Consider the following 72089-nt stretch of genomic DNA (forward strand, 5'->3'; position numbering starts at 1 on the left):
ATTAACCATCTGTTTGTTGTTTATTGGTCCCAAGGCCAATTTTATATCCAGGTGCTAACGGTTTCAGCTAATCTTCTTGTCATGAATCCATGTAGGACGTTAGATTATATAAAATTAACTAGTTTCTATTGCTACTTGGACGGCTGGTGAAATGTTTCTTTTTTTGCGGGAAGAATTAAATTTAATGAAGATGTTTACCAAAATACCACAGCAGGGCCAATTAGGCCACACCAGGAACGATGCTCCTTTTATACTTGTTAATCGTCTAAATTACTAATTGCATTTGTATGAACAGTGTTGCGGCACCCAGACCAGCCCCCAGCTTATATTTGGAAATAGGACAAGCCCCCAACAATTTTTCAATTTGTAAATTGTGAGGAAACGAGTGATTTCACTGACAATTAGCGATCTTTTATATTAAAACAAACGTTTTAATATAATTAAATTAGCACGGTGGCATTGTGGATCGCACAATTGCTTCACAGCTCCAGGGTCCCAGGTTCGATTCCGGCTTGGGTCACTGTCTGTGCGGAGTCTGCACATCCTCCCCGTGTGTGCGTGGGTTTCCTCCGGGTGCTCCGGTTTCCTCCCACAGTCCAAAGATGTGCAGGTTAGCTGGATTGGCCATGATAAATTGCCCTTAGTGTCCAAAATTGCCCTTAGTGTTGGGTGGGGTTACTGGGTTATGGGGATAGGGTGGAGGTGTTGACCTTGGGTAGGGTGCTCTTTCCAAGAGCCGGTGCAGACTCAATGGGCCGAATGGCCTCCTTCTGCACTGTAAATTCTATGATAAAGTACCTGGATACTGTAACCTAAGTTCTTTCAGAAACTGCAGCAGACACAATATAATATACAAAAAAATGTCCTCATTCATCACAATAGTAAACATTTCATTTAGTTAGTTCTGCAAAGCACACAATTAAGCACATAATTTTGTCTTAATTGGAGGCTTTCTAATCTCTTATTAGGACGGCACAGTGGTTAGCACTGCCGCTTCACAGCACCAGGGACCCGGGTTCAATTCCAACCTTGAGTGGCTGTCTGTGCGGAGTTTGCACATTCTCCCCATGTCTGCGTGGGTTTCCTCCAGGTACGTGGGTTTCCTCCCACAGTCCAAAGATGTGAAGATTAGGTGGATTGGCCATGCTAAATTTCCCCTTGTGTCCAAAGGTGTGTAGGTTGGGTTGAGGGGTTATTGGGATAGGGTGGAGGATTAGGCTTGGGTGGAGTGCTCTTTCAGGGGGTCAGTGCAGACTTGATGGGCCTTCTGTACTGTAGGGATTCCATGATTCTAAGATCCTTGGTCTCGCCGATACCTGGAGTTCTCCCTGTCTCCGATATCCAGAACTCTTCCTGTCACCGATATCCTGTCTCAAAAAGCTGGGGCCCTCCCTGTCTCTGGGACCTGGAGCCATGATAAATTGCCCCTTGTGTCCAAAGATGGGTAGGTTAGGTGGGGTTACGGTGATGGGGCGGGGGAGTGGACCTGGGAGCTTTTTCAGAGGGTCGGGGCAGACTCGATGGGCCGAATGGCCTCTTTCTGCACTGCATGGATCCTCTGATACTTCTGCGATACTTATGGCAGATTTACTGACCAGCACCTGGATGTGATACAGCGTACAAAGGAAAGAATGCTATCTCTCTGCTGCTGCAGGGTTGTCAAGCAAATAGCAAAGATACAAAGCATTTGCTAATGCTAGGCAGACTAGGTGAGCGTCAAGTCAAATAAAAGGAGCGTTTCTGAGGGTGGAACCCAACAACTTTCTTCACACAAATTATGGCAACACTGGTAAAGTTAATACTCCTGTGAATGTGAAATAATTGGTAAATATGAAAATGGTGGATAAATAGCTGTTAAGTTTTCTGAAATTGAAAAAAATATCAGGACTTGAACTGCCAATTCATCTGGCTTCGCTCCAACTGCGCTGTTTGTTTGAAGCAAGTGTTGAGGACGACAGCAGGTTGTGGAGAAACAGATGTGCTTTGTGAGGTGGAGTTTCATAGATAGTGCTGACAGGAGAGGAAAAAACAAACTTCTTTATCCACTCACCGTTTGCCCATAAACAAAGGTGTTTTGAATTGTATTAAAATTAGGCAGTGGGAGCTTTACAAAACCTTCAGGTTGCGTGGTCCAATGTTCCATGTGACTCGCAGCAAACTCTCTTTATGATCAACTCATAAGGCTGGTTTATCTCACAATCAAACCTGGGGGTTGGGGGAGCTGGGTGTGGCCAGGCGTGGGCGTCGGGGGAGGGGGTGTTTGCAAGGCTGCTCCTGTGTTCCAGGCACAGGAAGGTTAAAAGGTGAAGTCAGAGCTAGCCTCAAAGAATTTAGGGAATTTTACTCTTGGGTTTGTTCACACAACCTCAACTTGAATGCAACTTACGGTGCTGTAAGTACGCAAAAGCAATAAGCATTAGGCATTGCCATTGTTGAATGAAATATTAAGCAGCTGTGTGTAAGCATTTTGGATAGATATTTTGAAGTAAGGTATGGAGAAAATCATTAAATATATGGGCTGGATTCTCCATTTGGGAGGAAATGGGCACGACCTAACAGCCTCGCCACGCCCGATTTGGTGCCTGGACGAGGCCGTTTAATCTTGTGAGAGGCCTCTGGTAAGATCTGCGGCACTCGAAACGCCTCGCCAGATCTAATGGAGTCTCGCCAGACGTTGAGATCGGGATCTCGCCCTCACTGGGCGAGGACCAGATTAGCATATTTAAATGAGCCCCAGGCCATTAGAGACCCCTGGGTGATAAGGGACAGGGCAGGTTGGCCCCCTGGTATTCCCTCTGGCACCCGGGTACCTTGGCACTGCCAGCCTGGCACCCTGGCAGTGCCACCTGGGCATCCTGGAAGTGCCAGCCTGGCATTGCCAGGGTAGCACCACCGGGGTACTATGGTGGCTGGGCTAGTGTGCCCAGGTGCCAGGTTTGCACTGTCAGTGTGGCCTTACCAGGTGGAGGGGGATGAGACGCTGTACCTGGGGACCGTCCAAGGTAAGGGGAGGCGAGGGGGGGGGTCCGAAATGGGGGGGGGGGGGGGTGAGATTGGGGCAGTCAGATAAAATGGCTCCCGATCTTTGAGGAGCCTTTTCTGCCCACCAGCACAAAATTACTCTAAGTGCGGCCTTGGCGGAGAGAAACTCCTCGAGCTTAAAGAGCGGACGGTTCTCGGCGCTGCAGCCAATGAGAAACACCCCGCTATACTTCCCCAAAACGGAACATAGATTTTTTTTTCCAGTTAAATCTCCCGCCAAAGCTGAATCGCCTCTGGTTCACACCCACGTCAGGAGCGGCGTCCAGGAACAATTCACTGTCCCTTGCAATGCAAATTTATGCATGGCGGGAAACTCAAGGGATTTGTCACAAATTCCGCTATCCACCTTTTGAGCGGGTGGCCTGGTAGCCAGGTCCAGCGACTGGCCACTCCGCCCCCCCCCCCCCCCCCCCCCCCGCCCCTCAATACAATTCTGGCCTCCCCACCACAGAAATTGCTGGGTCTCCCCCCACAGAACGCACACATGAGAGTGACCAGACCCCCACCTGCCAGCTCCAATACCGGTGGCAGGCAGCGGAAAACACAGGCCATGACTAATATGTTCCATTGAACCTGGTCTGGGTAGCAATGTGTATGTTTCTTCCAACTAATTAAACCCAATACACATGCCAGGTGTCAATAAGACGTGAAAGAAATCAAAACTATGCGCATCAAACTTTACCGTTTGTTTGCTTCTTAAAATGAAATTTGCTGAAAAGAAACAATGGCCACATGAATCACAGGGTTGTCCATCTGTCCTGGAAAGTTCTGGAAGGTGCTGCGTAAGGATCCTTGGTGAGTTGTTGAAGTGCATCATGTAGATGGTACACCCTGCTGTCATTGTTCATCGGTCGTAAGGAAGCGAATGTTTGAGGAAGGGGGGGGAATCAAGTAGGCTGCTTTGTCTTGGATGGTGTTGGAGCTGTACTCATCCAACATAGAATTATAGAATTCCTAGTGCAGAAGGAAGCTATTCGGCTCATTGAGCCTGCACCGGCCCTTGGAAAGAGCACCGTACTCAAGCTCACCCCTCCACCCTATCCCCAAAACCCTGCCTAACATTTTGGACATTAAGGGGCCATTTATCATGGCCAAACCACATAACTTGCACATCTTTGTGGGAGGAAACCGGAGCACCCGGAGGAAACCCACGCAGTCACCCAAAGGCTGGAATTGAACAACGATTGGTGCTGTGAGGCCACAGTGCTAACCACTGTGCCCCTGTGCCACCCTAATTAAACCCAGCTGGCAAAAGAATACAGGAAGACTGGAATGGAGGTGTGACAACAGGCAGGCAGCTGCTGCAGCGAGCAGAAGGCTATGACTTTTTGCTGCATTTGGCCACCCTGACTGATGATTGATATTTGTGCCATTTATTGCTAAACCCTTTAAGAGTTCCATAAATAGTTTGTTCAGGTAGAGCTGGGATTGTATGAGTGATGTGCTCATATTGCATCGCTCCAAGATGGGTCAGCAAACCTTAACTCGCCTGCACCCTTGTTCCATTTGCAATTTAGTGAAGGATATGAAATATTTATTAATAAAAGCCTCAGGGCTCAGTTTTAGATACTGCAGTGCTACTCTCTACATGGATTACAGAGTTCTAAGGAAGTAAGTGTCTCCTCTAGGATTTGGAAGCTATCAAAGTTCAATTCAGCCCAATCCTCCATTATTGCCTTTTCACCGGGGACCTGAAATCTGAGGCCAGGATTTTCGACTTCTACGATTATCTGTCTAACAGCCTGAGAATTTAACTTTGCTGTAAAAGGGGGCATACAATCTCTGCTCCAGAGTTTCTGCTCAACAGAGCTCTGGAAACCCAATTCTGTACAGCAGATTGGGATAACGCCTCCTCCCTCGTCTGCTCATGGCCCTGGGGAAAGGTGGGGGTCTGAAATAATAATAATAATAATAGCTTATTGTCACAAGTAGGCTTCAATTAAGTTACTGTGAAAAGCCCCTTTCGGCACCTGTTCATGGACAGTACTTAATACCTTTACTTAAGTACTGGAGAATTTTGGAAGCAGTTTGTGGTCACAGTTTTCTCAGTAATTTAGCAGTATTGATTTAAACTTTAATTCTGAATAGAAAGGATGTGTAAGGTTAGGGGTAAGGCAGGGGAGTGAGACTATAATAACAATCTTTATTGTGACAAGTAGACTTACATTGCAATGAAGTTACTGTGAAAAGCCCCTCGTCGCCACATTCCGGCGCCTATTCGGGTACACAGAATTAGAATTCAGAATGTCCAAATTACCTAACAGCATGTCTTTCAGGACTTGTGGGAGGAAACCGGAGCACCCGGAGGAAACCCACGCAGACACGGGGAGAATGTGCAGACTCCGCACAGACAGTGACCCAGCCGGGAATCAAACCTGGGACCGTGGCGCTGTGAAGCCACAGTGCTAACCACTGTGCTACAGTGCTAACCACTGTGCTACTGTGCTGCCCAGCACTACTTGGTAGAATTCTCTTTCAGAGAGCACTGCAGACTTGATGGGCCAAATGGCCTCCTTCTGCACTGTAAAGATTCTATGATTCTGTTGTAAAAACTTTGCGTATGCACTTAAATGATTCATTAAGACAAAAATGCTTTCCACCCAGTTTTCAACTTGAGTGTTCTGAGCACAGTTTTTCATACGCTGGACAGGCACATTGAAGACAGGTACATGCTATGGATCCCATCAGTGTGGAAAGCACATACTTGAATTTCCAGTAGGTATTCTCTTATATAAAGTTTTGCTCCAGGGGCAACAATGACGGTAATTGATTGTAATTGACCAAATACCCTTTCAAAGTTGGTTGACTCATCAAAGGAACACCACTGCCCTACTAATTATGAGTGAATGTTGTACAACTCAGATTGAGTCAGATCAGCGTTTTGCTAGTTGTTACCATTGCTTTTGTACAGTTTAAAACTAAAAACCTGCCAAACAACACCCAGGTATCTGACATCTTATTGTGTACAATGGTATGGCAAAAAACACTTAGCGCCACCCTCTTTCTAAAGGGAAATGCAAATTTTCAAACAGTGGGGTGAAATTAGTCTTTAAGAACCGAAAGAGAAAGAGAAATCTTGAAGAAGATCGACAGGCGCAAACGTACATAATAATGGTACTCGTATGACTTCCAAGGAATTTCAACAACGAGCAATGGCCACACCGTGAGAAGAGATTTGTGTAGGACAGGAACAGGTAAACCAAAGAGGAGCAATTGAAGTGGAAACCGAATGTTCAATCAGAAGCCTGAATTAGTGGTGTTGGGGCAGGTGGACCTCTAAGGCTCAAGAGTGGGACGCTGGGAAGTGAAGCATTTATAAAATCTCAAAGACTGTCATCCTCTATTCTCTTCCATCCTACCTCAGCAAAGTGATGTGCACAGCACCGCTTATATTTCCTCAGGAAACTAAGGAAATTCGGCATGTCCACATTGACGCATCAATTTTTACAGATATACCATCTAAGCATCCTATTTAGCTGCATCACAGCTGGTATGGCAACTGCTTGGCCCAGACCGTGAGAAACTACAGAGAATCGTGAACACAGCCCAGGCCATCACACAAACCTGCCTCCCATCCATTGACTCTGTCTACACCGCCCGTTGTCTTGGGAGAACAGACAGCACAATCAAAGACCCCTCCAACCTGGGTTATTCTCTTTTCCAACCTTTTCCATTGGGCAGAAGATACAAAAGTCTGAAAACACGCACCAACAGATTCAAAAACAGCATCTTCCCCCAGACTCCTGAATGACCCTATTAAGGACTGAACTGGTCTCTCTATGCAGTTAGCACTATACTCTGTACGCTTCACCCAATGTCTTTGTCTATGTATTTACATTGTGTATTTATTGTATGTCCTATGTTTTTTTTATGCATGGAACGATCTGCCTGGACTGTACGCAGAACAGTACTTTTCACTGTACCTCGGTGCACGTGACAATAAATCTAAATTTAATCTAATCTAAATCCAATCTCTATTTAGACAATAGTGCCATACCTAGTAGGAGCACATCTAATCAGGTTTCAGCAACTCATCAGTGGAACAAAAATGAACTGGACAAAGTTGGGAAAGGACATATTCCATTTTAAAAGGGCAAGCTGCTGTACAGACCATGTCTGCAGGCAGACAACAGAATATACAACTCAAAACAAGCTGGGCCATGAGTCATCACAGAACCAACAGGAAAATTATGCGGGAAGATTAAACGGCCCAAACTCACTCCAAGAGGAACAATTGGATGCAAATCATTTGTTGCCCTGGCCAGACGAAATCACAATACCCTAATGGGAAAACGATTAAAGTTGTCGCCAGCAACCATTTTCAAGAGATTAGAAGGATCCGGAGACATTATGAACCTTTGTTGGGGCACTGATCATATCAATGTCATCCTGTCAGCAATCAGCAGGCCTCTGTCCTGGAACTTACCTGTGGGAGGGGTCAGTTAGCTCCATTCAGGTTTTTACCCTTAAAAATACAGGACTCAAGGACTAATTCAGATTTCCTGGTTGGCGCACTCTTCACTTGCTGCGAACAGTCCATGAAGGCCGGAGGGACACCAGACTCACGACCCAGCAGCCACATGGACCAGCCAGTTTGGAGGAAGAACCAGAGATATCTGTGCCGGTTATTCACTATCCTTCCTGGGAATGGTGAGCATACTCCCTCAGCCCACAGAAATTCCCAATTAGTGTTGATTGTTGAGGTTTGGGGTGGGTGAGTGGATATATCTATGTATCTATGTTTGTGGGCATTAAAATAAATTTGTGTAACAGTAAGAATTTTCGATCTGCCGTTTAGCCTCTTGTTTTATACATAGTATTTCACAACCCGTACCAGCCTCCCCGAACAGGCGCCGGAATGTGGCGACTAGGGGCTTTTCACAGTAACTTCATTTGAAGCCTACTTGTGACAATAAGCGATTTTCATTTCTGAGGTACCCTCAATAATGACGCTTAGAGATTAAACTGTAAAGAAGGCTTTATTAGACTAATAACTATGTTAAAGCTAGAGATGAGAGCTGACTGTTACACAGACCATGAGGCAGCCCTTTATGTATGGCTCCCAGATGGGCGGAGCCAGAGGCTGAGTCCCCAGGGATCCAAGCCCGGTCTTAAAGGGGACATCACCTTACATGATGATAAGGCAGTAACCGTTCATCACATTCACCCCCTGTTTAAAAAAGAGTCCGGCAGGGGTGAAGTGCCAATATAGGTCCATCCGTCTCGGTGGCCGGATCATCCTCCACGACCTCCTCAATTCGGGCAGTGGTGCGGCAGGCACGGACATCCCGGTTGAGGGCACATCCGGGAGCACAGCGGTCGGAGCTTCGGCCCGGGTCGGGGCAGGGGAAGTAGGCAGGGCCCGGGTAGCGGTGCCGGTGCTGGCAGGGTGTGTAAAGGAGGGGCGCAAGGGGGGGGGGGGCGCACAGTAGGGGCTCACCAACGGGTGGTAGGGGGGTGTTGTAGGGGGCGACGGGTCCTGCAGGGGAGTGGCGTGGGAAGGGGAGTCTGTGGTGGAGGATCCAGTGGGTGCCAGATCCCGGAGGGAAACTGTATCTTGCCTGCCGTCGCAGTACTCCACGTAGGTGTAACTGGGATTGGCGTGGAGCAGTCGGACCTTTTCAACTAGGGGGTCCGTTTTATGGCTCCTCGCGTGCCTCCGGAGAAGAACAGGTTCCGGAGCCATCAGCGAAGGTGGAAGCGAGACCCCGGAGGTAGACTTCCTGGGGAAGAGAAACAATCGGTTGTGAGGGGTCTCATTCGTGGCCATGCAGAGGAGTGACCTAATGGAGTGTAGGGCATCGGGTAGGACCACCTGCCAGCGGGTGGTTGGGAGATTTCTCGACCGCAGGGCCAGAAGGACAGCCTTCCACACTGTCGCGTTCTCCCTCTCCACCTGCCCGTTTCCCCGCGGGTTATAACTGGTCGTTCTGCTCGAGGCGATGCCTTTGCTGAGCAGATACTGACGCAGTTCATCGCTCATGAACGATGTATCCCGGTCGCTGTGGATATAAGCAGGGAAACCGAACAGGGTGAAGATGCTGTGCAGTACCTTAATCACCGTGGCTGAGGTCATGTCGGGGCAGGGAATGGCGAATGGGAAACGGGAGAACTCATCGATCACGGTGAGGAAATAGGCATAACGGTTGGTGGACGGAAGGGCCCCTTGAAGTCCACGATCAGTCGCTCAAAGGGGCCCGAGGCCTTCACGAGCCGAACCTTGTCTGGCCGATAGAAGTGCGGTTTGCACTCCGCACAGACTTGGCAGGTCCTGACCATGGCCTTGATCTCCTTCGTTGAGTAAGGTAGGTTGCAGGACTTGATGAAATGGACCAGCCGGGTAACCCCCGGGTGGCAGAGGTCATTGTGGATGGCTTGCAGGCGGTCATCCTGCGCGTTGGCGCATATGCCGCGGGACAGGGCATCTGGGGGCTCGTTGAGCTCCCCTGGACGATACTTGATATCGTACGAGTAGGTGGAGAGTTCGATCCTCCACCTCAAAATTTTATCGTTTTTTATTTTGCCCCGTTGCGTGTTATCGAACATATAGGCGACTGACCGTTGGTCGGTGACGAGGGTAAACCTCCTACCGGCTAGGTAGTGTCTCCAGCGCCGTACAGCCTCCACAATGGCTTGTTCCTCCTTTTCGACTGCAGAGTGTCGAACCTCGGAGGCGGTGAGGATTTGTGAGAAGAACGCTACTGGTCTGCCTCCTTGATTGAGGGTAGCAGCCAGGGCGATGTCTGATGCATCGCTCTCTACCTGGAAAGGGATGGTTTCGTCCACCGCATGCATGGCGGCCTTGATGATGTCGGCCTTGATGCGATTGAAGGCCAATTGAGCCTCAGCCGAGAGGGGAAAAGTGGTGGTCTTTCGGAGTGGGTGGGCTTTGGTCCGCATACTTGGGGACCCAGTGGGCTAATAGGAGAAAAGCCCCAAGCACCGTTTGAGGGCCTTGAGGCTGCGGGGGAGAGGGAGTTCCTTAAGGGGGCGCATGCGGTCGGGGTCGGTACCTAGGACCCCGTCTTCCACTAGCCGAGGATGGCCAGCCGGATGGTGTGGAAAACGCATTTGCCCTGGTTATAGGTCAGGTTAAGGGCTCGGGCGGTCTGGAGGAACTTTTTGAGGTTAGCGTCATGGTCCTGCTGATCATGGCCGCAGATGGTGACATTGTCCAAGTACGGGTATGTGGCCCGCAAACCATACTGGTCCACCATTTGGTCCATCGCCCTTTGAAAGGTGGAGACCTCATTTGTGACACCAAAGGGGACCCTGAGGAAGTGGAAGAGCCGGCCGGCTGCTTCGAAGGCAGTATAGGGGCGGCCTTTTGGTCGGATGGGGAGCTGGTGGTAGGCGGATTTGAGGTCGACCGTGGAAAATACTCGGTATTGGGCGATCCGATTTACCATTTCCGCGATGCGAGGAAGGGGGTACGCATCAAGCTGCGTGAATCGGTTTATGGTCTGGCTATAATCCACGACCATCCGTTTCTTCTCCCCGGACCGGACTACCACCACTTGTGCTCTCCAAGGGCTGTTGCCAGCCTCGATGACCCCCTCTCCCAGTAAGCGCTGGACCTCTGACTTGATAAAAGTCATATCTTGGGCACTGTAGCGCCGGCTCCTGGTGGCGACGGGCTTACAGTCGGGAGTGAGGTTAGCGAATAGCGAGGGGGGTGCGACTTTCAGTGTCGCAAGGCAGCATACCGTGAGGGGGGGGGCAAGGGTCTGCCGAACGTCAGTGTCAGGCTTCGGTGGCTGCACTGGAAATCCAGTCCGAGCAGCAGGGAGGCACAAAGGTGAGGGAGGATATAAAATTTGAAACGGGTGTATTTGGCGCCCTGGATCGAGAGATCCACAATACAGTACCCCGTGATTTGTACCAAGTGGGACCCAGATGTGAGGGCTATGGTTTGAGATGCGGGATGGGTGCGTAGGGAGCAGCGCCTTACCGTTTCAGGGTGGATAAAGCTCTCCGTGCTCCCGGAATCGAAGAGGCATGCAATGTCGTGCCCGTTGACCTGGATCTGCATCATGGAGTTCTGCAGGTGTTTTGGCCGAGTTTGATCGAGGGTGATCGCACCCAGTCGCGGGTAGTCGGAGTCCTCAGCCGAGTCGGTCTTGTAAAATGGCCGCCGCCGGCTGCGTGTGTCGAGTCGAGAAGATGATCGCCGACAAGATGGCCGCTCCCATGATTCGCACGAGGCTGATGACGCGTCAGAAGAGGGCGTGTCGGGTCGGTGCGCAGCAGCATTGCGAGGCCTGCGGGCCCGAGAACCTGATTTCCGGGCCGGCTGTTCTTTGTTTTTCTGGCCCCTGGGTCTGGCCAGGCAGACGCTCGCAAAGTGCCCTTTCTTCCCGCAGTCGCTGCTGATCGCGGAGCGGGCTGGGCAGCGTGGACGTGGGTGCTGGCCCTGCCCACAGAAGTAGCATGGTGTGCCCCCATGGTGAGCGGGTCGCCGCGTGGCGCAGGCCTGTATTACGGTTGAGTCTGAGGAAGTCCGGGGGGGGGCTGGCAGAGTCCGCGGGGTACGTACCCAAGTTATGTCGGGCCACTGCCAGCGAGGAGGCGAGCGTTAGCGTCTCCTGGAGGTCGTTTGCCCTGTTTTCGAGCAGCCGCTGCCGGATGTAGGTCGAGCGGATGCCGGACACGAAAGCGTCCCTGATGTGCAGGTTCATATGGGCTTCCCCTGTCACATCCTGATGGTCACAGTCCCTGGCAAGCGCGGTGGGTTTTTCAACAAACTCGTCGAGCGATTCCCCCGAGCGCTGCCGGCAGGTAGAGAGCAGATGCCGAGCGTGCACCTCATTGATGGGTTTGACAAACCGCTTGCGGAGCAACTCGATCGCCTCATCATAAGTCGTCACCTTTTCGAGCGTGGCGGAGATTCTGTGACTCACCCGGGCGTGGAGTAGACGCAGCTTGCGTGGCCCCAGGATGGGAGTCTCTGCGGAGTCCAGGTAGGCCTCGAAGCACCGCAGCCAGTATTAAAAATTTATTTCGCCTCCGGCATTCGTGCTTCCAGATTGAGCTTCTCTGGTTTTAGGCCTGCGTCCATCCTGAATCAAGTTTAATCTAATAAATTGAGGTACCCTCAATAATGACGCTTAGAGATTAAACTGTAAAGAAGGCTTTATTAGACTAATAACTATGCTAGAGCTAGAGACGAGAGCTGACTGTTACACAGACCATGGGGCAGCCCTTTATGTATGGCTCCCAGATGGGCGGAGCCAGAGGCGGAGTCCCCAGGGTTCCAAGCCCAGTCTTAAAGGGGACATCACCTTACATGATGATAAGGCAATAACCATTCATCACAATTTCATAACCAGTATTTATGTGTTATAGTCTGAGTTGTGGAGGACCTAATTCTCTTGAATAAATTATTTAATTTTAAATCTACCATTGTTGTAGTCTCACCTTTCTTTCACTATCCGCTCTGGTTGAGTCACAATAATTGCAAGAACATAATTCCGTAGTGGAAGACCCAAAGGGAATCCGAGCGTTTAGAACACGCTCACTCAAGAGAGGCTACTGGTGAGGAATAAACAGTGGTCCCTCTTTCTCTCTCTCTTGTGAAGTTGCACTAGTGGGCGCTTCCGGGTGACATTTTGCCATCAACAGGAGAGAGACTCACACAGGCGTAGGTGGCAGTCTAGTTAACTGGTGTGGCATAAGGATAATCCCACTGGTTAGGTCTAAACAGTGAGACTTATTCTCTCTCTCGCGAAGCTGTCCCAGTGCGAGAACTCTGGGCTGTGGTTTGAATACCTGCAGGAGAGACACTCCCACAGTTATCTGTGACACCCAATACCAGCCTGTTGTGGAGTAAAGAAAACCCTTTTTGTTACAGTTGGAAGGGACTGCCATACAGCTATGTTGAAACCCTGCCTCTGCTCACCTTCAAAGCCATGCTTGTTTTAAGTAGGAGATGCCTTTGTTCTTGGTAGAGCTGCATCATAAACAGGAAGCCATGTCGCTGTGGTGGGGCTTGTGCCCACACATCTGCATTGAATTGAATTTTACCCATGAATAGTCAGAAGCTGTAGTAACAAGCAGACAGTTTATTCATTGTGGCATGCTGTTTGGGTTTTCTCTGAATATCCTTCAACAGCACAGGTCAGCAATGACACAGTAATAAGGTCAATCAATCAAACTGACCTGGCAGTTCGAATAAAAAATGCTAAAAGACAGCACAGACAGGCCATAAAATGTCCAGTGCTATTTTGATTTATGAACGCAGTACGAGAATGAGGATGCAATGATAACGTTAGACAAAAGATTTGGTAAGGCCACAGCTCGAACACTGTGTGCCGTTCCAGACTCCATAGAAAGGTCATAAAACCACTTAGAATACAATATAGATTCAATAGAACGATTCCATGGATGAAAAAATCCTCTCGTTATGAGGAAAGAGAAGATTCTGAGATAATTTTCACAACAACAAAAGAAGGCAAAGAGGGTAATTTCCCAGCAGACTAGCAGTTGATTGTGGGTTCAGATGTCCTGAGGTCACATTTAAATACCAGTCCAGCACACTCCGATCACTCTCTCCTGCCCGCATGTCTTCACCAGATTGTGGAGGATATCAGCAATCCAGATGAAAAATGCAAGCAGCCTCAAGAGGCCTGTCTCTCGATTCAACCACCCTTCTCCCAGACCATCGTCTATGATGCATCTATGTCCCACTTGGACGTCCACCGAATACACCTGGAGTCTTCATCCAACCCCTTCCAGTAACTATATAGTATTCCTTTGACACCCTTGTTTGTGAGCTTTTTAATGCTGCCTTATTACTGGGGAAGGTGGGACCTGTACAAGCAGGACGGGTTGCATCTGAACCAGAGGGGCACCAATATCCTGGGAGGGAGGTTTTCTAGTACTCTTCGGGAGGGTTTAAACTAATTTGGCAAGGGAATGGGAACCGGATTTGTAGTCCAGCAACTAAGGTAGCCCATATTCAGGACACCAAAGCATGTAGTGAGGCAGTGGAGAAGGGAACACTGACAAAGGAGAGTACTTGCAGGCACGGAGATGGGTTGAAGTGTGTATACTTCAACGCAAGAAGCATCAGGAATAAGGTGGGTGAACTTAAGGCATGGATCGGTACTTGGGACTACGATGTGGTGGCCATCACGGAAACTTGGATAGAAGAGGGGCAGAAATGGTTGTTGGAGGTCCCTGGTTATAGATGTTTCAATAAGATTAGGGAGGGTGGTAAAAGAGGTGGGAGGGGGGTGGCATTATTTATTAGAGATAGTATAACAGCTGCAGAAAGGCAGTTCGAGGAGTATCACCCTATTGAGGTAGTATGGGTTGAAGTCAGAAATAGGAAAGGAGCAGTCACCTTGTTAGGAGTTTTCTATAGGCCCCCCAATAGTAGCAGAGATGTGGAGGAACAGATTGGGAAACAGATTTTGGAAAGGTGCAGAAGTCATAGGGTAGTAGTCATGGGCGACTTTAACTTCCCAAATATTGAGTGGAAACTCTTTAGATCAAATAGTTTGGATGGGGTGGTGTCTGTGCAGTGTGTCCAGGAAGCTTTTCTAACACAGTATGTAGATTGTCCGACCAGAGGAGGGGCAATATTGGATTTAGTACTGGGTAATGAACCAGGGCAAGTGGTAGATTTGTTAGTGGGGGAGCATTTTGGAGATAGTGACCACAATTCTGTGACTTTCACTTTAGTAATGGAGAGGGTTAGGTACGTGCAACAGGGCAAGGTTTACAATTGGGGGAAGGGTAAATACGATGTTGTCAGACAAGAATTGAAGTGCATAAGTTGGGAACATAGGCTGTCAGGGAAGGACACAAGTGAAATGTGGAACTTGTTCAAGGAACAGGTGCTACGTGTCCTTGATATGTATGTCCCTGTCAGGCAGGGAAGAGATGGTCGAGTGAGGGAACCATGGTTGACAAGAGAGGTTGAATGTCTTGTTAAGAGGAAGAAGGAGACTTATGTAAGGCTGAGGAAACAAGATTCAGACAGGGCATTGGAGGGATACAAGATAGCCAGGAGGGAACTGAAGAAAGGGATTAGGAGAGCTAAGAGAGGGCATGAACAATCTTTGGCGGGTAGGATCAAGGAAAACCCCAAGGCCTTTTACACATATGTGAGAAATATGAGAATGACTAGAGCGAGGGTAGGTCCGATCAAGGACAGTAGCGGGAGATTGTGTATTGTGTCTGAAGAGATAGGAGAGGTCTTGAACGAGTACTTTTCTTCTGTATTTACAAATGAGAGGGGCGATATTGTTGGAGAGGACAGTGTGAAACAGATTGGTAAGCTCGAGGAAATACTTGTTAGGAAGGAAGATGTGTTGGGCATTTTGAAAAACTTGAGGATAGACAAGTCCCCCGGGCCTGACGGGATATATCCAAGGATTCTATGGGAAGCAAGAGATGAAATTGCAGAGCCGTTGGCAATGATCTTTTCGTCCTCACTGTCAACAGGGGTGGTACCAGGGGATTGGAGAGTGGTGAATGTCATGCCCCTGTTCAAAAAAGGGACTAGGGATAACCCTGGGAATTACAGGCCAGTTAGTCTTACTTCGGTGGTAGGCAAAGTAATGGAAAGGGTACTGAAGGATAGGATTTCTGAGCATCTGGAAAGACACTGCTTGATTAGGGATAGTCAGCACGGATTTGTGAGGGGTAGGTCTTGCCTTACAAGTCTTATTGAATTCTTTGAGGAGGTGACCAAGCATGTGGATGAAGGTAAAGCAGTGGATGTAGTGTACATGGATTTTAGTAAGGCATTTGATAAGGTTCCCCATGGTAGGCTTATGCAGAAAGTAAGGAGGCATGGGATAGTGGGAAATTTGGCCAGTTGGATAACAAACTGGCTAACCGATAGAAGTCAGAGAGTGGTGGTGGATGGTAAATATTCAGCCTGGATCCCAGTTACCAGTGGCGTACCGCAGGGATCAGTTCTGGGTCCTCTGCTGTTTGTGATTTTCATTAATGACTTGGATGAGGGAGTTGAAGGGTGGGTCAGTAAATTTTCCGGCGATACGAAGATTGGTGGAGTTGTGGATAGTGAGGAGGGCTGTTGTCAGCTGCAAAGAGACATAGATAGGATGCAGAGCTGGGCTGAGAAGTGGCAGATGGAGTTTAACCCTGAAAAGTGTGAGGTTGTCCATTTTGGAAGGACAAATATGAATGCGGAATACAGGGTTAACGGTAGAGTTCTTGGCAATGTGGAGGAGCAGAGAGATCTTGGGGTCTATGTTCATACATCTTTGAAAGTTGCCAGTCAAGTGGATAGAGCTGTGAAGAAGGCCTATGGTGTGCTCGCGTTCATTAACAGAGGGATTGAATTTAAGAGCCGTGAGGTGATGATGCAGCTGTACAAAACTTTGGTAAGGCCACAATTGGAGTACTGTGTACAGTTCTGGTCGCCTCATTTTAGGAAGGATGTGGAAGCTTTGGAAAAGGTGCAAAGAAGATTTACCAGGATGTTGCCTGGAATGGAGAGTAGGTCTTACGAGGAAAGGTTGAGGGTGCTAGGCCTTTTCTCATTAGAACGGAGAAGGATGAGGGGCGACTTGATAGAGGTTTATAAGATGATCAGGGGAATAGATAGAGTAGACAGTCAGAGACTTTTTCCCCGGGTGGAACAAACCATTACAAGGGGACATAAATTTAAGGTGAAAGGTGGAAGATATAGGAGGGATATCAGAGGTAGGTTCTTTACCCAGAGAGTAGTGGGGGCATGGAATGCACTGCCTGTGGAAGTAGTTGAGTCGGAAACATTAGGGACCTTCAAGCAGCTATTGGATAGGTACATGGATTACGGTAAAATGATATAGTGTAGATTTATTTGTTCTTAAGGGCAGCACAGTAGCATTGTGGATAGCACAATGCTTCACAGCTCCAGGGTCCCAGGTTCGATTCCGGCTTGGGTCGCTGTCTGTGCGGAGTCTGCGCGTCCTCCCCGTGTGCGTGGGTTTCCTCCGGGTGCTCCGGTTTCCTCCCACGGTCCAAAGATGTGCAGGTTAGGTGAATTGGCCATGATAAATTTGGCCTTAATGTCCAAAATTGCCCTTGGTGTTGGGTGGAGGTGTTGAGTTTGGGTAGGGTGCTCTTACCAGGAGCCGGTGCAGGCTCAAAGGGCCGAATGGCCTCCTTCTGCACTGTAAATTCAATGCTAATCTATGATTAATCTAGGACAAAGGTTCGGCACAACATCGTGGGCCGAAGGGCCTGTTCTGTGCTGTATGTTCTATGTTCTATGTTATTGGGATCCAGCTTCCCTCCCCTTGATCTTTCTTCTGCCTTCCATTGTTTGTCTCCATTATCCACCTCCTTGCTCCTCTGCCTGCCGTCAGCCTCACCCTTCACCTCCCCGCCCCGCTCAATGTACACCTCTCCTTTCACATTGCCTTCCTTGTCTGTCAGGCCACTGCCCCCAAACCCACCCCTCCCTCCAGCCCCTCGACCTCACATCTCACTCCGCCCCTGGTCAAACTTCAAACCTTTGTTGCGAGGGCTGCGTGAATTCTGCAGCACAAACTTGTCCAGATAAACACGAGTATGTGGCACTAGGGGGAAGTAGACTCCTCTACTCCCCAACCCCAGACTCTGTACTGACCCAACTCAGTGACACAGGAGGGTCCATGGGTCCAGCTGCACGTTGCTGTCCATGAAGATCAGCTCAGCACAGGGATGGAGGCAGGGACTAGTCTGCCTCGCTAGAGTGGGGAACAGCGCATCAGGCTCAGTGCAGCACTATGGCAGGGAGGTTGACCGCAAAGTCTATTGTAAAGTGAGGGCTGCATCGTGCATGCCACTCTTTAGCAATTGGGTTTCCCGCCGGTGTGAAGCAAGATTGAAAGACCTGAAGGGACGCCGAACGGAGGCCATTTTAATGAGCATTCATGAGATGCAAATTGAATTCACGTCAACAGCCAGAGGGAAGACCTGCCCACCATTAACATACCATTGGGAGAATTTCAATGTAATTTTATGCCAGGGCAAGTTTCCAATTTCTTGACTCCCAATGGTGGCTCTCACCCGCCACCAAAGTTACTACAGGCGGGATGAGGGAATGCCGCTCAGAGGCACTAAATCGTGCAGGTCTCTTAATGGTCCACATGCATGTTGACATTGGCTGTCTGTCTGGTTGATGTGCCTTGTCTGGACAGTGCCATTCCCAGTACTGCAAATCCTAGATTAGTTAAAAATACAAAGCATATAAATGGAAGGTGTAACTTTCTTAAACATTTTCAATGACCTAAGGCCCGAGAGCTGACTTGTTTCTCACTTCCCTGGCCTGTCTTGTGTTGAACAGGAAATAGGTAGGAAGGTTTGGAATTACTTTACAAATTTTACTTTCCACATGCTTCAATTCCACCCCTTCTTGGTGTTAAAATTAGCATCCATGACAGGGCCATCAATTTCAAATTATCAGGAAGACTGTCACCAAGAGATTAGGAAATATTTCTTCTGGCAAAGGGCTGTTGGAGCATGAAATGCTTTGCTACAGGGGGTGCTTGAGGCACATGACCATTTTTAAGACTCAGGTTTATTCATGAAAAGTAGCGAAGACAGTCTACAATGTAATGCAATTGTAACTGGCAGTAGGCGAAGTCTGGGGCTGGGAGTGGGGGCTGCAAATGGTGCCAAACACCAGGGCTCGGGGTTTGGGAGTGGCGTGGGCCAGCTCACTGTTTCAAACAGTTTCGCCCCATCGTTCTGAGCAGTCAGAGCTGAAGACCTGAAAAGCCAGCTTAAAAACCCCTGGATCGGCCAGGCTGAGAATTCCGATAGTTTTTCTAAGCCGGACTGTCAGCGTCAGGTCAATTTCCCGAGTCGCTGTTGCTGCCTCGGACCTTGGGGCAGCTTCATGATTCCGTTGTTGAGAAAGAAGACAGGAGATCACCCAACTGTGTGAAGGTGAAGCAGCAGCAACAACAGACTGTGTTTCCTGTTTGAAAACGGTCAGTAAAATCACTGGGTTGGTTTAACCAGTTGGATGCTGGTGGTGGGGATAATGATTGAAGGGAGAAGTTGGAGGTGGTGGGGCGGGTGTTGGGAATGTTGTGGGAGAGGTTGAAGTGAGGGTCAGGGGAAGTGAGGGGGGGGGTCAGAGGGGAGGTGGTGGGTTGGGGGGCAGGGTGTTGGGAATGTTGTGGGGGAGTTTGAAGTGAGGTTCAGGGGAGGTTAAGGGATCAAAGGGAAGGTTAGAGGGGTGGTGTGGAGTGGTGGGTGGTGATGGGTGGGGGGTGTTGGGGGATGTTGTGGGAGAGGTCAGAGTGAGGTTGGGGGAGGCTAGGGGATCAGAGGGGAGGTTAGAGGGGGTGGTGGGGGGTGGTCGGTGTGGGGGTATTGGGGAATGTTGTGGGGGAGGTCAAAGTGAGGTTTGGGGGACCCTAGGGGGTCAGAGGGGAGGTTAGAGAGAGTGGTGTGGGGTGGTTGATGGTGGTGGGTGGGGGGGGCAGGGTTTTGGGGAATGTTCTGGGGGAGGTTGAAGTGAGGTTTGGGGGAGGTTAGAGGATTGGAGGGAAGATTAGAGGGGGAGGTGAGGGGGTTGGTTTGTGGTGGTGGGTGGGGTAGGTGGGAGAAATGTGGGGTAGGTTGGTGAGCTTTGCGGGAGGCTAGGGGGTCAGAGGGGAGGTTAGATGGAAGGGTGGGGGTGGTTGATGGTGATTTGTGGAAATGTTGGGGAATGTTGTGAGGGAGGTTGTAGTGAGGCTTGGGAAAGGCTAGGAGCTGAGGGGAGGGTGCGGGTGGTTGATGGTGAGTTGTGGGGATGTTGGGGAATGTTGTGAGGGAGGTTGTAGTGAGGCTTGGGAAAGGCTAGGGGCTATGGGGAGGTGAGAGCGGGACATCGGGCTGAGGTTAGCTTCTGATTTTAATTGTCTTGCAAATGTAGTGATTTCTTTGTCGCCAACTTCCTGACATTAGGTGATTGCTCTGTGATCAATGAGGGAATCATTGGGCCTCTGATTTCACCAATGCTGTGGTTACTCTGGCCACTGCATTTAAGTATAATGAAAGAAAGACAGAACCTAGATTTATACAGCACCTTTCACAATGTCCCAAATTGCTTTGCAGACAACTAAATACTTTTGAGTTGTAATCACTGTTACAGTATTGACAATGCTATCAAATGGAACAGGTCTGAGGAGCCGAATGGCTGACTCTTGCTCTTAATATGTATATTTCTAGGTCAGTCTAGGATGGGAGAGATGACCTGGGGTAGATGGTCTTCGTTAGTTCGAATTATCTTTCAAACAGGGGGTAGGATCATAACTGGAGTCCTGTTTAATTTGTTGCTAAGGGAAGTTTACTGTGAGCAGACTTTGTGGGTGAGATTGCCAGGTGAGAAGACCATAAGACATAAGAGCTGAAGTAGGCCATTCGACCTATTGAGTTTGCTACACATTCAATGAGATCATGACTGATCTGATGACCAAGCCCCGATTATCCCACTATACTAAATGATCGCAAGATTCTTAATGCACTCAGTTGAGCAGCCGGTTCGATTCCCTGAGTCTTGATTCCTCGCAGAAATTTCCCGCGAAGGTAGGCCTCGCATGCTGCTTCCTTCCGTCTTTGGTGGGTCGTCCAATCTTCTCTACTACATCTGCTAGTCTTCACTGGGTAGGATCCAGGTGGCCGATCTTTATACCCTTCTTCTTGTCTTGCTTCTCTGGCCCTCAGCCAATGAGGTCTTGGGACGGGAGGCGGCGGGGGCGGGGGGGGGGGGGGGGTGGTGTGGTCACAGTACCCAATGGTGTTGCCAATTGCAACTCTGCAGGACACCAGGAACCCAACCCCAGGGGTCCATTCCTCGGTGTATTCTTTGCACATAGCTTCACTCCATATATGGTAATGGCGGGAAAACTGACTGTCAGAATGTCTAGCTCTATCTGGCAACCCAAAACAACCAATCCAGATGAACAGGACCGATTATCTCCGGATGGGTGATTGACAGGGCAGGTCCAGAATCCAACCCGGCAGTTTGTCTGCGTTCAGTGTATTTGAACTTGGCCAAGTTTGAATTTCCATCAGGCCGGTCCGGGAGCTGATTGTGATTTGATCGAAAATGTCCAAATTTTAATTTAGCATGTCCATAGATTTTCATAGAATTTACAGTGCAGAGGGAGGCCATTCGGCCCATCGGGTCTGCACTGGCTCTTGGGAAGAGCACCCTACCCAAGCCCACACCTCCACCCATTCCCCCATTACCCAGTAATCCCACCCAACACTAAGGGCAATTTTGGACACTAAGGACAATTTAGCACGGCCAATCCACCTAACCTGCACATCTTTGGACTGGGAGGAAACCGGAGCACCCGGAGGAAACCCACGCACACACGGGGAGAACGTGCAGACTCCGCACAGCCAGTGACCCAAGCCGGGAATGGAACCTGGGACCCTGGAGCTGTGAAGCAATTGTGCTAACCACAAGGCTACCGTGCTGTCCAATTTTATATCACCCCAAATTCATGCTGCTGTCCATTTTACCACAATAGAAATGGTGAAAACAATTCCAAAAAGCTAGTTGACCATAGAAGAAATGAAATAAGTGAATGTGGCAGGAAAAGGACCGTGACAGAAACAGACTGAATACCTGATTTTGAGGTGGCCCTTTGCAGGCCCAGATGGCACAGATAAGTGAAGGTATTCCATGTTTCATCAAAGATAGTTGGTGATCAGTTGGTTCTTTATGTGCATGCTTCGTGACACATTTTTCGCTCCTCTATTTTTTCTTTTTCTTAAACCATAGACCACATTGCTAACAAGGAGGAGCTGCATTTAAATGGTCTCCCTGCACACCCTTCCAGTCAAGCCAGGAGGATAGCAGCGTGGAGACCTGCACCTCGAATCCTGAAGGGAAACCTGAACAGGTTTGTGGATGCTGTGGAGGAGATGCTGGGTGCCCTGTACCCCTGAGTGGGTAGGAGACCCAGAAGCTGTGAGACAAATTCAGCCTGGGGTGGGGAGGTCGCTGCAATCAGTGCCAGTGACCTGGAGGACCGGCATACAATGCCGCAAGAAAATTAGTGACCTCATTCCAGCTGCAAGGGTGAGGATCTCCTCACCAGCTGTCTCCACCTGACATCAGTCTCATAGTCACACCGGGAATCCCATCAACCAGACCGGCTGATACTGCCAACCCAGGGTCAACACCCTGTAGTGAAGCTGGTGGGAAGCTCGGCAGGGTTTTGCAGGTGCTGGGGTGGTGGGGGGATGGAGTGAAGTTAGCAGGACAGGTGAGGGCGTGTATGGCTATGGCAGGGGTCTGCGGGGTGGTGGGACAGAGAGGGTGGGCTGCTGGTGGCCAGGCCTACTAGTCAGCAAACATGGAGGTTATGAGGTTTTCCCTTGCGTGATGGCCCTGGTGCACACCTTGTGTGGCTGAGGCCCCATGCCCTGCCCATCCTGGCCACCCTACACATCTTCCTCGTTGAATGAGGTCTGACGATCCTCTTCCTCTTCCTCCAACATGTCCCTTCTCTGCAGCATGATGTCGTGCAGGATATAGCAGGCCAGCACAATGTGGGAGACCCTCTTCGGGCTATATTGGAGGGCCCCACCAGAATGGTCCAGGCATTGGAACTGCATTTTTAAAACGCCAATGCACTGCTCAATGATGCTCCTGGTTACTACATGGGCATCGTTGTAACGGTTCTCCATGTCAGTCTGGGGCCTCCGGACAGGCGTCCTTAGCCACGACCACAGTGGATAACCTTATCACCCAGGAGCCAACCCATCACCTGAGGGAGCGCCTTGAAGGTGTTGGGCACCGCTGACTGGCCAGGACAATTGCATCTTGCACCCTTCCTGGATATTGGGCGAAGATGGGCATGATGGCCAGCTGGTGGTCAACTGCACATTCATGGAGTGGAAGCTCCTCCTGTTGATGTAGGACACCCCCGCATAATCTGATGGCCATCGGAGATATGGTGTCCCATCGATCACCCCTTGGACTTGGGGCATGCCAGTAATGATGGAGAATCCCGCTGCCTGGGCAATTTGGTGGGCTCAGTCCACATTGAAGTTAATATAGTCTGCTGCCTGGGAATATAGGGCATCCATGACATCATAGATGCACCTGTGTCTGGACGCATGGACGTCTGGGAGATCCTGGAGAGGTCCCCGCTCCACACCTGGAAGGACCCCGTGGCAAAGAGATTCAGGGCGACCGTCACCTTGATGGCCACCAGGAGTGGGTATCGAACCCCATATCCCTGCGGTTCCAGGTGTGCCATCATTTGGCACAGACGTCGCACAGTCTCCCTGGCCAGCCGGAGTCTTTGCCGACACACGCGGTCCGGCGGGTCCTCAAAGGACAAGTGCTGATGGTATATGGGTGGCCTGATGCATCGCTTCCTTTGCCTGATGGACGGCTGGCTCCCCAGCCTCACCGGCTGGTCCCTGCTCCCCTGTGACAGGCTCCTGTTCTGCAGGGTCCTGCCCAAACAGCTCCTGTTAGTGCAGCCTCAGTGCGTCCATTCGAGCTGCCGCTGAAGTCAGGCAGAAAGCAATCATTGCTGGCTGAATGCAGAAGTCCATTCTCTGCAGGGGGAATAGGGAAGACCTGTCACCATGGTGAGCACTCCTGTTCCCATCCAGGTCCAACGGTGGCCCTGGGTTGCGCTCTAGCTCCAGCCATTGCAGGTCACCCCCCTCCCAATCCTATCCCCCACTCATTGCCCATTTCCCCCTCCATTTTGCCTTCCACAGCACACCCCCTCGTCCCATCGGTGCCTGGCATTGAGGAGCATCTGACCCTGCCACCCATCCCTGCCAACAGAGTACAGGTGGCTGGCATTACCCATACCAGTGATACGCTCTGCAGCCTCTGTCCTGCGCCCTCCTGTGGGGTCTACTGTGGGCATCCTCCTTGGGTGCACCATGATACCTTGCCAGCCAGGTGGCACCGGGTTGTGAGGTGGGAGTGGGGGTTCAATGTGTGCCAGTGACCAGCTTCATTCTTGGTGGCATGCGTGCGAGCAGGGCCCATGGGTGGGACTGGGCTGGGTACCTGTTGGAACCGTTGCTGTAGTGTGCTGTGGGTCCTGCATGCGACGCACAAGTTGTGCCATCCTGACTGGGGTCACGACGGATGGGAGCAGGGGCGCAGTGGGCAGACAAGGCCTGGAAACAGCTGGTGGTCCTGTGGAATGGGCTAGCTGATTGTGTCACTGGTGGGGCCTCTGCCCTGAGATGGGCAGTGTGTCAGGGAGGGAGCCAATGCCTTGGTGCATGCGTCCGCTTTCCGGGGTGCGCTCTGTTCTTCCTCTGTGTCCCCTGCAGTGGGGCAGCGCTTCTGATGGGTGAACTGGGGAGTGCCAACACCTGGTGGGACACTGGTTGTGCATGGCCATGCCCGTCCCGTTGTTGGGTCAGCTGGGGTCTGGGGCTTCCTATTCCGAGGGGGTTAGCCTGGTGGGGGGGACCCACATGACTGGTGGCACTCTGCACAGTGGGCAGTCAGTGCAGTGCGTGGCCAGGTGGCTGTTTTGCAATGTGCCAATCTGTGCCCAGCCACCTGAACCCATGGCCAGTCTCCGGGTCAGCCCCGCTACTCCCCCATGGTCCTGGAGGATGCAACCCCCAACCCCCCCAGCCCCCACAAGCCAACGGCACAACTGTCAGCCTCGGTGCACGGTCCCCATTTTTAAATGATGCAAGTGAACCGCGCTGGCATCACTTCCTCCATGGTGGTGGGGGGTGGGGGGGTGGGGGTGGGGGGGGGGGGGATCATGGATGCCTGGAGAATATTGGGCCAAATCCAGTAATGACATGTTAACACATACAAATGGCGGATTTACATGCCGATGCCAGCATGGGACGTGGAGCGCATTGACGCCACCAGTAGTCGGTTCGGCACCCAGCGCCAAACTCGAATTTTGGTTGATGCCCGATTCTCTGCCTGTTCGCGATTTGTGATTCCGCCGACACAGAGTGGAGAATCCAACCCCTAGATGTAGCAATAGACCACATAAGGTGAAGTTATTGGAGCATGAGAGGGGTCATGGATAACTGTCACATGAAATGGTCACATTAAATAATATTGTATCTGAAAGCTGCAACACCTCTGTCATTGACCCCTTTCCAAAAGGAAGGGTCTATCTCCCCATCTGGACTCTAATCCTCCTACAGGTCCTCTAGTGAGAGTCCATGAAACCCACAGTGACGGATATCCTAGAAAGACAGCCTCGTCACTCTCTGGATCCAGCCTGGCCCCCTACCCCTATCCCCACCCCCTTAAACTTGGGCCAAAGGAATATGCCCCCAGCCCACACACAGGCATGAGGCCGGGAGTCTGTACACTGTCAGCAGCAAGACGGGGATGAAACTTAAGTAGAACCTAAACTTTCCTCACAGCGAGTCGTCATCACTGTCCTGCCTTGATAAGTGACTCACTGACACAGCCAACCCAGCCCAACACTCTGGTATGATGTCAGATAGACCCTTGGAGGGCAGGAGGGGGAGTGTGTGTCACGGGAGGGAGGAAACAGAGTTTGGGGAAAGGGGTTTGGGGAAGGAGGGGAACAGGGTTCGCGGAACGGGGATTAGGGTTTGTGGATGGGAGAACAGGGTTCAGTGAAGGGGGAACAGGGTTCAGGGAAGGGGAGGCTGAGGTGGTGAGGGGGTGGTGAGGTTGTGCTGCCGGACTCAGAGCCTCCTGTCTAGCAAACCCGAGGCTATGAGAGTCTCCCTGGTCCTACTGGCCTGTTGAATGCTGGCCACTATCTGTCCTCCCTCCTTTGGGTCCTCCATGGGCTTGTCCTCCCCTCTCTCCTGGCCCTCCTCCTCCTCAGACGAGGCCGCACGTTCTTCCTCCTACACCTCCAGTATGCCGCCCTGTTGCTGTGCCAGGTTTTGGAGGGCACAGCAGACTACTGCGGTGTGAGGGACCCTCTGGGGGCTGCACTGTAAAGCACCACCAGAGCAGGCCAGGCAGCGGAACAACATTTTTAGCAGCCCAATGCACTGGTGTCATCAGCCATGCCCTCAGCGGGTATCCCTTGTCACCTACGAGCCACCCGCCAGTCTGTAGTGGCCCTTAAAGATCCCAGGGATCTTCAAGTGTCCCAGGGTGTAGCTATCATGCATGGCCGCAGGATAGTGTGTGCATATGTGCATGATCTTGTGGTGGTGGTCGCACAGCATCTGTACCTTTAGGGAGTGGAACTCCATTCTGTTAATAACGGGCACTTCCTGATGCCACAGGGCTCTCAAGGTGACATGCATGCCTTTGTCCCCTGGACCTGGGACATCCCGATGATGATGGCAAAGACAGCAGCCCAGGCATCTTTGTGGGTCTGGTCCAGGTTAAAGTTGATATTGGCAGCACAGTAGCACAGTGGTTAGTGTGGTGATGTGCATCAATGTAAATACATGTAGGCTAGCTAGACACTAGAAGGAGCACTAGAAACATCACACACACACACTCAACCAATAGATCAGCTAGATAGTAAACGACCAATGGACACTCACGATACACACGGAGGTGACACGACCACAGGGGGGCATTACACCAACCCATATATTACGGACGCCACACATATGATCTGCCAAAGTTTGATGTCCAGGGGAGACAGTCAGTGAGTACAGAGACAGGGTTGATTCAATATTACACCCACCACCTGGATTGCAGCAACTGGTTAGTCAATAGTAGGATTAGCAGTAGTGTCGAACCCGAGTAATAGAAGTGTAAATAGTTTAATAAACTTTGTCAAGTGCACCACAAGGAAGCTTCTGATGTTACACCTACAACATAACAAATCAGTTGGCACTGTTGCTTCACAGCTCCAGGGTCCCGGTTCGATTCTCGACTTGGGTCACTGTCTGTGCGGAGTCTGCACGTTCTCCCCGTGTCTGCGTAGGTTTCCTCTGGATGCTCCGGATTCCTCCCACAAGTCCCAAAAGACGTACTGTTAGGTAATTTGGACATTCTAAATTCTCTCTCTGTGAACCCGAACAGGAATGTGGCAACTAGAGGCTTTTCATAGTAACTTCATTGCAGTATTAATGTAAGCCTGCTTGTGACAATAAAAATTATTATTATTATATGGTCAGAGCATCCGTCACCTCTCAGATGTACCTGTGGGCTGATGACTGTGTGATGACCCAGTCCAGCCCTATAAAGACGCAATGGCACCGAGGTCAAGGGCAGCCGTGACCTTCACGGCCACTGGGAGCGGGTGTCCTCCTCCTCCACAGGGCGTGGCACTGTCTCCCTGGTCAGTCTCTGCAGCACATGGTGTCCAACAGCTCATGGAAGGACCCTCGAGTTTTGTACACCCGAGGTCGAGGTCGGTGTACTCTTCTGACCCCCTCCTCGACCTGATGGATATTCAGACGATGTCCAGCTCCACTGGCTTGATTACAAAATTCATCTTAAAACCTAGAAGGAAGTGGAGAAGGAAAGAGAGAGACAGTCAGTAAGTCAGTTATTCCACCACCCTCAACCCCCCCCCCCTAACACCCCTTTCCTCATGACCTTGGAGGCTGACAACCCATCTCTGTCCCCAGCGCCCGCGCCATCTTGAATATCTGCTGCCCATAATACATCATTGCCTCAACAGCCACGGGCGCTGCCCCATGCCCCCTCATAGACACCCATTATCTTATCCGGGACTTCCCTCCCTTAATTTCAGCAGCAATGTGGTCTTACGTCTGCTGCGGCACATGGAAGCCCATGTGAATCTTGATGGCTCCAGCATCCACCAGTGCAGTCGTGTGGTCGTTGCTACAAAGTGATCGCCTGCCCCTCACATTGCCTGTCCCGCAACTCTTAGCCTTTTCCAATGCGGGATTCTTCCCTAATCCTGACTTGGGAGAGTGAGGCAGCTGAGAGAGGTGAAACATGATGGCCAACTTGTTGGATGAGCAGGACTCGCAGGAATGTGAGAGGGCGCAAGTGCTCTCCGAGACAATGAAGGGAGATACAATTATGCATTTGAAGTTAATTTCACTACTGAGGTTAAAATGAATGTAAATTAGCTGTGATTTGTTTGGATCACACCAGCTGGAGTGGGCTGAGAGAATCGAAACAGTTTTGAACCTTGCGCAAATCCCGTTTCGGGGCTCTCCCGCAACTCTCCCGACATAGCGGGAGTTGTGCCGGGTGCAATGCAGCCGGCAAATCGGCCCCTATATGTCACAATAAGGTTGCCTCTCATTCTTCTAAACTTCAATGAGTACAGGCCCAACCTACTCAACCTCTCCTCAAAAACATTCCTCCAACCGAGTCAACCTTCTCTGGACTGCCTCCAACGCCAATCTATCTTTCCTGAGATACGGGGACCAAAATTGTTCAAAGTATTTCAGATGTGGTCTAACTAGTGCCTTACAGAGTTGCAGCATGACTTCCCTATTTTAATATTCCTTCCTTTTGATATAAAGTCCAACATTTCATTAGGTTTCCCTTCTATCTTCTTTCACCAAAATCAGGATTGATATTGGACCACAGCAAGCAAGTCCAGAGGACATTCGGCTGTTCTCTCCTTTGAGAGCTAACTCGTGCTGATTTAGCCTGAGGGTCACCACGTTTAAGGCAAGGGTTAAGGTTGAGAAACATAGAAACGTAGAAAATAGAAGCAGGAGGAGGCCATTCGGCCCTTTGAGAGTGCTCCGTCATTCATTCCGATCATTGTTTTTAAATAAATATTTTTATTTTAAAAATATGGGACGTTTAAGTAGTGTGAGTCATCCTGGTCAGCTAAAGTCTGTATAAAAGACAGACAGAAAGCGCACTCAGTAAGCATTGCGCAGGTCAAAGAAACACAGCTTGAGTGAGACACATCCAGAGTGGGAATTTGGAACTTGGTAATTTGGTGCAGTGAGGTAATCAGCAAAGCAGGGAGAGAACCTGAGAGCATCTGAGACCCTCGGAAGGTAAGTAAGTGATTTTTACTCATTTTTACTTTTATTACGTTTTCAAATTGTGTGTGTGGGGGGGGGGACTGAAGTGACATCACAGAAAAGCTGTGACCTGATTGGCTGGTTGGGAATCTACAATAAATTTAAAAAATTAAGCATTGGTAAACTAAATAAACATAATTACTTAATTATAATTTAGAGGGGTTTCTAAGCCAGAGATCGAAGAGTACTGTATTTAGCTTTCACATTTATAGTAGAAATTTAGTGCTCGGAAACATATAGTCAACAGTAACTTTTTTTAACTTTTAAATTTAATTTACTAATTAATTGACACAATTTCAATTAGAGGGGTGCAGTGCTCTGACTGTGAGATGTGGCAGGTCCGGGAGGCTTCCAGCGTCCCGGATGGCTTCATCTGCAGAAAGTGCGCCCAACTGGAGCTCCTCACAGACCGAATGGTTCGGTTGGAGCGGCAGTTGGATGCACTTAGGAGCATGCAGGTGGCTGAAAGCGTCATAGATAGGAGTTATAGCGATGTGGTCACACCCAAGGTGCAGGCAGAGAAATAGGTGACCACCAGAAAGGGCAGGCAGTCAGTGCAGGAATCCCCTGTGGTTGTCCCCCTCTCAAACAGGTATACCCCTTTGGATACTGTCGGGGGGGGGATAGCCTATCAGGGGAAAACAGCAGCAGCCAGAGCAGTGGCACCACGGCTGGCTCTGATGTTCAGAAGGGAGGGTCAAAGCGCAGAAGAGCAATAGTCATAGGGGACTCTATAGTCAGGGGCACAGATAGGCGCTTCTGTGGACGTGAAAGAGACTCCAGGATGGTATGTTGCCTCCCTGGTGCCAGGGTCCAGGATGTCTCTGAATGGGTAGAGGGCATCCTGAAGGGAGGGCAAACAGGCAGAGGTCGTTGTACATATTGGTACTAACGACATAGGCAGGAAGGGGCATGAGGTCCTGCAGCAGGAGTTCAGAGAGCTAGGCAGAAAGTTAAAAGACAGGACCTCGAGGGTTGTAATCTCGGGATTACTCCCTGTGCCACGTGCCAGTGAGGCTAGAAATAGGAAGATAGAGCAGCTAAACAAGTGGCTAAACAGCTGGTGTAGGAGGGAGGGTTTACGTTATCTGGACCACTGGGGCCTCTTCCGGGGCAGGTGTGACCTATAAAAGAAGGACGGGTTGCATCTAAACTGGAGAGGCATAAATATCCAGGCCGCGAGGTTTGCTAGTGTCACACGGGAGGGTTTAAACTAGTATGGCAGGGGGGTGGGCACGGGAGCAATAGGTCAGAAGGTGAGAGCATTGAGGGAGAACTAGGGAACAGGGCCAGTATGGCTCTGAGGTAGAGCAGACAGGGTGAAGTTGCTGAACACAGCGGGTCTGGTGGCCTGAAGTGGATATGTTTTAATGCAAGAAGTATTACGGGTAAGGCAGATGAACTTAGAGCTTGGATTAGTACTTGGAACTATGATGTTGTTGCCATTACAGAGACCTGGTTGAGGGAAGGGCAGGATTGGCAGCTAAACGTTCCAGGATGTAGATGTTTCAGGCGGGATAGAGGAGGATGTAAAAGGGGTGGCAGAGTTACGCTACTGGTTAGAGAGAATATCACAGCTGTACTATGGGAGGACACCTCAGAGGGCAGTGAGGCTATTTAGGTAGAAATCAGGAATAAGAAGGGTGCAGTCACAATGTTGGGGGTTTACTACAGGCCTCCCAACAGCCTGCAGGAGATAGAGGAGCAGATAGGTAGACAGATTTTTGAAAAGAGTAAAAACAACAGGGTTGTTGTGATGGGAGACTTCAACTTCCCCAATATTGACTGGGCCTCACTTAGTGCCAGGGGCTTAGACTGGGCAGAGTTTGTAAGGAGCATCCAGGAGGGCTTCTTAAAACAATATGTAGACAGTCCAACTAGGGAAGGGGCTGTACTGGACCTGGTATTGGGGAATGAGCCCGGCCAGGTGGTAGAAGTTTCAGTAGGGGAGCATTTCGGGAACAGTGACCACAATTCAGTAAGTTTTAAAGTGCTGGTGGACAAGGATAAGAGTGGTCCTAGGGTGAATGTGCTAAACTGGGGGGAAGGCTAATTATAACAATATTAGGCGGGAAATGAAGAACCTAGATTGGGGGCGGATATTTGAGGGTAAATCAACATCTGACATGTGGGAGGCTTTCAAGTGTCAGTTGAAAGGAATTCAGGACCGGCATGTTCCTGTGAGGAAGAAGGATAAATACGGCAATTTTCGGGAACCTTGGATAACGAGAGATATTGTAGGCCTCGTCAAAAAGAAAAAGGAGGCATTTGTCAGGGCTAAAAGGCTGGGAACAGACAAAGCCTGTTTGGAATATAACGAAAGTAGGAAGGAACGTAAGCAAGGAGTCAGGAGGGCTAGAAGGTGTCACGAAAAGTCATTGGCAAATAGGGTTAAGGAAAATCCCAAGGCTTTTTACACGTACATAAAATGCAAGAGGGTAGCGAGGGAAAGGGTTGGCCCACTGAAAGACAAGGGAGGGAATCTATGTGTGGAGCCAGAGCAAATGGGCGAGGTACTAAATGAATACTTTGCATCAGTATTCACCCAAGAGAAGGAATTGGTAGATGTTGAGTCTGGAGGAGGGTGTGTAGATAGCCTGGGTCACATTGAGATCCAAAAAGACGAGGTGTTGGGCGTCTTGAAAAATATTAAGGTAGATAATTCCCCAGGGCCTGATGGGATCTACCCCAGAATACTGAAGGAGGCTAGTGAGGAAATTGCTGAGGCCTTGACAGAAATCTTTGGATCCTCACTGTCTTCAGGTGATGTCCCGGAGGACTGGAAAATAGCCAATGTTGTTCCTCTGCTTAAGAAGGGTAGCAAGGATAATCCAGGGAACTACAGGCCGATGAGCCTTACGACAGTGGTAGGGAAATTACTGGAGAGAATTCTTCGAGACAGGATCTACTCCCACTTGGAAGCAAATGGACGTATTAGTGAGAGGCAGCATGGTTTTGTGAAGGGGAGGTCATGTCTCACTAACTTGATAGAGTTTTTCGAAGAGGTCACAAAGATGATTGATGCAGGTAGGGCAGTGGATGTTGTCTATATGGACTTCAGTAAGGCCTTTGACAAGGTCCCTCATGGTAGACTAGTACAAAAGGTGAAGTCACAAGGGATCAGGGATGAGCTGGCAAGGTGGATACAGAACTGGCTAGGTCATAGAAGGCAGAGAGTAGCAATGGAAACATGCTTTTCTAATTGGAGGGCTGTGACTAGTGGTGTTCCGCAGGGATCAATGCTGGGACCTTTGCTGTTTGTAGTATATATAAATGATTTGGAGGAAAATGTAACTGGTCTGATTAGTAAGTTTGCAGACGACACAAAGGTTGATGGAATTGCGGATAGCGATGAGGACTGTCAGAGGATACAGCAGGATTTAGATTGTTTGGAGACTTGGGCGGAGAGATGGCAGATGGAGTTTATTCTGGACAAATGTGAGGTAATGCATTAATGCATTTTGGAAGGTCTAATGCAGGTAGGGAATATACAGTGAATGGTAGAACCCTCAAAAGTATTGAAAGTCAGAGAGATCTAGGTGTACTGGTCCACAGGTCACTGAAAGGGGCAACACAGGTGGAGAAGGTAGACAAGAAGGCATACGGCATGCTTGCCTTCATTGGTTGGGACATTGAGTATAAGAATTGGCAAGTCATGTTGCAGCTGTATAGAACCTTAGTTAGGCCACACTTATAGTATAGTGTTCAATTCTGGTCGCCACTCTACCAGAAGGATGTGGAGGCTTTAGAGAGGGTGCAGAAGAGATTTACCAGAGTGTTGCCTGGTATGGAGGGCATTAGCTATGAGGAGCGGTTGAATAAACTCGGTTTGTTCTCACTGGAACGACGGAGGTTGAGGGGTGACCTGATAGCGGTCTACAAAATTATGAGGGGCATAGACAGAGTGGATAGTCAGAGGCTTTTCCCCAGGGTAGAGGGGTCAATTACTAGCGGGCATAGGTTTAAGGTGCGAGGGGCAAGGTTTAGAGTAGATGTACGAGGCAAGTTTTTTACGCAGAGGGTAGTGGGTGCCTGGAACTCGCTACCGGAGGTGGTGGTGGAAGCAGGGACGATAGTGACATTTAAGGGGCATCTTGACAAATACATGAATAGGATGGGAATGGAGGGATACGGATCCAGGAAGTGTAGAAGATTGTAGTTTAGTCGGGCAGCATGGTCGGCATGGGCTTGGAGGGCCGAAGGGCCTGTTCCTGGGCTGTACTTTTCTTTGTTCTTTGTTCTTTTTATTGGGTTTTTGAACAAAGTATATTTACCGTTATGTACACAGAATAAGAAATATATATATATACATGTATAGAAGAGAAGAGCACACCCAAACATACCAAAAAAAAAGTAGTCATAAAAAATAAAACAAAAAATAAAATATAATAACTGGTAGGGTATTGTGCACCAGCTCAACAGCAGCAACTCTGTACAACTGGCAAAATTATTTACAACACATAAGTAGTCGACTGTTTGTGTGGGGGAGTGGGGGGGGGAGGGCGCTGGAGACTGGGGAGGTAAATATACATTTGGGTGCCGGAGAAACAATTACAATGGGCAATACTCGAATGGGTTTGGTGTTGGTGTTGTCACTTGCTTCTCTCGGATGGATCTCGCTGCCGTTGCCGTCTCGCGCTCACCTCCGCTTCAGCCGTTCCTCCCGTCTTTCGCCTGTATTCTCCTTGTTCTCTGTTCCTGGAGATGCCAAGTTTGTTATCGTATCCCGTGCCCTCCTTCCGGCTGCCATTTCCCTGCCTCCCCACCACATCCCTGGTTCCCCTCTCTTGTTTCCTGTCCCTTCCCTCTCTCCCCCTCTCTTCCCTCCTGTGGTTCGCCTTTCTTTCCTCTTAAGTTTAGCTGTGCCCCCCCCCCCACCACCACCGCCGGTCTATCTCTCCCTTTCATGCTTTGGCTACTTTCCCCTGATTCTTGGCTTCCTGGCTATTCTTCTGCTTGTTCGTTGGCCACAAACAGGTCCCGGAACAATTGGGTGAATGGCTCCCACGTTCTGTGGAAACCGTCATCTGACCCTCGGATGGCGAATTTGATTTTCTCCATTTGGAGAGATTCCGAGAGGTCGGACAGCCAGTCTGCAGCTTTGGGTGGTGTCTGCTGACCACCAGCCGAACAGGATTCTACGGCGGGCGATCAGGGAGGCAAAGGCAAGGGCTTCCGCCCTCCTCCCCAGGAATAGATCTGGCTGGTCTTATACCCCGAAGACCGCCACTCTCGGGCATGGCTCCACCCTCATCCCCACCACTTTGGACATCGCCTCGAAGAAGGCTGTCCAGTACCCCGCAAGTCTGGGGCAAGACCAGAACATGTGGGTGTGGTTGGCTGGGCCTCCTTGGCACCGTTCACATCTATCCTCCACCTCATACGGGTTCTTGTTAAGTGGGCTCTCTGTACCACTTTTAACTGCGTCAGGCTGAGCCTTGCGCACGTGGAGGTGGTGTTGACCCTATGCAGTGTTTCGCTCCAGAGTCCCCACCCTATTTCAATCCCCAGGTCCTCCTCCCATTTCTTTCTTGTTGCAGCCAGTACGGTGTCGACGCTCTCTACCAGTTGGTCATACATGTCGCTACAGTTCCCTTTATCTAGTATGCTTGCGTCCAGTAACTCTTCCAGTAATGTTTGTCGTGGCGGTTGTGGGTACGTCCTTGTCTCCTTTCATAGGAAGTTTTTGAGTTGTAGATACCTTAGCTCGTTCCCCTTGGCTAGCTGGAATATCTCTTGTCAGTTCGTCCAGTGTTGTGATCCTGCCGTCCTTGTATAGGTCTGTGGTAAACACCACTAGTAACACATTGCATGTATTACGGTACTGCCCATGTATTACACGTACCACGGTAAATCCCAGCCTGCTGTAAATCCAGCAGGCGGCATATAAAAGTGTATGCTCTCCTGCGCTGCTCCCATTCTGGTTCCAGCTGCAGGAGGCACAACAACTTGTGCAATAAAACCTCGACTGTTTCCCCATTCTCGTCGCGTGTAATTGACGGTCCATCAATTTATTGCACGAGATTTTAAAAGATGGACTTCCTAATCAAGCCTGATCTCCGACAGCTGAGCCCTCACGCAGCCAACGCCACGTCCACCTTCGACCACTGGCTAGCCTGCTTTGAAGGCTACCTCAGAGCAGCCACTGAAAAACTCTCGGACTCACAGAAGCTCCAAGTCCTCTACTCACGGGTGAGCCCTGAAATTTTCCCCTCATCTGGGATGCGCCCACCTACACAGAAGCGATGACGCGACTAAAGGGACATTACGTTCAGTCGGTGAATCAAGTGTACGCCAGGCACCTCCTGGCCAAGAGACAGCAACACGCAGGGGAGACTCTGGACGATTTCTTGCGGGCTCTACAGATTCTCGGTAGGAACTGTGACTGCCAGGCAGTTTCGGCAGTCCAATACACCGAACTATTAATCAGAGATGCTTATGTCACGGGCATGAAGCCTACGTACGTTCGCCAGCGCCTATTGGAAGGGGGTACGCTCGATCTTGCAGAGACTATGCAGCTTGCGAATTCACTAGAAGTGGCCTCCTGTAATCTGGAGGCCTTCACCACCGACCACGCGGCACCCTCGTGGGCATCGTGGGCCCCACCAGCTGTCGACTCGAGCTCACCGCAAGCCTGTGCCGCGCGGCAGCCAGCCAACTCCGGAGGGCCCAAGTGTTATTTCTGTGGCTAGAGCAGACATCCCAGGCAGCGCTGCCCGGCGCGGAGCACGACCTACAACGGGTGCGGGAAGAAGGGCCACTTTGTTTCCGTTGCCAGGCCCGGTCGGTCGCCGCTGTTTCCAGGCCCGGCATTGCTACACCCCCCACGTGTGATCCAGGGGCGCCGCCATCTTTGACTCCGCCCTCCATGTGTGCCCCATGGGCAGCACCATCTTGGACCGCGCCTCAGGACCCCTGCTCGTCGGGCCGTTCGCTGCCCGCTGATACCTCCGCCACCGCTGATCAGCCCGGGACCTCCCAACGTCTTCCGCAGCTCGCCTCCATCACCTTGGATCAGTCTCGGCCCCACAACCCCGCGACCGCTACGACAACGGTAAAGATCAACGGGCACGAGAAGACCTGCCTCTTTGACTCCGGGAGCACAGAGAGTTTCATCCACCCTGCTACGGTAAGGCGCTGCTCCCTACCGGGACACCCCGTCACCCAGAAAATCTCCCTGGCCTCCAGATCCCACTCAGTGGAAATCTGGGGGTACTGTGTCGCGACCCTTACCGTTCAGGGCACAGAGTTCAGCAACTTCAGGCTCTATGTCCACCCCCATCTCTGCGCTGCCCTGATACTAGGCCTTGATTTCCAATGCCACCTCCAAAGCCTTACTTTGAAATTCGGCGGAGCCCTCACCGTCTGCGGCCTCACGGCCCTTAAGGTTGATCCACCTTCACTGTTTGCAAACCTCACCCCGGACTGCAAGCCCGTCGCCACTAGGAGCAGACAGGACAGTGCGCAGCACAGGGCCTTTGTTAAGTCGGAGGTCCAATGGCTTCTGCGAGAGGGGATCATTGAGGCCAGTAACTGCCCCTGGAGAGCTCAGGTGGTGGTAGTGAAGACTGGGGAGAAGCACAGGATGGTCATTGACTACAGCCAGACCATCAATCGGTACATGCAGCTCCATGCATACCCCCTCCCACGCATATCTGACATGGTCAATCAGATTGTGCAGTATTGAGTCTTTTCCACAGTAGACTTGAAGTCCGCCTACCTCCAGCTCCCCATCCGCCCGGAGGACCGCCAATACACTGCCTTCGAAGCAGCTGGCCGCCTCTATCATTTCCTTACAGTTCCCTTCGGCATCACCAATGGGGTCTCGGTCTTCCAGCGAGAGATGGATCGAATGGTTGACCAGTACGGGCTGCGGGCAATCTTCCCGTACCTAGATAATGTCACCATCTGCGGCCATGATCAGCAGGACTACGATGCAAACCTCCAAAAATTCCTCCATACCGCCAAACTCCTTAACCTCAACTACAATGAGGAGAAATGCGTTTTCCGCAGCAACAGCTTAGCCATTCTTGGCCACGTAGTGGAAAATGGAGTCCGACGGCCCGACCCCGACCGCATGTGCCCCCTCCTAGAACTCCCTCTCCCCCACTGCCCCAAAGCCCTGAAACGAACCTGGGGTTTTTCTCGTGTACGCCCAGTGGGTCCCTAATTATGCGGACAAGGCCCGCCCACTCATCACGTCCACAGTTTTTCCCCTGACGGCTGAAGCCCGCCAGGCCTTCAACCACATCAAGGCGGACATCGCCAAGGCCACGATGCACGCAGTTGACCTTTCAGGTGGAGTGCGATGCATCAGACGTAGCTCTGGCTGCCCCCCTCAACCAGGTAGGCAGACCCGTGGCTTTCTTTTTCCTCACCCTCCATCCCTCTGAAATTCGGCATTCCTCTGTCGAAAAGGAGGCCCAAGCCATTGTGGAAGCTGTGCGACATTGGCAGCATTACCTGGTCGGCAGGAGATTCACCCTCCTCACTGACCAACGGACGGTTGCCTTCATGTTTAACAATACGCAGCGGGGTAAGATCAAGAATGACAAGATCTTGAGGTGGAGGATCGAGCTCTCCACCTGTAATTATGAGGTCTTGTATCGCCCGGGGAAGCTCAATGACCCCCCCTCCTGATGTCCTATCCCGCGGTACATGTGCCAGTGCACAAGTGGACCGACTCCGGGTTCTCCACTATGACCTCTGCCACCCGTGGGTCACCCAGTTCTTCCATTTTGTCAAGGCCCGCAATCTGCCCTACTCCATTGAGGAGGTCAGGTCCGTAACCAGAGACAGCCCAGTCTGCGCAGAGTGCAAGCCACACTTCTACCGGCCAGATAGAGCGCACCTGGTGAAGGCCTCCCCCCCCTTTGAGCGCCTCAGCATGGACTTCAAAGGGCCCCTCCCCTCCACCGACGGAACGTGTACTTCCTCAACGTAATTGATGAGTATTCCCGGTTCCCTTTCACCATCCCATGCCCCGACATGACTTCTGCCACAGTCATTAAAGCCCTCCACAGCATCTTCACTCTGGTTGGTTTCCCCACCTACATCCACAGTGATCGGGGATCCTTCTTCATGAGTGATGAGCTGCGTCAGTTCCTGCTCAGCAAGGGCATCGCCTCGAGCAGGACGACCAGCTACAACCCCCCGGGAAACGGGCAGGTGGAGAGGGAGAACGGGACAGTCTGGAAGGCCGTCCTGCAGGCCCTTTGGTCGAGAAATCTCCTGGTCTCCCGCTGGCAGGAGGTCCTCCCCGACGCGCTCCACTCCATCCGGTCGCTCCTGTGCACCGCAACTAATGAGACCCGTCATGAACGTGTGTTTGCCTTACCCAGGAAGTCCACCTCCGGGGTCTCGCTCCCAACATGGCTGACAGTTCCTGGACCCGTCCTCCTGCGGAAGCATGTGCGGTGCCATAAATCGGATCCCTTGGTTGAGAAAGTCCACCTCCTCCATGCAAACCCGCAGTACACCTACGTGGCACACCCCGACGGGCGACAGGACACAGTCTCCCTCCGGGACCTGGCACCCACTGGGTCCCCACCCTCAACCCCCGACCTGATACCGCTCTCCCCCCCAGTTGCTTCATTCACCCCTACGCCACCCGCCCTCCCACCAGCGAACCTCACCGCAGCCCCCATCCCAGCAGGATCCGTCCCCTCACGGGATCCACTAAGGGGTGATGAAGTAGATGACAACAAGCTCCCGGAGTCGCAGATGACCACGCCAGCGCCCACATCACCACCAGGACTGAGGCGATCACAGCGGAGGGTCAGAGCCCCTGACAGACTCAAATTGTAATGTTTTCTTCACCCCCGCCGGTCTCTTTTTTTAAACAGGGGGTGAATGTGGTAAACACCACTAGTAACACATTGCATGTATTACGGTACTGCCCTTGTATTTCAGGTACCACGGTAAATCCCAGCCTGCTGGCTCCGCCCATTCTGGTTCCAGCTGCAGGAGGCACAACATCTTGTGCAATAAAGCCTCGATTGTTTCACCATTCTCGTCTCGTGGTAATTGACGGTTCATGAAGGTACCTGACTCTCAGTGTCCCTCCGTCCTGTCCCCCACCTTTTGAAGGTGGCGTCAGTAAGTGCTGGTGTGAACCTATGGTTGTTGCAGATGGGAGCTTTGTCCGACATTTTGGTCAGGCCAAATTGCTGCCGTAGTTGGTTCCAGGACTGGAGGGTGGCTATCACCACCGGGCTGCTGGAGTGTTTTTTGGGTGGGAATGGGAGTGCTGCCGTAGCGAGGGCCCGGAGGGAGGTCCCCATGCAGGAGGCCTCTTCCGCGCCCACCCATTTGGCTTCTGGCTCCTTGATCCATCCCCTTATTCGCTCGGCCGTCGCCGCCCAGTGGTAGAATTGTAGGTTTGGGAGGGTTAGTCCCCCCCGGATTTTTTTTTTTTGTAGGACCTTCTTTGGGATCCTAGCATTCTTCTCCCCCCCCCCCCCCCCCCCCGCTCCCCCATACGAATGCCATGATTAGTTTGTCTGGAGCTTTGAAAAAGGCCTTGGGGATGTAGATCGGGATGGATCTAAGTAGGAAGAGGCACCTGGGCAGTACGTTCATTTTGATCGTCAGGTCATCTGCATAGAGTGAGACTCTGTGCTCTCTGCCGCCCCTTCGGATCCCCCTCCAGCTTTTTGCTGCTCTGAGCACGATTGCTAGTGGTTCGATTGCTAGAGCGAACCAGCGGGTACAGTGGGCATCCTTGTCTGGTGCCCCTGTGCAGCTGGAAGTTGGTGTTGTTGGTCCGTACGCTCGCCATGAGAGTGTTGTATCGGAGCTTTACCCAGGAGGTGAACCCTGTTCCAAGCCTGAACCGCCCCAGTACCTCGATGAGGTATTTCCATTCGACTGTCGAAGGCCTTTTCTGCATCTAGGGAGCCGATCGCCTCTGGTGTTCTTTCCCCGGAGGAGGACATTATTACGTTTAGCAGGCGCCTGATGTTCGCGGTAAGCTGTCTACCTTTGACAAAGCCCGTCTGGTCCTCTGCTGCCACCTCAGGTACGCAGTCCTCTAGCTTTTTGGCTCGGATTTGGGCCAGTATTTTGGCATCTGCGTTCAGCAGTGAGATGGGTCTGTATCTGTATGATCCACATTCCGTTGGGTCTTTGTCTTTCTTTAAAAAAAATTTTTTTTTTAAATTCTCCTCCTTTTTCACATTTTCTCCCACATTTACATCCATCAACAAAAAACAATAATCAGCAAGATATGTCAGTCCCCATAATAACAACGATCCCATCTACCCACCAACCCCCAAACCTCAACCCGCATGTTTACATAAACAAATGACAAAAAGGAATCAGGGATTACCCGTAGTCACCCTTAATCTTACACAGCTCCCCCCCCCCCCCCCCCCCCCACCCAGGTCTCCAGCTCCTCCCGTCCACTGCCTCTTGTAAAACTCCTCCTCCCAACGTCGGTTCCTTCCCCCCAACTTTCCACCCCAGCTAGACCACTCGGACTCTGTTCTGCCAGGCTCCGATGGCCGCAGCCCCTCCCCCCACCTCACTCCCGTTCACTGGCCGGAGGCCCCCACCCGGGTCCCTTTCCCACTTGCCCGGCCCTAGGAAAGCCCAAAGATCCCCTTTTAGCACACAAACCCCGCATATCCACCTACACCCCAAAGAACCCTCATTTCGAGTGAAAGTCCTGTCCCTTCCCTTGTCCAAATATATACCACATTGGCTCTTTTAGTCTCTACACCCGCGCGCAGTGATACAAAAAAGAAGAAAATACAGTCATGAGGTTACATCGGGACATGGCCATACCTCAATTTGTCAGTTCTGCCACAGTCCTTCTGCTTTCGCAAACTCCTCCGCTGCTTCCGCCGTTCCAAAATAAAAGTCCCTGAGCTTGTAAGTCACCCTCAGCTTCGCTGGATATACAATGCTGCACCGCACCTTGCTAATGTACAGTGCCCTCTTCACCCGGTTGAAGGCAGCCCGCCTCCTTGCCAGCTCCACCGTAAAGTCCTGGTATACACGAATACCAGCTCTAGCCCACTGCACTGCCCGCTTCTGCTTGGCCCAGCTCAGGACCTTTTCCTTCACACTGTACCTACGGAAGCACAGAGTCACTGCCCTTGGCGGCTCACTCGCCTTTGGTACAGGCCTCCACGACCGATGAGCCCGATCCAGTTCATATCGGGAGGGATCCTCCCCCTCCCCCAATAGTTTTGCCAACATCACGGCAAAATACTCAGTCGGCTTCGGTCCTTCAACTCCTTCGGGCAGCCCCACAATCCTCAAATTCTGTTGCCTGGATCTGTTTTCCAGGTCTTCCATTTTTCCTCACAGATCCTTGTTAGTATCCATCACCTTCCGCATCTCTTTCCCCATCGAGTATAAGAATTGGCAAGTCATGTTGCAGCTGTATAGAACCTTAGTTAGGCCACACTTGGAGTATAGTGTTCAATTCTGGTCGCCACACTACCAGAAGGATGTGGAGGCTTTAGAGAGGGTGCAGAAGAGATTTACCAGAATGTTGCCTGGTATGGAGGGCATAAGCTATGAGGAGCGATTGAATAAACTCGGTTTGTTCTCACTGGAACGAAGGAGGTTGAGGGGCGACCTGATAGAGGTATACAAAATTATGAGGGGCATAGACAGAGTGGATAGTCAGAGGCTTTTCCCCAGGGTAGAGGGGTCAATTACTAGGGGGCATAGGTTTAAGGTGAGAGGGGCAAAGTTTAGAGTAGATGTACGAGGCAAGTTTTTTACGCAGAGGGTAGTGGGTGCCTGGAACTCACTACCGGAGGAGGTAGTGGAGGCAGGGACGATAGGGACATTTAAGGGGCATCTTGACAAATATATGAATAGGATGGGAATAGAAGGATACGGACCCAGGAAGTGTAGAAGATTGTAGTTTAGTCGGGCAGTATGGTCGGCACGGGCTTGGAGGGCCGAAGGGCCTGTTCCTGTGCTGTACATTTCTTTGTTCTTTGTTCTTTGTTTTTGAGGCAAGTTGATCACCGTGCTGCAATAACGTCTCCTCCACTTCCTTCAGCGCCTCCCCTTGCTCTCGCACCTCCGCCACTGCGCTCGCCACCTCCGTCCTCACCGGGGAAACCGCCTCCTCCACCAGCACACTCAAAACCTCCCTCATCTCCTTGCTCACCGTCTCCATACATTTCGCAATCTGCGCCAACTGCTTTTCAAATTCCGCAGCCATCACCTTGGTTATTTCTTCAGCCGTAAGCAGTGCGACCTTCCCTGGTGCTCCAGCCTCCATTTTCCTTGGTGACCCCGCGGTGACCTTTTCACTCCCCGACGGACCTTCAGCTGTTTTTTTTTCCGGCCGTTTTCTTGCTCACCCTCGACATTTTTCTTTGTTTTTTTTTTCCTCCTGTGTCTTCACCGTGCCTCCTCCGTGCCTTCTCCCTGCTTCTGCCGCCTCCGTGGACCCTGGGACCGGGCTTAAAGCCCCGAAAATGCCGTTGCCGAACGGGAGCCCTCCATTGTGCGGCCGCCTCCCGCCCGCCGTCACCGGAAGTCCTCCTGGGTCTTTGTCTTTCTTAGAGATCAGCGAGATTGAGGCCTGTGCTAGCGTGGGCGGCAGTGTGCCCCTAGCTAGCGAATCTGTGAACATCTCTCGCAGGTGCGGGGCCAGTGCTGTTGCAAATTTTTTGTAGACGTCCGCCGGGAACCCGTCTGGTTCCGGCGCCTTCCCCGCCTGCATGGGGCTAATGCTGTCCATGATTGCTCCCTGTGCTAGTGGTGCTTCCAAGCCCTGTTTTCTGCCCTCCCCCACGACTGGAGCGTCCAATCCATCAAGGGACCGTTTCATCCCGGACTCCCCCATTGGGGGCTCTGAGGTGTACAGCCCTTGGTAAAAGGCCCTGAAAGCTTTGTTGATCTTTTCTGGTTCTGTTTCTAATTTGCCTCTAGTATCCCTGATTTCTGTAATTTCTCTGGTGGCTGCCTGCTTTCTCAGCTGGTGTGCCAACAGGCGGCTGGCTTTGTCTCCGTGTTCGTACAGGGTCCCACGTGCCTGGTGGAGTTGGTGCACTGCTTTCTTGGTGGAGAGCAGATCAAAGTTCCTTTGTAGCTCTTTCCTCTCTGCCAGGAGCTCTACGGTCAGGGCCTCGGAGTATTTACGGTCTACCTGCTTTGTTGCATGCCCCCGGCGCTAGCTTTCCTGCTAGTGCGGTGGCCCCTCTCTCGGTTTCCTCTCGGTGGCCTCTGCATTTTTCTGCCCGCTCTTCCCCTATCCTACCCTGCAGTCCTCTGCCTATGCTGCCTAGCTGCCCTTTCCTCCCTGTCTCTTTGCTCTTTGAAAGCGATGATTTCCCCTCTTAGTACGGCCTTTCGCGCTTCCCAGAACGTGGAGGGTGAGACCTCCCCGTTCTGGTTGTTCTCCATGTACTCTGCCATGGCTCACGATATCCTTTCGTTGAAGGCCTTGTCAGCCAGTAGGGCGACGTCCAACCTCCATGTGGGGTGTTGGGCCCTGCCCGCCTCCAGCCTCACGTCCATGTAGTGTGGAGCGTGGTCGGATATCGCAATTCCACCTTGTCTATCCCTGGAACCACCGTTTTACCCACCACAAAGAAGTCAATTCTGGTGTATACATTGTGTACTGGGGAGAAGAAGGAGAACTCCTTCTTCCCTGGGTGGACGAACCTCCAGGGGTCCACCGCTCCCATCCGTTCAATAAAGTGACTGAGTTCCCTTGCCATGCTTGAGGTTTTCCCTGTTTTGGGGTTTGATCTGTCAGTCTTTGGATCCTGTACACAGTTGAGGTGTCCCGTCCCACCCATGATTAGTCGGTGCGACGCTATGTCAGGGATTTCGGCCATGGTCTTCTTGATGAAGCTCGTGTCATCCCAATTGGGTGCATACACGTTAACTAGTACTACCGGTGCCCCTGGGTCCGCAACTGTCTTTGTCGCCCTAAACATCATCCTCTTGGCGATCAATATCGCCACCCCCCTGGCCCTCGTCCCATAGCAGGAATGGTAGGATGTCCCACCCAGCCCTTTCTTACCCGCAGTCGGTCCTGCTCTCTCAGGTGTGTCTCTTGGTGGAATACTATGTCGGTCCTCATATTCCTTAGGTGGGTGAGGATTCTGGATCTTTTCACTGGGCCGTTGAGTCCCCTTACGTTCCAGGTGACTATCCTGGTGGGGGGGGGGGGGGTGCTCCTGTCCCCTCGCTCCTGTGGGATTAACCATACTTACCTGGTGGACGCGCCCCTGCCCTCTGGGGTTTCCCTTTGTTAGGGGGCCATCCAGGATGGCCGCTGTCACTGCTCTGTCCATGCGGTCGTGTCCCTGCACTCCAGGGTTTCCCTCTGTCCAGGGGGCACCCGACATGGCCGCCCACTGTATGTCCGCCACGCGGGTAGTCCCCTGCACACTGGGGTCTCCCTTCGCCCAGAGACCGTATTGGGTGGATGCTTGCAGCGATTCCTTATTTCGAGCCCTTGGTTGTGGCACTTTGTAGCCCTATTGCTATTCCTTTTCTAGCCTTGTTTGTCCCTCCTTCCCTGTGTTCCCCTCCCGGTCTCTCCCTCCCTGTGTCTCCCCCCTCCCGGTCTCTCCCTTTCCCCTGCTTTTTCCCCCCTCTCCCGTATACCCCTGCTTTGTCCCTCTTTTCCCTGTTCCTATCCCCGTTTGCTCTCCCGCCTCTGTTAAGTGATCCCCCCGACACGCTGCTTGACGCCTTCCCCCATGTTGGGGGCGCGCTGCGGCCCTGCTTTGTTGCATGCCCCTGGCTCTAGCTTTCCTGCTAGTGCGGTGGCCCCTCTCTCGGTTTACTCTCGGTGGCCTCTTCAGTTTTCTGCCCGCTCTTCCCCTATCCTACCCGGCACTCCTCTTGCTTGCTCTCCCTTCTCCGCTACTCTTGTTCCCTCGTGCTGGGCCTGGCCTCCCACCTGAAGCGGTCCCTCGGGCAGTGGTTTGCTTTTTGTTCAAGTGCACTTGCCGTGGCGGGGGTGGGGGCGGGGGGGGCCTGGCTCCCCCACCCTCCCGTCGGCGTGTTGTTGCCCCTGCCAGGGGCCACTTATTTCTACCCTAGCTGCTGGTTTTCCAACCCGTGTTCCTCGCCAAACTTGTTTGCTTCGGCGGGGGCTGTGAAGAAGTATTCTCTTTCTTGGTACGTGACCCAGAGTTTCGCTGGGTACAGCATACCAAAACGCACGTTGCTCTTGTGAAGAGCTGCTTTCGCTCTATTAAACTCGGCCCGTCTCCTGGCTAGATCTGCCCCAATGTCCTCGTAGATTCTAATGGCATGTCCTTCCCATTTGCAGGTTCTGTTTTTCCTGGCCCAGCGTAGGATTGTTTCCCTATCTTGGTGCCGGTGCAGTTTAGCTATAACTGCTCTCGGGTGGTCCCCTGCTTTGGGCTTCGGGCGCAGCGACCGGTGTGCTCTGTCCATTTCTGGTGGGCTGGGAGAGGTTTTCTTCCCCACTACGTTGCCCAGCATGTCAGCCACGTATGCCGTGGGGTTTCTACCCTCGATCCCCTCTGGTAAGCCCACTATCCTGGCATTTTGCCTTCTCGAGGGATATTCCTGATCATCCACTCTGCCCTTCAGGCTCCCCTGTGTTGTGCCCAGTCTCGCCACCTCCTTCTCCAGGCCGTGATCCGGTCGCTCATGTCAGTCGCAGCTTTCTCCAGCTCCTTGATGGTCGCCTCTTGGGCTTCCAGTTTCTACTCTTGGGCTTCCAGTTTCTCCTCTGCTCTGCCCAGGGCCTGCTGCACCTCCGCCAGGGCCTTGGCCATTGCTGCCTGCACTGCGGCTTCTATGTATGCCCTAGCCTCTGCCTTGTTTACCTGCTGATGTTCCCTCAGCGCCTCGGCAAAGGCTGCCTTCCAGTTCCAGTTCCTCCCTGGCGCAGGGGGAAAATGCTCCTGTCTGCCCAGTTCTTTTTGTTGCGGCGATACGTTCGTTCCACCGCTTTGTGCGCTGATTAGCTCGTCTGAACAGGTTCGTAAATTGCCCCGCCTGCTTTTGATGCCCTTTCTTCCTCTGCTTTGGCCCCCTTCTGGCATTTCCCCCCCCCTTTTGTTTTCCCCCTCCCTTTTTCCCCCCTTTTTGTTTTCCCTTCTTTTTCTTTTCCCCTCCCTCCTCTCCTTTACCACATTTTTAAAAATGTAATTCTTATCAAGATAATTTTTTTTTAAAGTGAAAAAATTCTTTCTCTTTAAAAGTTTTCTTTTCAAAGTTTTGTTTTTGCAAAAGGGGAAGTTCTTTTTGCTTTTCCCTCACTCACCCTGGGTCGAGAAAGAGAGAGAGGCTTCTGGCCGGGAGTCCCTCTTTGTTCCTGCCTCGTGGTGGTCGCCGCCGGGGCGGCGGCGGGGGGGGGGGGGCGGATAGGGGGGGGGGGGTCAGTCCTTGCTGCTGGCTCGGTCCCCGCTGCTGGCTTGGTCCCCGCTTCGGTACTTGCCTTGGTCCGGGCCGCCGCTCGTCTTACCGTGCGCTCTCCTGCTGGGGGGGGGGGGTCGGTCGTTCTTGCTGGCTCGGTCCCCGCTTTCGTCCGGGCCGCCGCTTGTCCTGCTGCCGTGCGTGGGGTGGAAGGGGGGGGGGGGCGCGGGGGTTGCCGCCGGGGGGGCGGGTTGCCGCCGAATCGCTCCGCTCCCGAGCGCCCAATTCTCCCGCTCTAAACTTCATTACGATCATGGCCGATCATCAACTACTTTCTGTGATAGCGAATTCCACACTGGGTGAAGAAACGTCTCCTCACCTCAGTCCGAAAAGGTTTCCCCTTTATCCCCAAACTATGACCCCTAGGTCTGGACTCCCCCACCATCGGGAACCTTACTGAATTAGCTCAGCCGGTGCAGGAAATGGACCCGGTTGGGGTCACTCCGTATCATGAACCAGCCAACTGAGCTAAAGAAAAAACAAATCTATTTTCTCCTGGCCTTTTCACTCCATTGGTTCAGTTCATTTTTCTGAACCGTTTCATTGAATCACGCTGTTTAATGGCTTTGCTACTGTGTTTTAGGTTTCTAACTATGGTTGGAATTCTCTGCCCGTTGAGATTCTCTGTTCCCATTGGCAGGGTACCCCCGCCCACGGGTTTGCCGGCGGCGCGGGGTGGCTTCAATGGGAAATTCCATTGACAAGCGGCGGGAATAGGGAATCCCACCGCCAGCCAAGGGCGCAGCTGGGGGACCGGAGAAGCCAGCCCTATAGCTTTGAACTGGTTTCAATATGCGAAGTCTTAAGAAAAGCAATGATGCAGATAATACGTTAATGTTTTATTTGTTTTAAATATTTAAGAGGCAAAACAAATCAGCTCAGCAATTAGAAGTTGAAGTATACACTGGGTTATTCCAAAAATACCAGTTTCCAACTCAGCAACAATCAATGACAAGGAAGTAGGCTACCACAACAATTACAATTTGGCTCATATTCACCAGTCATGACGCACTAAAAATGCAGATGATGCCAAGTTGGGGAGAAATATTTGAAGAAAGGAATAAAATTCTGGGCTATCTGAAGAAGCTCAGTAACTCGTTAGGTGAGCTAGAAATTTAACATTGGACTTATTCAAATCCAATTGGATGACACTGTGGGAGAGATTGACAGAGCAGGTTTGATAGATCAAATGGCCTTTTTGTTACCTCCCTGAAAGCTTTTATGAGCTATTTTCATCCTATGTGCCCTAAATATGGGCGCATATCAAAAAGATTGTACCTGCTGTGCATGCCAAGCAGTCTCAAGCGTTTAAATAAACTTGGCAACTTGTGTGATTGTTCTCCCAATATTGTACTGACCTAATGCAACATTAATATCAATTCAATGTTCATTAATACATCCTTATTAAATTAAACTGACATGCTAATGCACAGAAATACCCTGCATTAATTGCTTCCTGAATAACTTCACTGATGCATTCCACAAGAAGTCCTGAAAAAGTTTAATACCATTGATATAAGGAACAAGACAACCTTCCCGACTATCCCTTGTGCTCTCCCAAATATTTATCGGTATTTCCAGAAGTCGCATTGGAGGCCATACATTTCGACAAAAGTCATACTGGTCAGTTTGCACGACAGTGCCAATTGTAGAGGCACGTGACATTACCAGTTTAATACACTGGAACTGAAAATGTGCAGGTTAAAGCTCACAGTAGTTTTTGTTCAAGCTGCCAGCCACAAAACTTTACAAACCAAACTGAAGCCCAGGCTGGCTCCTCTTTTAGTGACTGTCAGAAATGGTTTTGTTGATAATTTTGGTTTATTTATCTTCTACCTCATATCTTAGGAGGATCTTACATGTAATTGTACCAATTGAATAAATATGAAGCACAATCTCTCAAGAAAAACATAAATCAAAATATGTGGGTGAAACAGTCAAATAAATTAGGGTATGACCTGGGGGAAGATATTGAATAATTTTTGTCATCTTCCTCAGCCAAGCTTCACTCTGTGCCATGCGATTGTGCTCCGTTTAATTGGAAATGATATGAAGATAACTTATGACATAAAATTGACAATCTACGACAAGCTACACAGTCGTGCATCGAAGCTTATATTGCCTCCCTAAGGAACTGAGAATTAAATTGGTTTCGGATAGAGTACCCATTCTGCTGCAAAAACAGCAAAGAAATGGAGCTCGCCATTGAAGAGAATAATAAATAAACTGCATACCATCATTTCAGTTCAGTAGAGCAGACACCTACGTAACTGCCTACAGTTGAAGCAATCAATCACATAACGTTATTTTTATCCACAGACATTGAACTGTTTCTGTTCAAGTTTGACTATGAATCAAGTATACATTAATGCAGCTTTAAGGCTAATCAGTCTGGAGATAATACGTAGCACTGAAAATGAGGATACATTTTTTTATTTATGGGAGATTAATCATTTCTAATCTATAGCTACAAATTGAATTTTTCATGATACATATTCTTTTTTCTGAACAGACATTTGTACTTAGGTTTTGCCTTTGAGGTGGTATCTTTTTCAATATGTCTTAATTAACTGGATAATTAGTTCTGGTAGATTCTTTCATAATTAAACAGATTGTAAATTATTGTTCTGACTGCATAATTTGAGCTTTACGCATGAGCTCTGCAGATGGTTTTGGTATTTGCAACTTTTCAGGTATGAAATTAAAATGTGAACAACTGACCTTTATTAAGATGTATTGTATTTCTTTTTATATTCCACCTTAAATGTCTTGAAATGATCGAGTCCTTCAAATCACACTTTTAACAAGGTTGATGAGTTAAATGATGCAGTCATCTGCCAGTTCTTGTGTTCTGCAGCCAGCAAAAATGATTCATGTTTACTTGAACACCAGCTAATTATAGCAACATTACATTAACCTATTCCCCTGTAAAGACATTATTTTGCACTCAAGACAGGTTTGTTCCCAAGAATTAGCTGAAGGCAAAAGATGTGCCATATGGGCCATTCCAAATCTCTGCTGTTTGTGCCAATATCTCCCGAAACAATTTATCTTGCCGCATCCACATGGCCCTCCAGTACTCCATTCTTAGACCCCTTGTATCCATTTTCTATGCACCACCCTTCAGTGAAATGAATCTATAACCATTGGCTCAGCTTCGTATACACACTGAAAAATGTCAATCTGTGTTATTGGCAGTACCAGAATTTCTTGCTCGTCCCTAATTGCCCTTGAACTGAGCGACTTTCTCAGTTATGTTTGAGGCAATTAAGAGTCAACCACATTGCTGTGGGTCTGGATTCACATGTAGGCCACACCGGGTAAGGACGGCAGATTTCCTTCTCAAGGCATTACGTTTTTTTTTGCAATAATCAGTGATAGTTGTCATGGACATCATTCACTTTACATTCTGGATTCATTAATCGAGTTAAAATTGCAGCAGCTGTTGTGGGGCGGGGTGAGGGGGAAGGAGAGGATTGGTGCTGGCAGAGCAGTGAGAGTGACCAGCAGGAGGTGAACGGGTGCTGCGTATGCGTGAAGTTTAAAGGTCTGGGGCTGGATTCTCAGCAGCCCCGCGGCAAAATCGTGGCCGGTGCGGGGGCGGAGAATCCACTTTCACGGCGTAATCGGGTCCGGCGATTCTCCGGGCCCCGAAAATCGGCGTGGCCGCGGAGTATGCTGCGCAGCCGGGACCATATTGTCAGAGGCCCGCCCCCGACGGCATGGAACTAACCACCTATTGCCAGTCGGGATGTAGGCGCAGCTGCCCTGGTGGGGGACGTGGGGATCGGAGGCCAGGGGGTCCTTATAGGCGGCCAGGGATTAAATCCGCGCGGTTTCAGGCTCGGGCGCACGGCCGATCGGGGGGTCTCTTTTCTCTATGTGGCGCCGCGGAGGCCGCCGCTGTGTGCATGCGCGGACTCCCAACCGGAGGTGAGGGGGCTCGGATATGCAGCAAGAGCTGCGGGATTCACTCCGGGTCCCTGCTAGCCCCCTGCAGGGCATTGAATTTGTTCAACTTTTTGTAAGGAATTTCTGGAGTAAAACTCCAACGTTTTTACGCTGGCGTGGGGGACATAGTCTAATTTTGGGAGAATCCAGCCCCTGATCTATGGCAGCATGCACGGGCCACAGGACGGTGGCATCAAATATGGGACAATCCCACAAAATAAGGGATGTTTGGTCCGCCTGCCTCCAGCTGCCTTGGAGCCTCATGAATGAAATAGTTGCTAGGGGGCCTTCCTCGCCTTTACTAGATTAGTGGGACTCTTAAGGCACTGTTATTCAACAATGCAGCATATAATCATGATCCTTGGATACCTAGTAGGAATATATTATAGAATGTCTCCATATTCATCCAGAAACCTAAAGCACACTTTCAGCATACTAATGGCGTGCGTCATTATCATACTGATCGCTTCACGCAGTTCCTTGTATCAATGATCACCTTGTGTCTTTGGAAGCTGCACAGATGTTTTCACTCATTTCTGCAATGAATAATCTTCATCGCCCAGGTTTCACTGGAGTTTTCTCAATGGATAGTGTTGACATATTGGTTTCTCAAAAATTAATGCTTTTTGGCAGTGACGAAGGATTGATGGCAAGCGCTGCTGGGAGAGACTGAAAGATGAACAGCTGGAGTCCTCGTCTGTGCTGTTGTGAGGTCATTGAACACCCTGTTGTGCTGAAATAAGGGACTAGTTTAGCACAGTGGGCTAAACAGCTGGCTTGTAATACAGAACAATGCCAGCAGCGCGGGTTCAATTCCCGTACCGGCCTCCCCGAACAGGCGCCGGAATGTGGCAACTAGGGGCTTCATTGAAGCCTACTTGTGACAATAAGCGATTATTATTATTATTATTATTATTACTAGGTGGAATCTACTGGTCCCGTTATCGGCAATTCCCCTCCCCCTTGGCGGGTTTCCCTGGTGACGCAGCTGGCGAGTAACGCAAATGGCTATTGATTTTGGCTGGACCGGAAGATCCCACTGACAGCCAATGGCAAGCTACCTTCGCCGTCGGAAAACCCCTGGAAGGGGGGGGGGGGTGGAGGTTGGAAAATCTCTGCCCAGGTGTTTGGGCAGATTGTTGCTGGTACTGACCCTTTCAGCCGCCCTGGGTAAGCTCCTACAGACCTTGGGAACAACACCTCCATCCTTGCCCTGTCCTCCAACACATACCCCTAGGAGGCATCTGAAAAACCCCAGGCTTGCCCCCCTCCACTTGTTTCGGAGAACCGCCTCCTTGCGGCAGCACGGCAGTGAAACCTGAAAGCAGGCAATTCCGCCTCACTTTGAGAGATCCAGCCCTGCTTTAAATAGGCCACGCCAGTCCCACCAGAAATTGTGCTGACCACATTGACAGGCTTCCCGCTACTCGATTGTGTAGGTGGCCCAGCAGTGCATCACTTCCAATCATTTTGCCAGTTTCAGGAAGGTTTTCCTGTCAGACTCAGCTGTGGTCCACCTGAGCCCCACCCCGAGTTAATATTGGGGCTTTTGTGTTTCCAGAGGTTATTCGACAAGCAGCATATAATCATGATCCTTGGACAACTAGTCGGAATATATTACAGAATGTCTCCATATTCATCCAGCAACCTAAAGCACACTTTCAGCATACTAATGACGTGCGTCATTATCATTCTGATTGCTTCACGCAGTTCCTTGTACCAATGATCACCTTGTGTCTCGTGAAACTGCTAGGGTTGCACAGTGGCACAGTGGTTAGCACTGCTGCCTCACACCACCAGGGGCTCGGATTCAATTCCAGCCTCTGGTTATTGTCTGTGTAAAGATTGCACTTTCTCCCCGTGTCCGTGGGTTTCCTCCGGATGCTCCAGTTTCCTCCCACAGTCCAAAGATGTGCACGTTAAGTGGATTGGCCGTGATAAATTGTCTCTTGGTGCTCAAAGACTATGTGGGTTTACGGGGGGGGGGGGCTAGGTCGGGTGCTCTTTGAGAGAGTCGGTGCAGATGCGATGGGCTGAATGGCCTTCTTCTGCACTGTAATGATTCTATAAGTTTTCATCTGATCCTCCTGTGAGACTTCTCCTCTCTGATCCCAGTTTCCCTCAATTGCCTGCCTTTTATTGTTAAGTTTGTCATTCGGCACTTTAGCTTTTGCGTGCTGTAATATCTTTTTAATGTCTTCAAAATGCTACACTTTCATCTCGGCCACTTTCCTTTGATGCGATCTGCAGATTCTTCAAGCTATTAACTCCATCATTGTGATCTCAGTATCTGTTATAGCCTGATTTCCATCCCAATTATCCCCAAGTCTTAACGTGACTTTCACTTTTCAGTTGTGAAGGAGTGCTCTGCACTGACTTTTTATTCTCCACAGATACTGACTGATTTAATGTCTATTTCCAACAGTTTCAGCTTTCTAGCATTTTCAGCACTTTTTCTTTTTAAGTGCACTTATCAACAGAGTTAACAAGACAACCAGACACCTCTGTTTATGTAATAGAGCAGTTCATAAACCTACTCTCAGCAAGTCTCTACTCCACACATGATAGAAGTCTTTAGTCATGGTTTCGAACTGACAGCTGCTTTTATTGCACCCACTCTCTAATAATTGACTAAATTGTTCAATTTGATACTGTGCTAAAATGGTCTTGCTCTTATCATCCAAAGCATACACAATTTCCCACTTCCTGCTTCTTTCACAAATAAGTTGAAGTTTTGACAAGTGACAGAAATTCTCCCTGTCTATCTTCTGTACTGCTGCATATGGTAGAATCACTGTACTAGAATTGTACTATTGCCAGGATGAGTGACATCTCTTGAAGAACAATTGATCATTTAACACACAAAGACAAAATCTGATAATGGGCCACCTTCCCAAAAGAATGGGGAAAATTGTCAAGAAAAAAGGATGATTTTCTAGATCTGAGTGAATTAATATAAACACGAGTGGCCCAACAAACAGTGGTTGAAATAAACTGCAAGATAGGTAGAAATTAAGTTGTGTAATAAAGGTGTGAGCTCTAGGCAGGAGCAGCAGATGTATGAGACCACCATCACCCCCAAGTTCCTTTTCAAGTCACTCACCTCTTGCCTTGACAATATATCTATGTTCCTTCATCAATGTTGGGTCAAAATTCTGCAACTCTTTCTCTAATAACATAATAATAATAATTGCTTATTGTCACAAGTAGGCGTCAATGAAGTTACTGTGAAAAGCCCCTCGTTGCCACATTCCCACGCCTGTTCGGGGGGGCCGGTACAGAAATTGAACCCGTGCTGCTGGCCTTGTTCTGCATTACAAGCCTGCTGTTTAGCCCACTGTGCTAAACCAGCCTGCAGTGGTTCAAGTAGAAGGTCCAGCTTCTCAAGGGTACATAATGATGGGCAATACTGATGCTGTTAAGGACTGTGGAAAATTAAGATTAAATAAATGCAATTGGGATCGAATGAAGTCAAAAGGAGGATTGATAAGGGCAGCTGTTTGAAGGGGCATTTTGACATGTGAATTCACAAACTAGTGAGAAAAGCAAATGTTTATCTGTATGACCAGGGCAAAACAATGGGGTGTAGAAGAGGTAACTCCAAAGTAGAGAGATAAGGAAATTGGCACTTATGCTAAAAGCCGAGTCCACAGGATGTGTAATATCAAAGGGAAAGAATGACATATCCATAGCACAATAACTGGAGAAAAGGGCACAGTGGAAGCAGCTACCACCACAGCTACCCCCAACTGTAGAAAACAGTCTCCCCTGAAAAATTATTACTACAAGGCGGCTGTTTAAAATCCAAAGCTGGAACCGAAGAGATTACATCTTCACTGAAACTGAAGACGGTTTTCCCAAATGTGGACAGATAACCTGTGTGTGGTAATTATCTGCTGGATTTAGCTTACAGAGCTATCTAATATTGGATGTTGTTTGGGAACAGGGGATGTCTCAGAGTTCAGGAACTACAAGGTAGTTGGCAACAAAGGGATAACTTCATGTAATACTGGTGTGTATTGCCATCAGTGTAGTTAAGTACACTGTTGTGGTGCATTATACCCCTTCTCGTCATGTCTTTTTCTTTTAGGTTAATAAGTATTCTTTATTAATTTATCACACAATAACTGGACTATTCCTCCCTGGTTTGCAGATCTTTTCAAATATAATATATCAAATTGAAAATATACACCACGAAGAAACGGTGTTCCAAGTTACCATTCTGGGTTTTCGGATACCCACGCATTTAATCAGTGGAGTTCTTATATCTCAAGAGCACCTTTTTAAAATTGGAAATTGCCAAAAACGTTTGAAATCAAGAAAATATGTGGAGGTGGGGCTAGATTTTACAGAGGGGATGGGGTATATGGCTTACGGTGCCCCCCCCCCCCCGCCCCCCCCCCCCCCCCCCCCGATTCCCACGGAAGGAAGGGTGGCTCGAAGCCGACTCACTCCATGCCAGGAGGAGGGGGTGCTATCTTAGCAAGGCTGCCAATCAATGGGCAAAGGAGAGCCCCCAAAGATCCCCCCCTTCCTTCCAACCCTGGAAAAAAGGTTTTAGAAAAATAGCCTGGCCACTCCTGCCCGGCTGCCCACCCCCACTGTATTATTGCATATGCAGTGTATTATTGAAGTCAATTAGCTTTTTAACAAGCTGAATTGACCCTTAATTAGTTATGTCATGTTTTGGGGTGAGCTCAGCGGTTAGTATATGGGTGGTGGGCTGAGAACCTGCCCTATTTTATGTACCTCCCTCACTGTAAACTGTGACCTGCAGGGTCACATAAAATCCAGCCTGTGTTTTCTGGATCAATTCCAAGAATTGTTACGTGCAGGATGATTGCAGACACATCACCAATTTTCACCTCCATGGGTGTACTCCATGGGAGGTAGATACAGTGGACTAGCATCTGCTTGTGTCGATATTCTTCTCTTTGGCCTCATTCATTAACAAAGGTGGGAAGCCTTTGCACCGGCTCTCCAAAGTCTGTTGCCAGTTTGGAGGTTTTTCTGCAAAACATGATGGCAGATGTTGGGTGCGGACATCTGGAAAATGGGACACCATTTTGAGGCTGGTTTTCACTGCCTTGGGGGATCAAACAACCCTGGAATTCAGGCTGGAATGAGCTCCAGGTCTAAGTGATCCTGGAAGAGCCTAGAGTGAGTATCTGAGAGCAAATTATTGGTTAGTGAATGCTGCTTGATAGGACTGTTGATGATTCCTTGCAGAAATCACAGGGCTTGAGCACTTGTCTCCATTCTTATTCAGGAACTGTAATATTATATCTTTGCTCCATCATACACCTATCTTGTTGACCCAGTAGTTACTGATCCTCAGCTTAAATGTAAACTGTACTAAGAATAGGTGAGTTAAATTATTAAAATTTAATAGACATTAATAATGAAATAAACCACCAAGCCTATGCAAATGTACTTGATATATATTTTGGCAGTGAAGGCAATACACTCACATAGAGAGCTCGTTATACCTAATATAAATGATATTAATTTTATAAACCTTTTTGTTTGGTAATTTAAAGTACCTTCCAGAGGGGGTCATCAGCTGACTTGAGCTACTATTATTTCTAAAATTGACTAAGTCGTTTGAATGGCTAAAAGTCCAAATGGTCACATTTTTACTCCCGGGGTCATGAGGATTTTTAATCAACCTGTGCCCAGTCCCTTTGAGACAGGTGCACACAAATTTCATTTCACCTGCTCATTTTCATGATTGAAGCATTTAACAGAGCGCTGCTGTCCATCTCAAAACTCAATAGGGCATAAGTGTATGCGTAGCTACCATGTCTTTCAGCTAGCCTGCACCTTTCAAAGGCAATCTGCCGCTCTTAAAGGCACTCATTAGAAGGAAGCTGTGCTGTGGGCAGCACGGTGGCACAGTGGGTAGCACTGCAGCTTTGCGGCGCCGAGGTCCCAGGTTGGATCACGGCTCTGTGTCACTGATCGTGTGGAGTTTGCACATTCTCCCCGTGTTTGTGTAGGTTTCGCCCCCACAACCCAAAGATGCGCAGGTGAGGTGGACTGGCCACACTAAATTGCCCCTTAATTGGAAAAATGAATTGGGTACTCTGAATTTTTTTTTTTAAAAGAAGGAAGCTGTGCCGACTGCCTGTAGAGAAAGTGGTTGCAAGTAGAAGCTAGCCATGAAGTACCAGAGAAATGAGGATGCTGGTATGGTTCTAGAGGCTTCAGTGGTTCTAGAGGCCTCAGTGATCAACAGGAGGAAAGAGGCAATGATTAAGGGAGAAGAAGTTCCTGATGGAACAACTTCTGAGCGGAATGGGAGCAGGTTGGCATGTAGGTCAACTCTTGAGTCTATCCCTGAGGACCTGGCAGCAGTGCTGCAAGAAGTTCAATGGCCTGGCCCAAGCGGCCAAGTTCACTTAATGCATCTTCAAAGGAACTCTCATTGCCACCCCCACTGCAACCCTCTCACTCTGCTCAATGCACCATTAGCCCATCGCTCACCCATCATCAGTTGGGACTCGGGCCGAAAATTCAGGTACTCCACCTCACTGTCACACAACTGTCAATGAGGCAAGTCTCACAGTCATTTCTCGCAGCCTCCGCATATGTGCAGTTATCCAGCCGTGACAAGCACAACACAATGATATAAAATCACAGATTTTCTTCCCCTGCACCCCCCCTTCCCCCACCTTGCCGGAGAAGGTTACCGAGAAATGGAAGGGACAGAACAAAATGGGTGTGGGATAGAATGGCTGTACCTCCTGAGTCTAATGGGCAACATGATGCCCACTGGGGTTAGCCTAACTGGAGCCTGGTGCTTATTGGCATCGCCAAGAACACTTGAGGAGAACAAAATGTTCCTACCACATGCCCTTTCTTAATTTCCCCTCCATCCGACCAACTGGTAATGAAGTGCAAGCTGCTGATTTTGTGCCCATGGGAATCTTACTTTCCACCCCACCCCCGTTCCATCAGACCAACAGGCCCTTTTCTGCATTCAGGCACCCAAGACTTGCTGACTGCTCAACCATAACCATCTCAGGTGAAAGGAAGAGAGGAACCCAGACCACTGATAATCTGGCAGTCGCAGCGACCAGCTCAGATGTTGTCACTGCATGAACTTTAGAGGGTGACATAGAGTTGAGATCGGCGTGCGCTGAGTCACTAATGTGAGTGGGCTACAGCAAGGCCTGGTGGAGGGGGGGATAGTTTATGCGTTAGCTCACTGGATGGCGAGGGCAGAGGCACTTTCTGCTTTAGGGGACTCAGATGGGGATTTTAATGCGACCATCTACAGGAGAATACTGCTGAGCATGATCACCAGGATGTTTGGTGCAGCCTCTTGCCACTGTCATGTACCGTGGAAGAGACCAGCTCTAATTTGGCACAGAAACTCCTTTGAAGCCCATCCTTTCCTCATTGGAAGTGATGGCCATGATTCCATGAGGGCACTTGCAAACCCGCCCATGATGCAATATCTGCAAGCCACCTGATGTATTCATGCTGCAGTGAAAGTTCAAACAGAGGTTATACGGTCGGTGCAGGCTGCAGCTGTCATCGTTGCCGTGCTCAAAGGAGCTTGCAGGCTTTCACGGCAGTCCAGCAATCTGTGCTCCCGTGGATCACTAAAACAGCTACTGGTGCTTACTGTTCATTCTCAACAAGCTAGCCAAAACCCCTGCTCCCCTGTTCAGAAGGCGCAGTTCAAAGTTGGTCCTGCTGGGCCCATAACTACTTAAGGGTGTAAGACTATCTCTGATCCCTTCCATTGAAAGTCAGCAGCCTTCCACCAGCCATGTCGTAGCCACTGAGATAGCACAGTACAGGAATACTGGGCAGGCAAAAGCACCAAAGGGCACGATTTTCCCACTGAATTGCACCCATCGCCAATCACACTACACCAGATGCACCGCGTGAGATGCTCAAATCGGGTTTTGCGTGGGCCCACAGCACCTGCCGTGATCTGGAACTCGTCATCACCGGGTGTGATTTAAATGAGCCAATAGGCTAATTTAATTTAAATATGTGCAGCCCATTTGACGCCACATTTTACCGGTGCCCGGGAGTCACTGACCACATTGGCGAGGCGTCAACTGGGCACCAATTTGTACTGGTCTCCACTTGTGGCAAAGGCCATTCAAGGGGTCTCTGAGACCATTGAAGCTGCCAGGTGGCCAGGGACAGGGCAGGGCAGTGTCCTGGCACCCAGGCACCCTGGCAGTGCCAACCTGTATCCTCTATTGTTCCTAACTGCAATGCTTATGAATCTCCTTGTTCTGATTGACAGCTGCTGGCAACGTCAAAAATGCCAAGTGCTTTCTGTTCCTCTTTTCTGTCCGCAAGAGCCTGGCAGCAGCAGAGAGGCACATGGGCAATGGACTTACTCCTTGACATCCCTCTGGGTCCATCGCGCCAGATCTGCGTTTGTCAAGACCTGCACCAGAGCCCGCCCAATAGAGTTCCCGTTTGGGGGGGGGGGGGGGGGGGGGAGATGGAGCATAATGAACGGACAAAGCACCAGGGATCAAGTCTGCTGATGATATTGAAAAGAGGGGATTTGCATAATTATACATTTCCTGCCCGCTCTATTTTGGCCGATTGGGCCAACACAAGAGTCTCCTCCGCCCATCGGAATTCCTGATTTCAATGGGTGGGAGCATATCTTCAATTGCAAAATCTACCACCATAAACCAGAGCAGCGTTTTAAATGATACCTTTGAAACCTGTTTGATTAATACAGCTGAAAAGTTATTTAACATTAAAAAGTAAGCATTTCAAATCCAACATCTTTTTGTCATGACCACATGGTTAAGGCTGTTCTCAATTCATAATGCATCAGCAAATACTGTATCAAATCAGATCGCAGTATGAATTATTTATCGAAGCTCAATTCCTTTCTATGCAGCTGAACACACTGTAAAACTGTCCGCCGGTACTGTGGGGACAGCTGTCAACAGCTGTGTGCCTGTACTATAAAAACCCAGAGTGCATGTTGCACCTTCATATCTATTTTTGGGCCATTCTTGATGCACGCTGGCACAACAATACACCGATGCAAAAGGATTCAACAGGATAGCTTCAAATAAAATATTTTCTCTGAAGGAGGAATTGTCGCAAATATAATCAGTCTTCATCAGTGTGCCTCCGTGAGACGCCTTTATTGAACTGATCTTAAAATGTCTGCCGCCAGAGATCATGGCAGAGTCACATGACTATGGCAAGTCAGTTGGTCATGCTGTGCAGGACTACATTTTCACAACCCAAACATCTCTTTTTCACATCAAAAAAAGATGATAAACATCCCCTTTTTCATGTCAACAAAATGGAAGCAAACAGGGATGACGGTTGAGGGGACAGCATCTTAAAATTTGAACCAATGGCCATTTTGGAGAGATATCAGGAAGCACATTATACAAAAAGGGTGTCGAGAGGGCAACACGGTGGCGCAATGGTAGCACTGCAGTCTCACGGTGCCGAGGTCCCAGGTTCGATCCGGGTTCTGGGTTACTGTCCGTGTGGAGTTTGCACATTCTCCCTGTGTTTGCGTGGGTTTCGCCCCCACAACCCAAAGATGTGCAGGCTAGGTGGATTGAACACGCTAAATTGCCCCTTCATTGGAAAAAATGAATTGGGTACACTACATTTTTTTTTTAAAGGCGGTAGAAATCTGGAATTCCGTTCCCAGTTGATACTGTTTTCAAGACTGGCATCAAGAGATTTTTGTTAGTTAACGGCATCAACTGGAGGTCCAGTGATACAGTGACAGTGTCCCCCACCTCTGGGATGGATGCTTTGGGTTCAAGTTCCAACCAGCCCATTTGCATTCATTTACATTCATTTGCATCTCATGAATGCTCATTAAAACAGCTGCCGACCAGCATCACGACAGTTAGCAAGAGACATTGAGGTGAGTGCAGCAAAGCCTTTCTGCCATACGGCTGCGCTGCTCCTGATACGTTGTTCACCACTTTGCCGGGACAGACCTTTTCCTGTCCTCCATCTCCACGCCTTTATGGTCTTCATGGACAGCACTGTGCTGCTGGACCCATGGACCCTCCTGTGTCATTGTCTTGGTTCAGTTGCCTGGAGTTGGGGTGTACAGGGGTCTCCTTGCCCCTGATGCCACACAACAGTGTCTATCTGGACAGCCCTGTGCTGCGGGACTCCTGCAGCCGCCGCGACAAAGATCCAGGGCAGGATTCTCCGTCCCGCCGCACCCGTTTTCAGATGCGGTGCGCCCCCACCGGCAGCGGAATTGTCCGTCCCGGCATCTGGCCATTGTGGGAACCCCCATGCTGTCGGACAATCCGCGGTCGTGAGTGCGCTGCCGGCGAAACGGAGGATCCCGCTGATGGAGAATCCTGTCCCTGAAGTTTGACTGGGGGTGGAGTGTTAGGTGAGGGCATGAGAGGGTGTGGCCTAATGAAGACCAAGGTGCAATATGGAGTGAGGCAGTGCAAGGGGAGGGTGTGTGTGTGGGGGGGCGAGAAGGGGGAAGTGCGAAGGTTTACGATGACGGGCACAGGGGCAAGGAGGTGGATGATGAAGATGAATAATGGAAGGCAGAGGGAAGACCCTGACAAGGCTGCATGAAAAGCTCACAAACAACGGGGGGGTGGGGGTGGGGGGGGCTGGTGTGTCAAAGGGATATCACACTGTTTGCTGGAAGGAGATGCACAAAGACCCTAGATTCGGTGGGTAAAGGTTCAGGTGGGGCATGAGCACCTAGCAGTTAATTGGACCGAGAGGAGGATGATTGAATCGATGAACGGACTCTGCTTGAGGTTGCTACAATTTCCCCTCTGGGTTGCTGACATCCTGCACGTTCTGGTGAAGATGGATGGGCTGGAGAGAGTGATGTGCGCTGGACTGGTATTTCAATATGGCGCTTGGACCCAGAAGCTGATGATGGGCTCCCCAACAGGAGATTCGGAGCGAAATCCGCCTGTGCAGAATTAATGTGGTTCCAAGCACAGAATCTGGAGTGGGATTCATGATCTTTTTTTCCAGCGGGAATGGTGATAGCAGAGACACCCACCAAATCACTTAGTCTCAATAACTGAGAATTCTGCCTGCTGAAATATAATTTCATAGATTATCATAGAATTTAAAGTGCAGAAGGAGGCCACCCGGCCCATCGAGTCTGCACCTGCCCCTGGAAAGAGCACTCTACTCAAGGTCAACACCTCCACCCTATCCCCATAAACCAGTAACCCCACCCAACACTAAGGGCAATTTATCATGGCCAATCCACCTAACCTGCACATCTTTGGACTGTGGGAGGAAACCGGAGCACCCGGAGGAAACCCACGCACACACGGGGAGGATGTGCAGACTCCGCACAGACAGTGACCCAAGCTGGAATCGAACCTGGGACCCTGGAGCTGTGAAGCAATTGTGCTATCCACAATGCTACCGCGCTGCCCTTTTGTAGGATTTATTGTAGGATTAGTCTTTTTTAAATTAATTATAGTACTGTTAGAACTTTGTAGTGATATTTTTAAGTATATCTCTTAAAATAGTATTTGACATAACTGCAAAATGTGTAAGCGATATGAAATGCAAAGAAGCAATGTAAAATTGTTAATTCAACTAATGCACAATCTTACTGGAAATGCATTAAAGCGTGGAAAGCCTCAGGGGAACTACTGGACCTAAGTTAGGTAAAGGACAGTGCATATACTCTATCTGGGAAAAGGTTGTAGAAGCAGACTCTGTGCATTTTGACTGTTCGAAGCTGTCATTGTGAGGTAAGTAACCATGGAGCCACAGCAGTGGGAGCTGCAAAAGATGTTTTGTTATGTTTCCTTTGTAACATAAGCGGCTTCCTTGTGTTGCATTTGTCAAGGAAGGTCGAGACGTGTAAATAACTTCAACTAATTTATTTACACTATGTACACTTTTATAACTTGAGTTCGACACTACTGCTAATCCTATTATAGCTACCTAACTGACTAACCATCTGCTGTCTTCCACGTGGTGGGTGTAATATTGAATCAGCCCTGTGCCTTTCCTCACTGACTGTCTCCACTGGCCAAAAGGGTTGATCATGTGTGTGGTGTCCTTCATGTATGGGTTGGTGTAATGCCCCCCTGTGGTCGTGTCACCTCCTTGTGTATCGTAAATGTCCATTGGTCACTTCCTATCTAACTTATCTATTGGTTGAGTGTGTGTGTGTGATGTTTCTGGTGCTCCCTCTAGTGTCTGTCTAGCTTAAATGTATTTACAGTGATGCACATCACCACATCCTCCCTTTTTTTTTAATATGTTCAAATTTTCTGTACACTTTAAGAAAAACTGAACAAAGAACAGGTAGAGAAGGTAAGGTATATACAAGTCATGGGAACGGTGATTAAACAATAAGTCCAAATCATTCATGTGAGTCCATAAACCATCAATCATCATGGTCAAATGTCTCCTTTGGTTATGAACGCCGTCAACAGGAACCAAGAAGTGGTCGAATCACTGTGCTGTCCGATTTGGAGTCTTTTTTCTTTTTGTGTTTGTGGTGGTGCTGTCGGATGGCATCTTTTGGCTGATAGGTCGTTGACATTGAAGAGGTATCATCAACATTATCATTCGAGGTCATGGATGTGCCAGATGTTGAAGTTGGATGAGACTGTGCATACTGGTTCTGGCCACATGCTGTGCTGGGAGGGTGATTCTGCTGAGAAGCGTTGAAGCATGTCGATTTGGAGACAGAATTGCTGCTCGCATCAATGTCTGGTGATGGTGTGAAACTAGAACCTTGCATATGATAGGAATATGCTGTCTGGTCAGGCTGTGGTGCAGCAAATCCTGGGCAGTAACTAAGGCATCCAGTCTGTAGTGCAGATTGCGTTGGCGGTAGTCCTCCTTCGGTCTTGATTCCATTAGTGGGCAATCCGTAGTGTTGGCCTGTTTGGGAATATGCTGCATAGACTGCTGGCTGCTGCAGGCTTGAATACTGGGTTTGTCCATTGGAACAAATGTGTGGACATAGCTGTGGTGAAAATTGGTGTATTCCTCTTGGACTGTAGCTGCTGCTTGTTATTGCTGACCCAGTGTGATTGTCACGTGATCCATCTCCTGTCGTTGTGGCATCTGCTGTCACCCTGAGCGTGCCATCACTGAGTTTGCGATACTGCCTGTCTGGAGTAAAGTCTGGCTTACGTGAATCAGAGTCGGCGTTTGGTTGCTCCCCATCTGGAGTCTGGTCTGTTTTTTCTTGATGCTCCCCGTCCGGAGTCAGCTGAAATTTCTTGAAGCTGCACGTCTGGAGTCGGAACATGCAGGGATGCATTGACTAGTGGAGAGCAATTGAGGGTGGAAGTAGTGTGGTGTCACCGGAGTCACCAGTGGTCTCACTGTGATCGTCGAGTGTCTCTGTACACACTAGCTGAGGTCTGTCATTTTGCACCTTTTGCATGGGAAGCGGGATGCTGTCGTCACTCGTTTCACATTCCGTGGGGAGATCCTCAGTAGCTGCTTGCTGTTCACTAGGGTTGGGTAAATTGTCAGAGTTTTCATCTGGTGGTGCAAACAATGTGGGTGGACTGTCATTGTCTTGCCGTTGTCCTTCATTTGGGCTTTTCTTCTTTGGAATTTTAAATCTTCCCCCAGACATTACAGAACCTTGTTCATTTCCCTCAATCTCTCCCATATGTAGGGCAGCAAATGTTAGATCCAATGTTTCTTTCGTCATTGTACCAGTTTCCAAAGAACAGTATGTTTCAATTTTCTTCTCAGTTACTTCATATGCATCCTCTTCTAATGTACATGCCTTCATAGTCTCTGGCTCTGATTTTGCTGGGACTGGCACAGTCACAGTCTCTCTTTTACTGTTCCCAATTGCCCATATTCTACTCCCCAGACATAAATGCTTAATCTCTGGAGTTAGTGTGGTACAATGGATAATCGGGTCGACCTTATCTGCATCTTCATCATCACTGGAAGGCACAATTGGTTCACTTGAAACTGCTGGGGGTTTTAAGTGCTTTATCTGGCTACTCGATGTCGGTGTCCTCAGGATTCTTGCTCCAATGTTCTGCTCATTTATCAGTGGAGTGTGCAGAGGTTCAATGCGATTAATATTCCCATCAGGGGTTGAAGAGTCATTACTGACTAACTGCTGGTCTCTGTAGTTGGGACTTTGCGGTTTTGTGTTGAAGGGAGACAGTTGTCCCTGCTGTAGATATGATTCAGGTTGTGTTATTTCCATTAAATGAGGATCAATGTCTTGTCCATTTTTTCGATCCGTCCTAAAGCAATTTTCAGTCTGCTCCTTGCAAGTTAGACATACAAGCAATTCCTTTAGCAAATCCTCAGCATCCTTCTGTGACTGTGCAGCATTATTAATATCTCTTCGGCTAGAATGATCCTGAAGGTCAACGCATAATCCTTTTTTCTTCGGGCTTGGAAGAGGCGATTCCTTTGGCTTGTCTTCATTTGGGCTTGAACAGTCATCAGCGTGTGCCCTTCACTGTAGCATGATAGACCGTCATGGTCGTCCTGCTGTGCAGTGGAGCGTGGTAGACTGTTATAGCCTTCTTGCTGTTTACGTGAGCATGGCAGACTTGCATCATCTGCCGCTAGTTGGTCAGAGTAGGTTGCTAGACCCTCATGGTCTTGTTCCTGCAAGGATTGCACATCAGAGTCATGCGTTTCTGCAATTGTGGAGTCTGTCCACGAGCTTGCTGTGGAGTCTTGTGACACTGGAGTCACGTCTTGTTCCTGCAAGGACTGCGCTGTGGAGTCTTGCATGTCTTCTTTCGTAGAGCCGGGAACCCTGAGCGGGGCGTGGACCACGCTCTGTGTGGCAGCACGCCGCTCTCTGTGGGCTTGCACCGCTTTCTGTCTCTTAATTTCAGGCTGCAGCATCATCCTGCACTGATGAGTTGGAACGTCATATCTGCTGGGTTGAAGATCCTCAAATCCGAAAAATGAATCCGCATCTGCGTCAGTTTCAATGCGGGGGTCGCCAATGTGCAACACGAAAGGTTCGTCCGAGTCGTAGTCATCTAGGACCTTGGAGCTGACATTGGGCTGGCGAGGTCCTGAGAAAATGTAAAGGTCGGAATCGAAGTATTCGAGGTCGGAATCATCGGTTTGTGCGTAGGTAACTGCTTGTTGCAGGGTTCTTCGGAGGTTAAATTCATTTCCTGGTTCAATTTGAGGCATTGTGCTGTCATTCCAGGTGAAGGAAGGTTGTTTTACAACTTTAAAAGATTTTTTCATTGATTTGGGACGTTTCCCCTTTAAATTGGATTTGGGACGTTTCCCCTTTAAATTGGTGCGGTCTGGGGCCTCTGACGTCATGACGCGCGTGACATAGCACGTAGGAAGCGATTGCGCATGCGCAGATCGCTGTTCCTTTAGCGATGTCCGTTTTCTTGATTGCGCATGCACGGCATCTCGCGCATGCGCAAACGAACCTTCCGGTTCTGCACACTTCTCGCGTAACTGCGTTAGTGTAGTCCCTGTAGCAAGATGGCCGCCGACCTCGACCCAAATCGCTCTCTGGTCCGGGATTCCGGCCTCGAGGTGAGTACTGGCACTTCGCTTACCTTTCCTTGCCGATTGGAGTGTGTTTTCCTCACAGTATTTGCCGAATTTGTCCAGGACAGCCTGGAAGTCATACCTGTTTTGCCCCTTGGAGAACTTGAATTTTTAAAAGATTTCTTCTGCTCTTGCACCGGCGATGGTGAGGAGAAACTCTATTTTTACATCATCGGCCAGGTCTTTAAGTTCGGCTGCCACCAGGTAGAATTCAAACGTTTGCCGGAATCGCTGCCAGTTTTCGCGAGATCGCCGTGGCACTGGAGCGGCTGTGGAACCGGGAGCCCGTACATCTTGCCTGGGTATTGCTGGTTGTCACTGTGCGCTGAGGTATGGCTATCTGGATTTAAGCAGTTCACTCCTGGTACTATGTTTTGTTATGCTTCCTTTGTAACATAAGCGGCTTCCTTGTGTTGCATTTGTCAAGGAAGGTCGAGACGTGTAAATAACTTCAACTCATTTATTTACACTATGTACACTTTTATAACTTGAGTTCGACACTACTGCTAATCCTATTATAGCTACCTAAACTGACTAACCGTCTGCTGTTTTCCACGTGGTGGGTGTGATAATGAATCAACCCTGTGCCTCTCCTCACTGACTGTCTCCACTGGCCGAAGGGGCTGATCATCTGTGTGGTGTCCTTTATATATAGGTTGGTGTAATGCCCCCCTGAGGTCGTGTCACCTCCTTGTGTATCGTGAATGTCCATTGGTCACCTCCTATCTAACTTATCGATTGGTTGAGTGTGTGTGTGTGTGATATTTCTGGTGCTCCCTCTAGTGTCTGTCTAGCTTACATGTATTTACAGTGATGCACATCACCACAGAAGACGAAAAGCATGAGTTGCACAGAGTTAACAGTAGCAAGGAAGTGCGAGATTGAAGCCCCTGCAAACAACAGGGAAGTGAATGTTGGTCATGCGGGTCTTGAACTACATGCTAACTCAAGGTGTAACCTTGGGCAGAAGTGCAGTTTTACTTAATATGGCACCGAGCCAGATTTGGAAAAGGGCAAAGTGTACGACTCCAAAACTTCATTATCGAAAAGGAGGGTGGACTCAAACCAATAGATGAGCGGTGCAGTCCATCGGAGAATGAGGGCTGGTGTTTCACAATCAATGTGACCGCTACCAGTGCCTGTTGTTAAGAATTGCATTTTCGTCCTTCTTATGATCGACTTAATAAATTCTGAGGAACACACTTGATCGCAGCATGGACTGAAGTGGGTCACTTTCAGAACTTCCTATTTAGTCTGTATTTGTGATTGACCCAATGACAATATAAGATAAGATAATAATCTTTATTGTCACCAGTAGGCTTCCATTAACACTGCAATGAAATGACTGAAAAGCCCCTCATCACCACGTTCTGGACACGGGGAGAATGTACAGAGAACGTGCAGACTCCGCACAGACAGTGACCCAAGCTGGGAATCGAACCTGGGACCCTGGAGCTGTGAAGCAACTGTGCTAACCACTGTGCTACCGTGCTGCCCATATTAACGCATACCTTGGATCTTACATTATAAGTTACCTTTAGAGGTTTTGCAGGCGGATAGGAAGATCATATTATTATTTTAAAACAAATGCCTTGAGAAATTGTAGTAATTGCGAGATTATCATACGCTTTGAAAGCGAATGAAAAATCAGCATTTGTTTTTTTAAGGTCATTTTCTCCTCAGTTAAAATTTCCTTATTTGTATTTTATGGATACTGAAGTTAAATGAAATGCTCCATCAATGAAGAAACAGTTGGAAACCATCTGAGTGAAAGCCGTTGGCATGAAATGTCCATCAATCCATAAGTATGTGTCATTTTCAGCAAAGCAAATGTCAAACCTCTGGCTTACCCAAAATAGCGCACGTAGCTAAACACAACTTGTATTTGTACAGTGTCTTCAATGTAGTAGAACATCCCAAGGCTCTTCACGGAGATGTCATAGTCAGCACAGGACTTAAAGGGGAGCAACAATTAGAATCCCCGTTAACAGACAGAAATGGGAGGAAGAACTGGGAGGAATGGTGGGGACTGAGGAGTGAAGCACAGAGCAGGACCCCCCCCCCCCCCCCACTCCACTTTCTCCTGCGCGAGGCTCAGCCTCATGCAGTTCAAAGTGTGCACAGAGCACACCTGACCAGAACCCGAATGAACAGGTTCTTCCCGGAGGTAGAGGACAAATGTGGACGGTGCCCGAGAGGCCCGGCCAACGTTCTGGGCATGTCCCAAACTTTTTGGGTTCTGGATAGCCTTCTCTGAGGCAATGTGCGAGGTTGTGGGTGAAGCCATGCCCAAATGTGGCATTCTTCAGAGCATCAGAGCAGCCAGAGCTACGCATGGGGAAGAGGGCCGACGGCCTAGCTTTCGCTTCCCTAATCGCACGCTGGAGAATCCTGCTTGGCTGGCGATCAGCAGCACCACCCAAAGCTGCAGGCTGGCTCGCAGACCTATCGGAATCTCTCCACCTGGAGAAGTTAAAATACGCTGTCGGCCTGTTCCAAAACCTGTTCGAGGCCAACAACAGCCAGTAGAGAGGGAAACTGGAAGGATTAGAAAGAGAAAAGAAAGAAAGGCAAGGAGGAATGTCAGGAGGAGGGGGGGTCAAGCCCCCCCCCAATCTACAAAAAGGACACGGCTGAAGCTGATGGAGGGAGAAAAGAAAGGTGGGGAGGGGGGGTAGAGGGGAGGAATAAGGAGAAGGGGGAACACTCCCCTGGACCGACCAGGGAGGGCATCAGGGGGGTGGGCGGGGGAGAGGGTTTGGGAAAGGGGGGCTGGGTAGGGGGGGAATGACACACCGAATTAGACGGCAACAGTTTGTAAATAGAGAAACAAAAGAAAATGTCTTTTTGTACTGTATAATAAATGAAAACGAACGGCCACGTACATAGTTTTGAAAATGCCAATAAAAAGATTATTTAAAAAAGAATCCCCATTAACCTGACTGAATACGATCTCCCCCATTAAGGGGGCAGGGAACTCTAAACCATGCATAATAATCTCTGGTATAAAGTCGGCCGGCTTTGGTGCCGACGGAGGTGACTAGGGAACTTTGTGTGTTGTGTAAATAATAGGGAATCTGGGGCGTGGTTTTCACTGTCAAGTGGGTGGGGCAGGGCTTTATAGAGTCGGCAATGGCAGCTTCACAGAGATCGGGACGCCCTTAAAAGGGCACTTTGATCTGCATTAAAACAATACTCCCCCTCCCCTCCCATTCCCATGCCCACCATGGATAGAGAGACCCCCCCCCCACAAGCACCGGGACAATCTCCTGGGAGCGAGACTTACCTCGAATGCTTCACATATTTAAATACAAAGAACAAAGAACAATACAAAACAGGAACAGGCCCTTCAGCCTCCAAACTTGGTAATTGCCTCAACTAAACCCGTCTGCACTTACAGAGTCCGTATCCTCATTCCTACCCGATTCATATATTTGTCTCGATGCCCCTTAAATGTCGCTATCATACCTGCTCCCACCACCTCCCCAGGTGTTCCATATATTTACCACCCTCTGTGTAAAAAACTTGCCTCGCACATCAGGTCTAAACGTTTCCCCACACACTTTAAAGTTATGTCCCCTAGTACTTGACTCTCCTACCCTAGGAAAGAGCATCTGAATCCACTCTGTCCATGCCACTCATAATTTTGTAGACCTCTATCAGGTCGCCCCTCAACCTCCGTCGTTCCAGTGAGAACAGATCGAGTTTATCTAACCTCTGCTCATAGCTAATGCCCTCCATACCAGGCAACATCCTAGTAAACCGCTTCTGCACCCTCTCTAAAGCACCCACATCCTTCTGGTAGTGTGGCGACCAGAATTGTACACCAGAATTATGAAAAAATATCCGTTGTAAATGTCATCAATGCGATGTTACATCGGCGACGGAGGAGTTCTTTATGTGGGGGGACATATGATAGGGAAGCCCTTTCAGTATATGCAAATTTAATAAAATGGATTTACATGAGGTAACCCCCCCCCCGGGGTAAGAACCTTGTCACATTATCGGCGAGGGGCGTGGAAAATCAGAGAACAGAATCTCGCTGCCGAGATCTTCATTCCTGCGGTCTCGTAAGATTTTCGGCTTGCGCCGAACGCTGCCCAAATATCCTCCCCATTTGGTCAGCTCACCAAAAGTTTGGTCAAAGAGATAGCTTTTAAAGAGTGTTTTAAGGAGACACATGAGGTGACGAGAGGGAGAGGGAAGAACTTCCATCGTTTAATTAGGGCCCAGGGAGCAGAAAGCTCAGCCAACACTGGTGAAGTGATTCAAACCGGGGTTGCCCTAGAGGCTAAAATAAGATGAGCGTAGAGATCTCAGAGCATTGTGGGGTTCTTGGAGATTACAGAGATAGGGAGGAGGCTAGATCTCCTGGCGACAAGATTGAGAATTCTAAAATCGGTTGCTTGACAATCTTGTCTCCAGGAGGCCTAGCCTCCTCCCTATCTCTGTAATCTCCAGCAGCCCCACTATGCTCTGAGATCTCTACGCTCATCTTATTTTACAACTTGAAATATTCGGCAGTTCTGGCGATGAAGAAAATAATCAGCAGCTGTATAACATTGCACTTCAGAAAATTAAACCACACGTACGTTGTAGCAAACTCATCAAAGGACCAAAAATTAACTGGACATGTTGAGAAAAGGACATTCCATTTTAAAAGGACAGATTGCTGTACAAACCATGGGCGGGATTCTCTGACCCCCCGCCGGGTGGGAGAATCGTCGGGGGCTGGCGTGGATCCCGCCCCCGCCGGTTGCCGAATTCTCCGGCACCGGATATTCGGCGGGGCGGGGCACCAAAGGCCTTTCCCGCTAGCTGGCGGGGCAGAAATCAGTCCGGCGCGGGCCTAGCCCCTCAAGGTTAGGGCTCGGCCGCTCAAGATGCAGAGGATTCCGCACCTTTGGGGCGGCGCGATGCCGGACTGATTCGCGCCGTTTTTGGCGCTGGTCGCGGAGAATTCCGCCCCATGTCTGCAGGCAGGCAACTGAGTCAAGACAAAGAGGCCATGAGTCATGACACGGCCCGATCTCATTCAAAGAGGGACAGCTGAAATGCAAATCATGCTGCCCTGACCAGACGGAACCACAATACCTCAATGGGATAACAATTAAAGTTGTCTCCAGCGACCATTGTCAGGAGACCTGCAGAAACCAGAGACATTGCAAGCTTTTGTAAGGGCACTGATTAAAATCAAATTACATTATGACACCTTTTTGGGGAACATAATCACTTCCATCCTGTCAACAATCAGAAAGGCTTCCTTTGTCCTGGAACTCACCTGTGGGAGGGTCAGTATTTGACCCATTCAGGGTTTTGCCCTTTAAATGACAAGTCTGAAGAACTGTTGGGAAACTCTACTTTCCTGCCTGACACATGCTTCGCCTTGCTGAAAACAGACCACGAGGACCGGAGGAACAACAGCCGCAAGGACCGGCCAGCTTGGAAGAAGATCTGAAGAAATCTGTGCCAACGTGTTTTTTAACTATCCTGTTCCTGTCCTCCAGCTCACAGAAAACTCCCAATTAGTATAGTTTGTTGAAGCTTGGGGTGGGTGAGTGAATATATCTGTGTATCTGTGTTTACGGGCGCTAAAGTAAATCTGTGTAAGCTGTAAGAATTTTCGATGTGCCGTTTAGTCTCTTGTTTTACACATAGTATTTCATAATCGGTGTTTGTGTGTGTGGCTTAATCTGAGTTGCAGAAGACTTAATTTCTCTTGAATAAATCAATTATTTTAAATTACAGTTATTGTGGTCTCACCTTCCTTTCACTGTCCGCTCTGGTCAAGTCACAATAATTGCCAGGCCATAATTCCGTAGTCAAGGACCGGAAAAGGAATCTGAGCGCTTCGAACACGCTCACTCAAGAGAGGCTACTGGTCAGTAATAAACAGTGGTCCCTCTTTCTCTCTCTCTTGTGAAGTTGCACTAGTGGGGCACTTCCGGGTGACATTTCACCATCACAGGAGAGAGACTCACACAGGCATAGGTGGCAGTCAAGGTAACTGGTGTGGCATAAGGACAACCTCACTGGTTAAGTATAAACAGTGAGACTTGTCCCCTCTCTCTTGCGAAGCTGTCCGAGTGTGACACTTCTCGGTCGTGGTTTCAACACCTGCAGGAGAGAGACACCCACAGTTATCTGTGACACCCAATACCAGCCTGTTGTGGAGCAAAGGAAACCCTTTTCGCTACAACTCCACCTATAACAGTCCAGGCAGAAGTAGCTGGGGAGGTGGTGGCATTGTGGTATTGCCACTGGACTACTAATCCAGAGAATCAGGGTAATACTCTAGGGAT

At 49.7% G+C, this 72089-nt stretch overlaps 1 long non-coding RNA gene across 1 annotated transcript; it reads left to right on the plus strand.

Moving 5' to 3' along the window:
- The first annotated feature begins 18695 nt into the window (after positions 1 to 18695).
- On the plus strand, positions 18696 to 49040 carry LOC140395939 (uncharacterized). The gene is made up of 4 exons (XR_011936409.1): positions 18696 to 18980; positions 21776 to 21896; positions 38842 to 38971; positions 48313 to 49040. It is a non-coding gene; the product is annotated as an uncharacterized lncRNA (long non-coding RNA).
- The last annotated feature ends 23049 nt before the right edge of the window (positions 49041 to 72089 follow it).

This window comes from Scyliorhinus torazame, chromosome 19 (genome assembly GCF_047496885.1).
Source record: "Scyliorhinus torazame isolate Kashiwa2021f chromosome 19, sScyTor2.1, whole genome shotgun sequence".
Classification (NCBI taxonomy): Eukaryota; Metazoa; Chordata; class Chondrichthyes; order Carcharhiniformes; family Scyliorhinidae; genus Scyliorhinus; species Scyliorhinus torazame.